At 43.5% G+C, this 71,159-nt stretch overlaps 2 protein-coding genes and 1 non-coding gene across 3 annotated transcripts; all 3 read right to left on the bottom strand.

The window, feature by feature from the left end:
- Positions 1–19,057: 19,057 nt before the first annotated feature.
- On the bottom strand, positions 19,058–29,272 carry Dppa2 (developmental pluripotency associated 2). The gene is made up of 7 exons (XM_070028872.1): positions 29,197–29,272; positions 26,892–27,033; positions 25,391–25,545; positions 25,250–25,303; positions 22,990–23,284; positions 20,214–20,409; positions 19,058–19,100 (listed from the first exon to the last, which is right to left on the bottom strand). Exons 1-7 carry the CDS (start codon positions 29,230–29,232, stop codon positions 19,058–19,060), a joined length of 921 nt encoding a protein of 306 aa, XP_069884973.1. The 5' UTR covers positions 29,233–29,272.
- A 6,925-nt stretch (positions 29,273–36,197) lies between these two features.
- Dppa4 (developmental pluripotency associated 4) lies at positions 36,198–51,988 on the bottom strand. The gene is made up of 7 exons (XM_070028870.1): positions 51,965–51,988; positions 48,795–48,876; positions 47,600–47,757; positions 47,471–47,521; positions 39,536–39,839; positions 37,113–37,311; positions 36,198–36,228 (listed from the first exon to the last, which is right to left on the bottom strand). Exons 1-7 carry the CDS (start codon positions 51,986–51,988, stop codon positions 36,198–36,200), a joined length of 849 nt encoding a protein of 282 aa, XP_069884971.1.
- A 4,282-nt stretch (positions 51,989–56,270) lies between these two features.
- On the bottom strand, positions 56,271–56,339 carry Trnaa-ugc (transfer RNA alanine (anticodon UGC)). Its single transcript has one exon. It is a non-coding gene; the product is annotated as a tRNA-Ala (tRNA).
- Between the last annotated feature and the right edge of the window lie 14,820 nt (positions 56,340–71,159).

Genomic DNA, 71,159 nt, shown 5'->3' with positions numbered 1-71,159 from the left:
CAGAAAATATGCAGAGTGTAAGATACAGAAAGTTATCACCCAATGCAAATGATGTTGATGAATACTTAGCATTGGGAAGTGTGGCTTAACTGACTAATGCAGACCCCAGGAAATGAGCCGTGTAAGAATATGGAATCCTGACTTCTTGGAGTCAACTTTTGCAGCCCCTGTGAAGGCTTTTCATTAGCATCTAAGCTGTTGCTTACCCTCCTTGTTTCATCATATACATTTCTTGTCACCTGCTAGATGCCACTCAGCTTGCCAATGTGCTGAAGACGCAAAGTGTTCCTTGTTCCTAGGGAACTTTGTAAAGCATGTTGTATAACCAGAGCACTGGAGAGGAAGCTCTGTAAGGATGAGCGCCAGCTTGTTGGCATCTTGACACGCCCGAGGGGTCACCGTGTGTTTACAAAATGATACTTAATCAGCAATCAATAAGGGATTAGACTTGAAAGCCTGTATTTTCTTCTCTCTCTTATATTTGGCAGGCAGATTTGGAGAGGAAGAAACACCGGCTCTCTTTTCCCTTCTTACCGTACAGGGAGGAAGAGGATGCTCTATGCATTGGCCATGATGGCAAAGGGAAGGTTGTTTGGTGACAGGGACAGGTATGACAGCCACTGTGGCCATTTGGAGCCAAGCAAGTCATAAAGCTCACCTCGTCGGGTGCGGATCCTTCCGGCCCACAAGACAGATGGATAGCTATTATGGCTCAGCAGTGATGGATAGGATTGGCTCGAAATAGCACAACACATTCAGCGCTTCGGAGACAACCAACATTTATCACTGGTGATGAATCCTTCTGTGAGTCCATTTCAAGGCTACCAGGGCTCTTTCCTTGCACTCTTTCTCCTTGGGTATCAGGCCCAGTACCTCCTCACTTGGGGGAATGTTTACTTTCTGGGGCCATGAATACAGCCACTGAGTATTTAATCATAGAACACAGGAGTAGATTATGGTCCCAGCAACTCAGCCCAGCCTGCCAGCCTCTTCCCAGCACGCAGCAGTACTTACAATTCCACCTTCTAGGGACACTGGCTTGAACTGTTAAGTGTTATTGGTGTCATTTAACAATTAACATCTATTAGACATTTATAGACAATACTCTTATAGCAGTAAATTAAAAGTCATATCCAAAGGGCAAACACCTCACTAAAAGTCTACTTCTAGAGTACAGGTTAAGTATTTGTGTGTGTGTGTGTGTGTGTGTGTGTGTGTGTGTGTGTGTGTGTGTGTGTGTGTGTGTGTGTGTGTGCCAATCTTGGGGCTCACACTCAAGGTCTGTATATTGTACTTTTTTTTGGGGGGGGGGGTCCGGTTGAACTCAGGGCCTGGGCACTGTCCCTCAGCTCTTCAGCTCAAGGCTAGCGCTCTACCACTTGAGCCACAGCGCCACTTCCGGCTTTTTATTCTTTGCTTATGTGGTGCTGAGGAATGGAACCCAGGGCCTCGAGCATGCAAGACAAGCGCTCTACCACTGAGCCACCTTCCCAGCCCTGTATATTGTACTTTTGTGTACAAGTAGCACTCTACTGATTGAACCACAACTCTACTTCCAGCCTTTTGGTGGTGAATTGGAGATAAGAGTCTCACAGGAGAATCACATAGATACAATAGCTATGTGCATTTGACCTTATAAAATAATATTTATCAAAAAGAACTCCAGGAAATGGAAACAAGAAGGTTTTTATTTTTCCCTTGTTTGTTACTGCTCTATTTTCATTTCCTTTTGTCTTTTTCGTTCATTTATCTGCCATTGGGAGAGCAAAGAAATGGTGGGACCAAGGGTGAACAAATATAGCAGTGATATTCACTAGATACAATGTTGAAAATGAATTATACTATACAACTTGTGGGTGGTGAGAGAAGGGAAAATTGGGCAAGTGTGAGGGAAGGGGTAACAATGTCAAAAATACATGTACTCTTTATATGACTTGTTTAATTATAACCCCTCCATACATCACCTTTACAATAACAGTAAAAAATATTTTTTTTTTCTGTCGGTTATAGGGCTTGAACTCTGGACCTGGGTACTGTCTCTGAGCTCTTCAACTCAAGGTGAGCACTCTACCACTTGAGCCACACTGTCACTTCTGGTTTTCTGTGGTTTATTGGAAGTAAGAGTCTCTCAGCCTTTCCTGCCTGGGCTGGCTTTGAACCATGATCCTTAGATCTCAGCCTCCTGAGTAGCTAGGATTACAGGCATGAGCCACTGGCGCTAGTTGTTTTTTTGTTTTGTTGTTGTTGTTGTTGATGATACAAAATTTCTACTAAATATATTTTCTTTTCTTTTTTTTTGCCAGTCCTGGTGCTTGAACTCGGGGCCTGGGCACTGTCCCTGAGCTTCTTTTGCTCAAGGCTAGCACTCTATCACTTGAGCGACAGCACCACTTCCAGCCTTTTGTTTATGTGGTACTGAGGAATGGAACCCAGGGCTTCATGCATGCTAGGCAAGTACTCTACCACTAAGTTCCCAGCCCCTACATGTATTTTCACAACATGAAGTTACAAGTGGACGTTGTGGTACATAGCGTAGAGTCCCCGAGCTTAGGAGGTGCATGCAAGAGGATGACTTATTCAAGGCCAATCCAGGCCAAATTGTCCCACACAAACAAACAAACAAACAAATAAATATGCAAAAAATTACAAGACAAATAAAAAACACTACTACTCACAATGAACTCATCCTAAGAATGCACACTCTAACTCTAATTTCAGTGATTATTATATTCTGAGACATCTCCCAGGAAAGATGGCTCAGATGTCAAGATCTAAGAATACACTTCACAGAAGAGCAAGGACAAGCAGTTGTATCCCTGTGACTAACCTGTAAACCTAGTAACTCAGGAGCTGGGTTCTATAGGACTGAAGTTCAAAACCAGTTCAAAGTAGCTCCAAAATAACCAGCAAAAAATACAGGCCGGAGGTATGGCTCAACTAGTAGTACCAGCCAATCTTGTGCCCTGAGTTCAAATCCTGGCAAGAGATGCCACAGTGCATAAAATGATTTACAATTTATGAGGGTGGGAGGGGAGGTAGTGATGACACTTATTTTTCCTCAATTAAATATGCATCCTCAAAAAACTTCATTATATCCTAAGGTGGTAGAGAAAAGAGAGAAAGAAAGGGACTGGGAAGGTGGCTCAGTGGTAGAGCGCTTGCTTTGCATGCCTGAAGCCCTGGGTTCGATTCCTCAGCACCACATAAGCAAAATGAAAAAGCCAGAAGTGGCGCTGTGGCTCAAGTGGTAGAGCTCTAGCCTTGAGCTAAAGAACTGAGGGACAGCGCCCAGACCCAGAGTTCTGGCCCCACGACTGGACCCTAAATTAATTAATTAATTAATTAGTTAAAACAAAATAAAAAGAACATTCTTAAAAAAAGAGAGAGAGAGGAAAAAAAGATATAGGTAAAAATTATGAATTAGAACTGGGCACCAGTAGCCCATGCCTGTAATCCTAGCTACTCATGAAGCTAAGATCTGAGGATCTCAGTTCATAGCCAGCCTGGAAAGGAAAATCTGTGAGACTCTTATCTCCAATTATGCACCAAAAATGCTGAAGTGGAGCTGTGGCTCAAGGCTAGCCTTGAACAAAAAAGCTCAGGGACAGTGCCCAGGCCCTGAAGTTAAGCCCTATGACTAACACACACACACACACACACACACACACACACACACACAAGTTAAGCCCTATGACTAACACACACACACACACACACACACACACACACACACACACACACACACACACACACACTGAGATCTGAGGATAGATATCCAAATCCAGCACAGGCAGACAAATCTGAGAGAGTTTTATCCTCAATTAACCAGAAGAAAGCCAAGACAGAGGTATGGGTCCAGGGGTAGAGCATCAGCCTGAATGAAAAAGCTAAGCGAGAGCTAAGCTCTAAATTCAAGAACCAGCAAGTCACCAAGAGCTAGAAGTGCCTAGTGCAATTAAAACAAGGAAGAAAATACTACTAATTTGCACTGGGATTGCACCATTGCTTTCAGCATTTGGTCTGCTTGTCCAATGAAACTTTGCCACAGAGAAACTACGCTCTCTCTAAATTTCAAGTAGCACAAATAACCTAAGAATATCTTGGCCGGCAGGGGGCACTCCTGAAATACAATTGTTTTCAGCAGATTAATCTCTTGGAAAATAGTTGAGGCAGAGACCACCGAGGGGACCACAGACTCATGTTGCTTTGGGGTAACAAAGCCCTAATTCCTTAGATGCATTATCAAAATTATCCATGAAGGGGTAATTAGATCCACAGTCTCCTTTCACAGAATGTTTCTAAGGAACATAAATTACAGATATTAGCATCTTGGTTGGAAACAAAAAATAAATAAAATGAAATAACCATACAATTACTGCCTTAAGGAAACACTCATTGAATAGATAACAATATTTCTAAAGCAAAGTTAAATTACAACAAAAGGGTTTGAAATTGTGCTTCAGTATCTGGGGCTGGGGATTGGTTTTAAGAAAACAGCCATGGCCGGGCGCTGGTGGCTCACGCCTGTAATCCTAGCTACTCAGGAGGCTGAGATCTGAGGATCGCGGTTCAAAGCCAGCCCGGGCAGGAGAGACCGTGAGACTCCTATCTCCAATAAACCACCAGAAAACCGGAAGTGGCGCTGTAGCTCAAGTGGTAGAGCGCTCGCCTTGAGCTGAAGAGCTGAGGGACAGCGCTCAGGCCCAGAGTTCAAGCCCCACGACCGACAAAAAAAAAAAAAAAAAAAAGAAAACAGCCATGCTGGGGCTGGGAAGGTGGCTCAGTGGTAGAGTGCTTGCCTTGCATGCATGAGGCCTTGGGTTTGATTCCTCATCATCACATAAACAGAAAAAGCTGGAAGTGGCATTGTGGCTCAAGTGGTAGAGTGCTAGCCTTGAGCTGAAATACTAAGGGACAGTGCCCAGGCCCAGAGTTCAAGCCCATGACCAACCAAAAAGAAAAAAGAAAGAAAGAGAGAGAGAAATGGAAAAAGAGAGAGAGAGAGAGAGAGAGAGAGAGAGAAAGAAAGAAAGAAAGAAAGAAAGAAAGAAAGAAAGAAAGAAAGAAAGAAAGAAAGAAAGAAAGAAAGAAAGAAAAAGAAAGAAAGAAAGAATGGAGAAAGAGAGAGAAAGGAGAAAACAACCATGCTGCTTACATCTGTAATCCTAGCTAATCAGAAGGCTGAGATCTGAGGATCAAAGTTCAAAGCCAGCCCATCCAGGAAAGTCTGTGAGACTCTTCTCTCCAATTAAGCACCAAAAAAGCCAGAATTGGATCTGTGGCTCAATTGGTAGAGCACTAGCCCTGAGCAAAAGAGCTCAAGGGCAGTGCCCAGGCCCTAAGTTCAAACCCTAGACTGGCAAAGAAAAAAAGTATTAGTTACCCAAATGGTTACATGCCCACGTATTCACTGATCCACACAATTGATAACAAATAGGAGGGTAGATATATTTTCCTTGAGTTATGAACCTCCTTTTCTGATTCCCAGCCCAGAATATGTTTACTCTTACAGAGAAACAATATCACAACTCTGATTTCACATTCATCTATGGGTCACTCTTTTTATAAATATATATATACTTTTTAATGACTTCTTAATTTATTTGTAAGAGTTTTCAGAAGGCAGACTACATGGTACTTTTCTATTTCTTCTTCCTTATCTCCTGAAAGTCTGCCTGGAAACTAGTCTAGAGAGGGCTCTAAATCAAGAATCACAAATAAATGTTTGCCCACATATGCATAAAACATGTCTAGAAAACCATTTAGGAAAGGCTATGCATTGATTCTTCCTTAGGAGGGGTCTATAGGGATGGAGGGTAAAAATAGGAGCTTTTCCCCTTAATTTATAACTTGAGCTTTTGCATTATGTGAATGACTTGTCCATTTAAAAGATAGGAAAATAAGGTCTGGGGATGTGGCTTAGCAGTAGAGTGCTTGCTTAGCATTCATGAAGCCCTGGGTTTGATTCCTCAGTTCCACATAAACAGAAAAAGCCAGAAGTGGTGCTGTGGCTCAAGTGGTAGAGTGCTAGCCTTGAGCAAAAGAAGCTCAGAGACTGCCCAGACCTGGCAAAAGAAAGAGAGAGAGAGAGAGAGAGAGAGAGAGAGAGAGAGAGAGAGAGAGAGAGAGAGAGAGAGAGAGAGAGAGAGAGAGAGAGAGAGAGAGGAAAATAAATAAGTGATATTTGGGCTGGGAAGGTGGCTCAGTAGTAGAGCGCTTGCCTTGCATGCTCGAGGCCCTGGGTTCGATTCCTCAGCACCACATAAGCAAAAAGAAAAAAGCCAGAAGTGGCACTGTGGCTCAAGTGGTAGAGCGCTAGCCTTGAGCTGAAGAGCTGAGGGACAGTGCCCAGGCCCAGAGTTCAGGCCCCACGACCGGACCCAAAAAATAAATAAATAAAAATAAATAAAAATAAGGGATATTTGTTGGGCCTCTTCCCACTTCCAAGTTGGTCTCCTGTTAACATGCTGTTAGCTTTGGGCAACAGGAAAACTAAACTGATTCAAAGGAGCATCATTTAAAAAAAGACAGGAGCAATAGTTCATAGGAATTCATTTTCTTAAGTTAGGAACCCATCACTCATGCCTGTATGCTTAGCTTTTTAGAAGGTTGAGATCAGAGGATCACAGTTCGAAACCAGCCCAGGCAGAAAAGTCCATGACACTCTCATCCAGCAGTTAATCACCAAGAAGGCAGAAGTGGAGCTGTGGCTCAAGTGGAGAGTGGTAGCTGTCAGCAGAACAGCTCTCAGGCCTTGAGCTCAAGCCCTAGTACTGGTATCAAAAATAAAATAAAACCCTTTTTAAATTAAATAAATAAATACAGACAAAGAAACAATGGAAGTTTAGCTAATTAGGAAAGAATTAGAGACTACCATTTTGAGTCTTTAACTCATATTTCCTTGGAGAATAGGAAATGTTCCACTCTGTTTTTTTCTATTTTAACCTGTTACACTAAAATTAATCCTTGCTAAAACTTAAAAAAGGGGGGTGTGTGGAATGGGGGGGAATGGAAATTCCAACATTGTAACAGCATTAGTATCTCAAAGAACACACACAAACACACACACACAGGCACACACGCACATATGTACACATGTACACAAAGAGTGGCTCTCATCCTTCCTGAAAGAAAAGTATATTCCAGAGTCAACTTTAAGAGCATGACATGGTAGTACATACTTCTAATCACAGGTCTGAAAAATACTGAAGCAGGAGGAGTTGAAAGGCTTTCTGGGCTATGTAGCAAGATCCTGTCTCCAAACAACAATCTGGGCCATTGAGCCTAATGGTAACTACAAAACATTAAAAAAAAAAAAAAAAGTCTTTCCAGTGACACACCCACACACATCACTGCCAGCAGTTATCCCCTTACCTATTGAACAAGGACAAGACTCACTGATTCATAGACATGCTATTCCTTCAGCTGAGCCCAAGCTGCTTTGTCAGCACTGAGACAGAATTTATAGGTCTATCACCTTTGTGGTTAAAGGGAAGAGAAATTTTCTATTTTAAATCTCAATCTTGTAACACGTTAAAAAAGATATATATCCCATTTACGTGTATAAAATTCAAACATTATGTTTTATGTCTTACATAAGACCCATCTAAATAACTGTGGCTGCCTGATTTAAAAGGGACACTTTCTTGGCCAGAGAAATATCTTAAATGTTGCTAATTCAGGTGAAGCCTGAAAATATTTTAAATATGAATTTTTTATTCTTATTTTATGTTCCTTCTGGTACTGGGCTTGAACTCATTTGGCTTTTTTGCTCAACATTGGCATTCAACCACATGAGTCACAGCTCTACTTCTGGCTTTTGCTATTGAGATAAGAGTCTCACTGAGGGGTGGGTGTTGGTGTGTCAGGTCTAATCCTAGCTACACAGGAGGCTGAGATTTGATCATGGTTCAAAGCTAGCCTGAGCAAGAAAGGTCATGAGACTTTTTTTTTTTTTGGGTCCGGTCGTGGGGCCTGAACTCTGGGCCTGGGCGCTGTCCCTCAGCTCTTTCAGCTCAAGGCTAGCGCTCTACCACTTGAGCAACAGCACCACTTCCGGCTTTTTTCTTTTTGCTTATGTGGTGCTGAGGAATCGAACCCAGGGCCTCATGCATGCAAGGCAAGTGCTCTCCCACTGAGCCACCTTCCCAGCCCAGTCATGAGACTCTTATCTCCAATTAACCACCAGAAAACCAGGAAGTAGAACTATTCCTCAATGTGGTAGAACACTACCCTTGAGTGAAAAAGCTCAGGAATAGTGCCCAGGGCCCTGAGTTCAAACCCCATGACCAAAAAAAAAAAAAAAAAAAGTCTCAGACTTTTCTGCCCAGGCTGTCTTTGAACCATGATCTTCAGAGCTCAGATGCCTGAGTAGGTAAGTAGGTAGGATTGCAGTTGTGAGCCACCAATGCCCAGCTTCTCATTCATCATTTTCAGTTTCCTTTGTTCATATTTTTGCTTAGGAAAAAGACTGCAGAACTAGTACTGTGGCTCAAATGATAGCGTGCTAGCCTTGAGTATAAGCAGCTCAAGGGTTGTGCTCAGGCGTTGAGTTTATGCCTCAGGATGGAGGAGTGGGGAGGAAAGAAAGAAAGACTGGATACTTTAACTTCATTTATTCCAAAGGTGTTAGCTACCTGAATTTGCTAGGTTCTCCCACAGAGTTTCTCTCTCTCTTACTTTATTTTTTTTGGGGGGAGGGGTAGTCATAGCAGCTTGCACTCTGGGCCTGGGTACTGTCCCTGAACTCTTCAGCTCAAGGCTACCACTTGAGCCACTTCAGGTTTTCTGGTGGTTTATTGGAGATAAGAGTCTCACAGACCTTCCTGCCCAAGATGGCTTTGAACTATGATCCTTGGATCTCAGCCTCCTGAGTAGCTAGGATTACAGGCATGAGCCACTGGTGCCTGACTTCTCTTCTGACTTCTTTTAGTTTATCTCTTATGCTTTATTAAAATGGTACTTATTATGCTATATATACATAATGACATCAAGGTTTTACAACAGAATATTGTAACTTCAATCTCAAGGCTGCTTGTAGTGACTTGAAATTTACGAGTAGAGTCCAGCTGGGTACTGGTGGCTCATGCCCACAAATCCTAACTACTTAGAATGCTGAGATCTAAGGACCCTGGTTCAAAGCCAGTCCAGGCAGGATAGTGCATGAGATGTTCATCTGCTATTAACCACTAGAAAACCAGAAGTGGAGCTGTGGCTCAAAGAGGTAAAGTACTAGCCTTGAGTGAAAGAGCTCACAGACAGTGCTTAGGCAGGAGGAGGAAGGGGAGGAGGGGAAAATAAGAAAAAGTGAAAAAGTCTAGTGGAACTTTTCTCAAATCCTCCCAAGTTTGTCACACTTAATCCCTTCTATTGCTGCCTTAGTTAAGGTTCTAAATCATTCCTCACTTGAATTCCTACAGTAACCTCATAGCTGACTTTTCTCTTATTCTAATATAAATTCTTCTATAAAATGCAAATTGAAGCAATTCACTCCTAACCTAGCACCAATAACTAAGTTAGGGACAAATAAATTCTTCAACATTCCATCAACATGTGAGATTTATATAAGATATATTAGCATTTTCCTAAAAGTTTATAAGATTATCAGAAGATATTTAAATCCCAGGAACAATTTTAAAAATTAGCCCCAGCCAGGCACTGGTAGCTCATACCTGTAATTCTAGCTACACAGGAGGCTGAGATCTGAGAATTGTGGTTCAAAGCCAGCCTGGGCAGGAAAGTTCTTGAGACCCCTATCTCCAGAAAACTGCAAGTGGAGCTGTGGCTCAAAGTGGTAGAGCAAAAGAATTTAAGGACAACACCCAGGCCCTGAGTTCAAGCCCCACAACTGACAAAAAAAAAAAAAAAATAGCCCCAAAGGGTCAGAATATAGTTTGGTAGTGTTGCTTTTGACTGGTGTGCTCAAGGTCCAGGGTTCAATTCTCAAAAGTAGAAAAGGAAAAAAAAAAAAGGGCAGCCTATGAAAGAAGAACTATGATTCTCAAAGCATCTACTACCATATTATACCAGGCTCTCTCATCTTATTGTAGCTGTTGCTAAATGAACTGAAATGAGCCACATTCTTCTCACTTTCATGCTTCTTGATTCAATGTCCCATGACTAAAACACCTTCAATTTTTCTTTCCAGCCTAAGCACTTCTGGGTTTCAGGACCTTTCCTTTGAGGAAATTAATTTCCTGACTCTTGTCAGTACCTTGAGTTCAGTTGAGTGCTTTCTCTGAATTCTTCTAGCAACTAGAATTGAGAGAGACACCTCCCCACCAAAATTGTCCTATGTTCTAATCACTGAACTTTGTGAAAATGTGACTACTACGGCAAAGATACTTTGAAGATGGGCTATGAGCCTCACCTCCAACCCATTGAACGTGGGCTAAAAACAGAATTTTATCAACTTTTCTAGTAGAAAAAGGGTCCTAGCTGGAGGAATGTAGGAAGTATCAGTCTTAAAGGGATTAGGTGGGGCATCAGTCTCCAGGTAGCTTGGGGGAAGCATCTCAATGGAATATTCTTGAGGTCATTCCAGTAGGGAGTAGAGGTAGGTGGGTCTTTTTCCAGTTCAAAGGTTCTGATTTGTCTGAGATCTGAATAAAAATGGCTTCCCTTGCTGAGAGTCGGTGGCTCACGCCTGTAATCCTAGCTACTCAGGAGATCTGTGGATTGTGGTTCAAAGCCAGCCCCGGCAGGAAAGTCCTTAAGACCCTTATCTCCAATAAACCAACAAAAAACTGGAAAGTGGTGCTGTGGCTCAAGTGCTAGGCTTGAGCTGAAGAGCGGAGGAGCAGTGCCCCGGCCTAGAGTTCAAGTCCCACGACTGACAAACCAACAACAGAACCAGGCTAGGGAAGCTCTTTCTTTTTCTTTTTTGGTCAGTTGTGGGGCTAGAACTCTGGGCCTGGGCACTATGGCTTCCACTCAAGGAGGGCACTGTATGACTTGAGCCACAGCACCACTTCTGGTTTTCTGGTGGTTGGCGATTAACCACCAGGAGAGTCTCACAGACTTTCCTGTCCATGCTGGCTTTGAACTGTGATCCTCAGATCTCAGCCTCCTGAGTAGCTAGGCATGAGCCACCAGCACCTGGCTGAAGTGGTAGAGTTTTGAGTGGAAAAAACTAAGTGAGAACAAGGGGCCGTGAGTTCAAATGCAGCCCTCTACCAAAAAAGAAAAAAGAAATCATTTCCTATTTAAATTTGAAGAAGCCATTTGGCTTTGTAACCCCACCCTAATTCCTATGGCCTTTTGGCCTAGCAAGATTTCTACCTCACCTTAATCTTACTTAATTTGGAGGACAAAATGGCTGTAGGCCAGGAGTTCCTCTTTAGAAGGACGGGTTCATTATAATCATATCTGCATACTAAATAACTCAACCCTTCACAGTGGACAATTTGCATGATCATGGCTAGGAGAAGCCACAAAGAAGGCAAAAAGATGGGGGGGGGCACCTGAATCCCTGGAAAATCTTATTTCTGAAAAATATATAATTACTTTCTCTCCTTATTAGCTTCACCAATGTTACACTTAGAATATTTTCACTCATCTCTCCCAACCCACCCCTTCTCTTACTCTTCTTTCTGCTTTTTGATTTTTCTTTGGTTGGTCTTGGGGCTTGAACTCTGGGCCTGGGCGCTGTCCCTCAGCTCTTCAGCTCAAGGCTAGTGCTCTACCACTTGAGCCACAGCGCCACGTCCGGCTTTTTTTCTTTTTGCTTATGTGGTACTGAGGAATCGAACCTAGGGCCTCATGCATGCAAGGCAAGCGCTTTACCAATGAGCCACCTTCCCAGCCCCTACTTCCAGCTTTAAAGCAGAAAATTATCTCTATGTAATGTCTGTGTCTCCATCTCCCATTCTTCGCTTCATCTTCCCAGTATGAATCGAATCTAGTGTCTGACCTGCTTGCCAATCACTCAACTAAGGAACTCTACTACTCTCAATGTGGTCTCAAAGGTGTGCTAAGGATCCTTCAGGGAACTGTGGCTGTGTCATGGAACAAAGTGATTGGATAGTGGGCATTGTTGCCAGACAAATGCAAGACGAGGAGAGGTGCTGTTCCTGAGCTTATGTGTTCAAAGCTAGTGCTCTACCATTTGAACCACAGCTCCATTTCTGGCTTGTTTTGATGCTTAATTGGATAAGAGGCTTACAAAATTTCCTGCCCCAGTTAGCTTTGAACCAAAAAATTTTCAGATCTCACAGTCTCCTAAATTGCTAGGGTTATAGGCATGAGCCACAGTTGCCAGGCAATACTATTTAAATAGTAATCCCAGCACTTGGGATTAAATAGTAATCCCAGCCAGTCTGGACTACTTAGCTACTTTGTCTCCAAAGAAACAAAACCCCAGTAGAAGTGGAGGATAAATTTGCAAATCAACATCACCTGCTGGGGTGGGGATTGAGAGGCGTTGGTAAAGAAATGAGGGGGAGAAGTAAACTAATGAGGAGAGAAAGTAATTATGTACTTTTCAGAAATAAGATTTTCCAGGGATTCAGGTGTCCCCCCTCCCCATCTTTTTGCCTTCTTTGTGGTTTCTCCTAGCCATGATCATGCAAATTGTCCACTGTGAAGGGTTGAGTTATTTAGTATGCAGATAGGATTATAATGAACCCGTCCTTCTAAAGAGGAACTCCTGGCCTACAGCCATTTTGTCCTCCAAATTAAGTAAGATTAAGGTGAGGTAGAAATCTTGCTAGGCCAAAAGGCCATAGGAATTAGGGTGGGGTTACAAAAAATCCATGAGACTCTTATCTCCAATTAACCACCAGAAAACTGGGAAGTGGTGCTGTGGCTCAAGTAATAGAGCACTAGCCTTGAGCTGAAGAGCTGAGAGACAGAGCCCAAGCCCAGAGTTCAGGCCCGATAACCAGACCCAAATAAATAAATAAATAAAGCTGGAAGTATAACTCATTGCTTGTCTAACATGAGTGAGCATCTAGGTTTTATCCCTAGCATCACAGAAATTAAACTACAGGGCTTATTGTGATGAGTTTAGATGTAGTGGTGAAAGTCTGTAATTCTATTTACTCTGCAGAGACAAGGGGATCTTCAGTTCCAAGCCAACCCAGGCAAAGCTAGTTTTCACCTGTCCCCAAAACAAAACACAAAAGAATCAGGGACATGGCTCAAGTGGTAGCATGTTTTCCTACCTGTATTTGGTAAACCCCAGTACCACACACACACACACACACACACACACACACACACACACGTCAGTCTCTGGATGGAGTCATTGTTCTTCACTCTGGAATCCTAAATTACTACAACTTTATTCACAGATCAAAGCCTTATTCAAATTACCTTCCTTTATTTTGGGTTACTTGGTCTGAAACTTCATCCCTCTGTGGTATCTAGAGGCAAATTTAAAATTGTAAATACAAATCAAGAAAAGCTTCTAGTGAGACATGAATGATAAAACCTTTGATGTACTTCAATAGGAGAAAAAATGGAATAAAACTTGGAATAAAGAATGTTAAGAATGGGTTTTCTTTGGCTTATTCAATTAGATTCCTTAGTTATTTCTTTTTTTGGGGGGGAGGGTCCAGTCGTGGGGCCTGAACTCTGGGCCTGGGCGCTGTCCCTCAGCTCTTCAGCTCAAGACTAGCACTCTACCACTTGAGCCACAGCACCACTTCCAGCTTTTTTCTTTTTGCTTACGTGGTGCTGAGGAATCGAACCTAGGGTCTCGTGCATGCAAGGCAAGCGCTCTACCACTGAGCCACCTTCCCAACCCTCCTTAGTTATTTGGAATACTGATGGTAATCTTGCATACATGAGGCCCTGGGTTCGATTCCTCAGCACCACATAAGCAGGGGAAAAGAAGACGGAAGTGGTACTATGGCTCAAGTGGTAGCAAGCTAGCCTTGAGCTGAAGAGCTGAGGGACAGCGCCCAGGCCCAGAGTTCAAGCCCCACGACCGGACCCCCCCCCAAAAAAAAAATTCATTAGTGACTCTTTTAGAAGATGGATGTCATCACATTTGGCCTTATCTCTATTTTTGCCCTAAGAGCCCACTAATGGATCTTCTGGGAAGGCTTCCAGGTGATATTTGATCTTTCTGTTCTATCTTCTGTCTCTAAAATGGATTGGCAACTAGACGACTGGGCCATTTGCCTTCCCCAGACTGAATTTAGGGCATCCTCATGTTAACTTCACAAAACATATTGCAAGTCACAAACATATTCTCAAGCTTGCAGAATTCTAAATACAGGCAGTAAAAGTGTGAGATGAAGTGCTTACCCTTCAACATTCATCTCTCACACACACAGGAAAATAGGAGAAACCACAGGAAACAGTCTTAATAGAAGCACTTAAGAGAATACGGAAACTCAGGACTCTGATTAGGCACTGTGGTTCATGCCTGTAATCCTCACTACTCAGGAGGCTGAGATCTGAGAACCGCCATTCAAAGCCAGCCCAGACAGCTCCAATAACTACTCAAAAAGCCAGAAGTGTTAGGGCTGTGGTAGAACACTGACCTTGAGCAGAAGCTGCTCAGAGAAAATGCCCTAGCCCAGAGTTAAAAAGAAAAAGAAAAAAGAAATAGAAAAGACAGATGGCTCTCAACTTGTAATCCTACCTATACAGGAGGCTGAGTTAAAATCCAGCTCAGGCATGGAATTAAGACTTTTGCCTTGGGCTGGGAAGGTGGCTCAGTGGTAGAGTGCTTGCCTTGCATGCCTGAGGCCCTGGGTTCTATTCCTCAGCACCACATAAGCAAAAAAACGCCAGAAGTGGCTCAAGTGGGAGAGTGCTAGCCTTGAGCTGAAGAGCTGAGGGACAGCACCCAGGCCCAGTGTTCAAGGCCCATGACTGGCCAAAAAAAAGACTTTTGCCTCCAATTAACCAAAAAATGGGAAGTGGAGATATGGCTCAAGCGGCCGGGCCCAATCTTTTTGTTTATTAATTTAATTTTATTTTATTTGTGAACATACTGTACAGAGGGATTACAAGTACATGGGCAGGATAATGTGTACATTTCTTACCAAGCATTGCACCCTCCTCCTTTGGTTTACCCTTCAAAAACCTAATGGAAGCTGGGCACCAGTAGCTCAGGCCTGTAATCCTAACTACACAAGAGGCTAAAATCGGAGGATAGTAATTCAAAGCCAGTCCAGGAAGAAAAGTCCCTAAGACTCTTATCTCCAATTATCCACCAGAAACCAGAAATAGTACTGTAGCTCAAAGTGGTAGAGCACTAGCCTTGTGCAGAAAAAGTTCAGGGACAGTGCCCTGGCCCAGAGTTCAATCCCCATGACTGACAAAAACAAAAACACAAAAGCTAAGTAAGGGACTGTTAAGTGCCCAGGCTCAGTGCTCAAGCCCAGTGTCCAAATACACAAAAACACACATCCTCCCGCCCCCACCCCTCTCTGCCACACACGCAATGGAAGATGGCTCAAGTGGTAAGGTACCTGCATAGTAAAGGAAGGCCTTGAGTTTAACAGATCTGGGAAGGGAGGGAGGGAAGGAGAAAGGAAGGCAGGAGGCAAGGCAAAGCAGTTTAGCTGAGACAAATGTCATCTTGGTATGTGCTGACTTTTCTCCACTTTTGAATCTTTGAGCTGGGATTTTGCTGACTTGAAGAGCAGAGCTACTGCCTTTCACAGCACCAGGAATTTAACCTGGAACTTCTATTAACCAGCAAAATGTTGAAGGAGGCATACTTCAATGTGTACAGCACCAGCTGTGAGCAAAAGAATGAGGCCCTGAATTTAAACCCCAATACTAGTGAGTGCACATGCACACACATGATCAGAGAAAACTGTTTTGTATAACTCATACACAAAAAAGAAAAATAATCAGGGCTGGGAAGGTGGCAGTGGTAGAGCACTTGCCTTTGCATGCATGAGGCCCTGGGTTCGATTCCTCAGCACCACACAAGCAGGAGAAAAAGCCAGAAGTGGTGCTGTGGCTCAAGTGGTAGAGCACTCATCTTGAGCTGAAGATCTGAGGGACAGTGCCCAGACCTAGAGTTCAAGACCCACGACTGAACCCCCCCCCCAAAAAAGCAGGCAATTGGGGCTGGGAAGGTTGCTCAGTGGTACAGTGCTTGCAAGGTTTGATTCCTCAGCACCACATATGCAGAAAAAGCTGGTAATGGTGCCGTGGCTCAAGTGGTAGAGCACTAGCTTTGAGCTGAAGATCTGAGGCCCAGAATTCAGGTCCCATGACTGACACATCCCTCCCCCCCAAAAAAGCAAGCAACATCTAAGGATCAAAATGAAAAGCTACAAAGAAAAACACCATGAACAATGCAAAGGAAAACAAAAGACCTTGAGCGTATCATATTCAAACATGAGGAAATCAAAGAGGAAAATCTTGACTATGGAAAAAAATTCTTGGGCTGGGAAGATGGCTCAGTGGTAGAGCGCTTGCCTTGCATGCCTGAGGCCCTGGGTTTGATTCCTCAGCACCACATAAGAAAAAAGAAAAAAGCCGGAAGTGGCGCTGTGGCTCAAGTGGTAGAGCTGTAGCCTTGAGCTGAAGAGCTGAGGGACAGTGCCCAGGCCCAGAGTTCAGGCCCCACAACCGGACCCCCCCCAAAAAAAAAAATTCTTAAGTAAAAAGCAGTAATTGTATATTGGCCTTTCCAGAGACCATGCAAGCCGAAGAAGCTGGTTTTAGTTTTAAGATGTTTGTGGTGTGTGTTTTAGACACCTGTAGCTCATGCCTGTAATCCAAGCTACTCAGGACGCTGAGATATGAGGATCTTTTAGCTAGCTAGGGTAGAAAAGTTCCATGAGATATCTTCATTTAAACAAAAGCTATTTGGCTCAAGTCGTAGAACTCTAGCTGTAAGCAAAAGAGCAGTAATAGGCTTGGAGCTTAAGACACACACACACACACACACAAGTACAGATGGCAAATAAGAAATGATGGTCAGCTTCTGATCAGAGGATTACAATTCAAAACAATGATGAAAAGGAAAATGCTGACAGAATGTGCAAGGAGCAAGAACACTCCATTTTTTTTTCCTTTCTAGGACTTGAACTCAGGGCCTGGACACTCTCCCTGAGCTTCTTTTGCTCAAAGCTAACACTCTACCGCTTGAGCCACGGTGCCACTTCCAGCTTTTTCTGTTTATGTGGTACTGAGGAACCAAACCCAAGGCCTTCATGCATGCTTGGCAGGCACTCTACCACTAAACCATACTCCCAGCCTCTCTCCTCCATTTCTTGAGGAAATGCAAAGTGCTACAACTTAACACATTTAGTACCTGATGTATGTAAACGTAACCCTGCTGTACATCATCTCTAAAATAATAAAGTACAATTTTTCAAAAAGCTAAACATACTTTTACAATGATATGTAGCAATACATATTCTGGTATTTATGAAAACTTGTAAGTGCCAAACAAAACAAAACTTTGCCCACAGATTTTTTTAGCAACTTTATTTTTGATTGCCAAAGTTTTGCCAGATATAGTACTTTATACCTGTAATCTCAGCACCAGAGATGGCTGAGGCAGGAAAATTACAAGTTGGAAAACAGCGTGTAGTTTTGTAAACCATAGTACTTGAATCTTAAACTGTGCACATCAGATAAGGTAATACTCAGAACCAAAAGAAATCCATGAAAACACATGGACATTAAGTACACATGGCTAAATAAACATACATGCTGTATGGTCCCAGAAGTTGGGACTAGAAAAGAGGTAACGGTAGAGAAGGTATACAGGGGATGAGATTGATGGGAATATATTGTAAACAGATGTAGAAATATAGCAATGAAATCCTCTTCTCTGCTGGGTGCCAGTGACTCATGCCTGTAATCCTAGCTTGTCTTATCAGGAGGCTGAGATCTGAAGATTACAGTTTAAAGCCAGCCTGGGCAAAAAAACACCCCAAGACTCTTATCTCCAATTAACCACTCAAAATCTAGAAGTAGAGCTGTGGCACAAGTGGTAAAGTACTAACATTGAGCACAAAAAGGCTCAGAGACAGCTCCCAGGAGCTGAATTTTAGCTCCACAACCAAAAAAGCAAAGCAAACCAAACCAAAACCTAAATCCTCCTCTCTCTATAATAATAATATAATAATAAAAAAAATACTTTTCCTTACCTCTAAAAAATACAAGCTTGAAAAAATCCAACAAAAATTAGACAATAAGCTATAAACTATAGACATATTTTTCTTTATTTCTGAGACAAGGTTCTTACTATGTAGGCCTTGGCAGCCTTGAACTCATGAAATCCTCCTGCTTCTCATCCTGAATGCAGGGCTTGTAGCTGAGCACCAAGCCCTCACTGATCTAAAAGCTTTAGATTCAAACATGTCTACGTTGACTCTTCAACTATACCGAACGTTCCGTTCCATCAGATTTTAAAAACAGGAGAATCTAGGAGTATATGGAAATCCTGTACTTGTACTTTTCTTGTAAACATGAAACTGCTAAAAAAAAAAATCTATTAATTAAGCAGGTGTGTGGCTCCTGGCTATAATACTAGTTACACAAAGCTGAGATCTTAGAAACCCAGTTCGGATCCAGCCTGAGCAGGAAAAGTCCCTGAGACTCTCATCTCCAATTAGCCACCCAAAAAAAGCCAGAAGTGAAGCTGTGGCTCTCAAGTGGTAGAAAATAGCCCTGAGCAAAAATGCCAAGCCAAGAGCCTGAGGCCCTGAATTCAAACTTTAGTTCTGGCAAAAAAAAGAAAAAGAGAGAAAGAAAACAAAAACAAAACAGCTGTTTCCTATAATAGCTAAAACTCACTATAGGAGTTAGGAGACACTGAGCTTAGCTAGGACCCAGAACAGGAGATTATCTGCAGACTCAAAGCCAGTTGTCCTGGTAGAGATGGAGGAGGAAATTCTGCAAACATATATCCTGTTTTGTGAAAAAGCAGAAAACCTTTGTTTCTTCTTATTTGCCTTCACACCAAAATAAATTAACATCTTGAAGGTAGTTAGTATATTTGAGATGGATGGTAAAAAAGCAGAAAGCCTTTGTTTCTTCTTATTTGCCTTCACACCAAAATAAATTAACATCTTGAAGGTAGTATATTTGAGATGGATGGTAGTCTCCCAAAGTATGCCTTTTTCTTTTATCTCCTATTGCAATTAATTGTTTTCAGCATCTTCTTATTCCTAAAAGACAAGTTAGAAGATAATCGTAACAAAAGAAAAAAGGCTAGAAAAAGATGAGATTCCACACTGAGCTCATGAAAATGAAGATATAACAAAGAATCTACTCCCTGGGGGTTGTGGCTTGTCTCAACTCCTAAGCTTGGTAGCCCATAGCCTGTCCACACTGAGGGCTCATACACACACTAAGTTTGGCTCTCACAACTTAAGACATTCGTCCTATAGTCTATCTAAAATCAAAAGTGTTATTTCAGGAGACATTTCCTGGCCATCATTCTGTTCTGAGAAAAGCCCCCAGAGCAACTGGAAAAAATTGAGGTCCTTCCTGGTCTACTCCAGACTCCATTGTTAATATAAGCATCAAACATTGACATACTTCCAGTTTCTAGGTATGTTGTTGACTCTAATTTTCAAATGTTCCTATTGGCTATTTCCACTTTTAAAAAAGTCCCAAGTTACTATTTTCTAACAGGTAAAAAGCCATGGGTCACATGGTCACTGGCTCACATCTATCTGTAATCCCTAACTCTTCGGGAGGCTGAGATCTGAGGATCTTGGTTTGAAACTAGACCAGAAAGACAAATCAGAGAGAGACACTTATCTCCAATTAACCAGCAAAAAGCTGAAAGTGGAGGTGTATCTCAAGAGGTCGTAGAATACCAGCCTTTAACAAAAATGCTCAGCAAGTACATGGCCCTGAATTCAAATGGGAAAAATTAAGTGACCTACCAAACTCCATCCCCAATAAACTAACTTCCTCTGAAGGCCCCCTCAATGATGCAGCCATTGCTATATCCTTCAATAGCCATTCCTTCGCAGTACTAAATATTTGGCAGGAATTTTTCCTCCCGTTGATCTTCGTATATAAGTGAGAATTTAACACATAAGCAGACCTCTCATTTCCCCCCCCCCCCTTTGGAACAGGTCTCTAAAACTGAGGGCAAGATTTATTTAAATCTGCTAACCACAAGACACATTTATCTGAGTTTGAGGTTCTTTCTTCTCCTATTTTGCCTGATCTATATACACCAAATTAAGCAAACAGCATGTTCACTCTCTGCCTAGTTAGAAACCCAGCTTTGGTCTTCCATGTTTATAAAGCTATTTAAGGGTTACCTTTTGACACATTCAGGACATAACATATTATCTTCTAGTCCTGGGGTCGGGAATAAACAGGCTGGTAACAGGAAGAGAGAAATCATTGTCTTGCGAGAGTTGGGGACCCAGGTCTGACCTGCACAAAACTGCAGGCGCACCCATCCCTTCCCATCTGCTGGGAGAAGTCTGCCATGGACTACGCACCACCTGACACCTGGGGAAGAAGAGCAGGATCAAGATTAACTCTCACCTAGCCATGCACTGTGAACAGATCATTTGAATAAGATGTGTGAAATTAACATGCCAAGTCACTTTAACTTCATATACAACATAATACACATTGATTAATAAGTTACCTCTGGGTTTTTGCTAGGTAATTTGCTTGTATCAAAATAAATATAAATAAATGTATTTTTTCATTGCCTATGTGCAGTTAGGGATTGAACCCAGAGCCTTCTACCACTAGGCTACCTCTCCAGCCTTAATGCATTGAGACACGGTCTTGTTATATAGCCCTGGCTGGTCTAAACTCCAGAACCTTGAGACTCTGCCTTCTGAACACTGGATTATTTACCATTTGCCAACCCAAACCAGCTTATCCTTTTTTTTTTTTTGGGTCCGGTCGTGGGGCCTGAACTCTGGGCCTGGGCACTGTCCCTCAGCTCTTCAGTTCAAGGCTAGCACTCAACCACTTGAGCCACAGCGCCACATCTGCCTTTTTTCTTTTTGCTTATGTGGTGCTGAGGAATCGAACCCAGGGCCTCATGCATGCAAGGCAAGCGCTCTACCACTGAGCCACCTTCCCAGCCTCCAGCTTATCCTTTTTTTTAGCATGTATGTTACATAGGGTGGGGGGGTGGGGACGGCAAGTCAGCCCAACATTTCCACATATGAATAACTTGGCAATGTATTCCAGTTAATCTCATCACCCTTCTTTCTTTTTAACACACCTCTCTTTTTGTGTACTGGTGCTTGAACTTGGGGCCTCATACTCACTTGGCTTTTTCACTCAAGATTGGCACATTACCATTTGAACCACAACTCTACTTCCAGCTTTTGGCTAGTTAATTGGAAATCAGTATCTCAGACTTTTTTCTGCCTGGACTGGCAATCTTAGGATCTGGCTACATTTTAAGGATCTCAACCTCCTAACAAACCTTCTTAAAACAATTTCAACAGCTTTTCTTTTTTCAACAGTTTTTTTTTTGTTGTTGTCAGTTGTGGGGCTTGAACTCTGGGTGCTGTCCCTCAGCTTTTCAGCTCAAGTCTAGCGCTCTACCACTTGAGCCACACACAGCACCACTTCCAGTTTTCTGGTAGTTTATTGGAGACAAGTCTCACAGACTTTCTTGCCTGGCCTGGCTTTTTTTTAGTTTTTAGTTGTTTTTTTTTTTATTGTGAAAATACTGTACAGAGGGATTACAATTACATGGGCAAGATAATGAGTACATTTCTTATCAAGCATTGTAGCCTCCTCCTTTGTTTCCCCTTCCCATTCCTTCCCATCCTCTCCCCCCCTGGCCTGGCTTTGAACTGTGATCCCCAGATCTCAGCCTCCTGGGTAGCTAGGATTACAGGCATGAGCCACCAGCTTTTGTTGTTCTATTATCATACATTGCAAACAAATAACTGGGGTACATTTCCCTCCATCTTTACTCTCTTCATTAGTAAGCCCCCATTGGTATGCATACCCCAACAAAGTGCATTAATTATTGTTTGCTTTCTAGAACCCACCCCAAAACCCCTGTGGAGACTGAACCCAGAGCTTTTGCATGCTAGAAGTGTTCAACCACTGAACAATACCAAATCCTCCTGCTCGTCTCACAAGTGAGGTAACAGGTTTGTGACCTTAAATATAACCTTATCCAGTATCAAGACATGGATACAGGTTTTCTGACCTGTAATCCTGTTGCCTATCTACTTACATCACTACATTATATTCAGTCAACTTCAGAAAACAGACTGAAATGTTTGTTTAAAACACAAAGTTGAGCTCACGACCCACTACCCACCAACAAATAAATAAAACCTTAAAGTTATACACACCTATAATCTTAGCAGTTGGGATTTCAAGTTCAAAACCAGCCTTGGGCTACATGTATCAAGAGGTTCTATGTGTGTGTGAGAGCATTCATGTGTACCAAGTTATGTGTCTAAGTCTCATAATCACTCTAGTAAATAGGTAGTTACAATATTTTTTATAGATGAAGGATTTCCCAGATGAATTCAGTACTAGGTTCCATCCCAGAACAACCAATAGAAAGGGAGGAAGATAAGGTAGGAAAGGTAGGTATGGTGGCTCATGCCTTGTAATCCTAGCTACTCAGGAAGCTGAGATCTGAGGATCACAGTTCAAAGTCAGCCTGGACAGAAAAGTTGATGTGAGGCTCTTATTTCCAATTAACTACTCAAAAAACAGAAGTGGGGCTGTGGTTTAAATGGGCAGAGCACTATCCTTGAGCAAGAGAACTAGACAGCACCAAAGCCCTAAGCTCAAGCCTCATTACAGACAAAAGAAGCCCATTCACCCATCATCATCCACTCCACTTATGTGAACACCTTAAGGAAAGAAAAGACTAACCAACCACATTATTAGTTTTTTTCCTGCCTCTGAAACCCATTTACCAACCAATCACCTAGTTTAGAGACCCATCCCACCAAAACTATTCAGGAAGAAGAGACAAATTCTATGTGAATCCAATGATTAATGACCAAATAGTGAAACATTTTGTTTGTTTTAACAACTGGTAAAAGTTTTTTTAGAAAAGCACTTCCATCTGGAAGTTGATCTTACCAGGGGCTGGCAGCAAAAATGTCTCTATGGTTGACTCAGTAGGACAAAACTTCACTGTCTTGGCTTCAAGAGTTTCTGCAGCAATTCGTGTCCAAGATGCCAACATAGATGCTTGGGCAGAAGTTACTACTTCCACTATATTACCTTTCAATTCTAGGCCAGACTCATTTCCAACAGTGTCCCTGCGTGTACTGGCCTTTTCACTTATACTACTTCTTTTCTGCCGACTTCTTTCCCTCTTATAGTTCTTGGAATATGGCATCATTCTGGCCTCCTTTGATGTTTTGGGAATATACTGAAAAAAAAAATTCACAATGAGTATTTGGTCAGAAGTGCTCTTGCCAAGGATAAATGGAATGTTCCCACTGCCATCATTCTTTATTCTGACCTGCATGTGTGTGTCAATGAGATAGTTTAAAAATATTAGTGCTTTCTCAACTGGGAGGAAGTTTTCAGTTGTTAAAACTGAGGAGGAGTAAGCTAAAACATGTTTTAGAGTCAAGGAGAGGAAACAGAGACAAATGGTAAGAGGAAGGGTGAGCAAATATATTCATTATGCTCGATGTACTTATATGAAAATGGAACTTTGGGGTTACGGATGTGTTTGGTGAAGACAGGGCAGGGATGACAGGGGTGTCACTGATCAAGATGAACATACTTGCTTTAAAAATGTTAGTCGGGGGGCTGGGTAGGTGGCTCAGTGATAGAGAGCTTGCCTTGCATGCCTGAGACCCTGGGTTCGATTCCTCAGCACCACATAAGCAAAAAGAAAAAAGCCAGAAGTGACGCTGTGGCTCAAGTGGTAGAGCGCTAGCCTTGAGCTGAAGAGCTGAGAGACAGTGCCCAAGCCCAGAGTTCAGGCCCCATGACCGGACCCCCACCAAAAAAAGTTAGCCGGGCGCTGGTAGCTCACACCTATAATCCCAGCTACTCAGGAGGCTGAGAACTAAAGATCATGGTTCAAAGCCAGCCTGGGTAGGAAAGTCTGTGAGACGCTTAGCTCTAAATCACTGAGAAAACCAGAAGTGGTGCTATGGTCAAGTGGTAGAATACTAGTTCAGCTGAAGAGCACAGGGACAGTACCCAGCCAGGCCCAGAGTTCAAGCCCCCACAACCGACCAAAAAAAAATTGTTATGAAGTTGTACACAGGAATTACAATCCTGTAAGTCAGGTTATGATTATAATGCTTCCTCCCTTTCTTTGTTCTCCTCCATTATTCCTCTCTTGTCCGTACCCTCAAGTTAGGTAGTTTATTTTTTATTACATAATATACATTGAATACAATGGCTACATTTAATCTGATTTGGACTAAAACTCCTTTCTACAACTAAATAAAAGAGTAAAAGCTGGGCACCAGTGGTTCATGCTTGTAATCCTAGCTACTCAGGAGGCTGAGATCTGAGGATCATGGTTCAAAGCCAGCCTGGGCAGGAAAGTCTGTGAGACTCTTATCTCAAATTAACCACCAGAAAACCAGAAATGGCACTGTGGCTCACATGGTAGAAAACTAGCTTTGAGCTGAAGAGGTCAGGGACAGTACCCAGGCCAGTTCAAGCCCCATGACAAACAAAAGTAATTTTCTTTTTAATGTGACTGGAGGAGGGCCAGGGGCTGGTGGTTCCCACTTATAATACAAGAGAGAAGTATGGTTCAAATAAGCCAGGCAGAAAAATGTCTAAGACTCTTACCTCCAATTAACCCGCAAGCAGCTAGAAGCAGTAAGAGTTAAGGGAAGGGGTGGCACTGTCCAAAAGTAATTCTCTTTACTCGATTTACCTAATTGTATCCACTGTGTATTTCACCTTTATAATAACAATTTTAAAACATTTTAAAGAACTGGAAACAATTAACATGTGGGTCCAGTGACAGAGGGTCAGCCTGAGTGAAGAAGCCAAAAGAGCCCTAGGGTTCAAGCAGCCCTATACAGCTCCCCCTCCACAAAAATACCTACATTGGGCAGGATCTTAATACTAGGAAGGCTGAAACAAGAGGACCTTGAGTTTGAGAAAGCAAAGCTAGCAAAGCCCTGGCTCAAAAACAGAAAATAACCAGAAAAACCTGGAGGTAGGGGTCAGGTGACTGTTTCTAAATACCCGCCATTACAACAAACCCATCTCAAAGAGCAAAACAATATTTGGCCCCTAAATGTCAATCATCTTACAGTTGAAAAACCCTGCTTTAGAGATCAAGAACACTATTAGCAAAGTAGGACCACCCACCAGGACCACACAGCTCCACACTGCCACCAGACTCACTCACATTTTGTTGTTCGGGATATCTATGCTTCAGGAGCCTCAAATACACTTCTATTTTCTAAGGAAATTAAAATGGAACACTGTAAGTAAAATGCAGACAAAGGTTCCCTTACACCCACGCTGAGATTCCCATCCACGCACTGACCTGGCCGTCTGTACTCAGGTTAAATTGTTGGCACCAGTTACGCAAGGCATCCCGAGACACCTCAGTAATAGGAGGCAAGACAGCAGGCAAAGGACCCACGGGCTTTTTCCAACGAGTTCTCGAGGAATTTTTCATGTCATTTGTTTGTGGAATATCTGAAAGAAAGAATGGAACTAAAAGAGTAAGGACTTAGCCTGTGTTATGATTCATTAAAGATTGCCTCACATTTTCATGAGCTAGATTGCATATGTGTGTGTATGTATACATATAATTTTTTTCTCATATTTAAAGTGAGATACTAAATTCAGGAATGAAAACATATACAAAAATACTGAAAACTGGTCTGGGAAGGTGGCTCAGTGGTAGAGTGCTTGCCTCGCATGCATGAGGCCCTGGGTTCTATTCCTCAGCACCACATAAGCAGAAAAATCGCATAAGTTGGCGCTGTGGCTCAAGTGGTAGAGTGCTAGCCTTGAGCTGAAGAGATGAGGGACAGCATCCAGACCCAGAGTTCAGGGCCCACAACCAACTAGGGAGGGGGGTGAACCTCAGAACTATTTAAAATAGCCGATCTGGGACTATAAAGTTAGCTTGGCTTTTTATAGTTTTGGACAACCATCTGGTTAGAATAATAGGCTGGAGTTTTGCTCCAAGATGGCAGCTTTTGAATAGCAAATATCATTTGCCCATACAGAAATCAAATTAAACCACTCCTATATTCTAACCCAGACCAGCCACATGAAACCCATTTTTATTAGCCTGACTTGCTGTCCTGACATCATTTCACTTCATTCTTACAAATACTTCTAGTTACTTGTAGTTACTTCTTGAAATGCATTGTGGGCCCAGAAATATCTGTGAAGCACTGAGAACAAATTCAGAGGGTCTTGATGTAAGAACTGCTAGATATTTACCATTGTAAGTAATTACTTCACCAAGGGAAATACTAGGTATTTACTATGATAATTATTGCCAAGAAGTAAGTACTGTATCTGTATGTTAACTTTGTTTTTTAAGTCAGAGGGAGAAAACCAGGTCCTTACATATGCTAAACAAGCCTTCCATGGAGGTATACCTTGGCTCTTTTTTGAATTTAAAATTGATGGTACTGGAGTTTGAACTCAAGGACACATCTCTCTGCCTTGGCTTTTTGGATCAATGCTAGTTAGTGTTCTACCACTTGAGTTATGCCATTTCCAGCCTTTCTGGTGGTTGCTTGGAGATATAAAGTCTCAGACTTTTCTGCAAAGGCTGGCTTTGACTGCATTCCCCAGATTTCAGCTTCCTGAATAGCTATGATTATAGGCATGTCACTAGTGTCCAGCTTTTTTTTTTGCTTGTTTGGTTGAACTGGGGTTTGAACTCAGGACTTTCCATCCACTTACTAAGCAGGCATTCTACCTACCATGTATGTAACCCATATCTCCAACCCCCTTCACCTAATTTTGATTGAACTTCATTCATGGTTTGGGAATGGAGCATTCTTTCCCTGCCCGCATACCTTTGTCATTCTTCGGTGTCTCTAGGTTGAGATTGTCTGCTGTTGGAACATTGGATTGTATAACTTCTTCAAAAGGCTCCTCTGTAACTGGGACAAGTGTTAAAACCACACTTTCTTCATCTAAGTCATCCGGAAACAAATTCTGGAAAAAAGAAGAGTCACTGACTTCCAATTGATGCGACTCGGCTAAGCTGGTTTGGTTTTTTTGTTTTGTTTTGTTTTTGTTTTTTCAATGCTGACACTGGGGCTTGAACTCAGAGCCTTATACATTTGGTTGGCTTTTTAACTCAAGATCAAGGTACCACCACTTGAGCCACAGCAGTTCTTAAAGTTTGCTGGCTGATGGGAGAAAAAAAGTCTCAGACTTTCAGCTGGGTGGCCGTGGCTAGTGCTTGTAATCCTAGTTACTCAGGAAGATCATGATTTAAAGCCAGTTCCAATTAGCCACCAGAACTGTGTGGCTCAAGTGACACAATTCTAGCCTTTAACAAAAAAGCTCAGAGACACAAGCCACAACCAGCACAAAAGCAAGAAGAAAGTCCTAGTGACAGCACCCAGGGCTGAGTTCAAACTCCAGGACTAGAGTCTATGTACACCCACACATGAAAAGAAAAACTAGGGCTGGGAAGGTGGCTCAGTGGTAGAGTGCTTGCCTTGGCATGCATGAGGCCCTGGGTTCGATTCCTCAGCACCACATAAGCAGAAAAAAGCCGGAAGTGGTGCTATGCCTTAAGTGGTAGAGCGTTAGCCTTGAGCTGAAGAGCTGAGGGACAGCGCCCAGGCCCAAAGTTCAGGCCCCACGACCGACAAAAAAAAAAAAAAAAAGAAAATTTTACTTATCAATCATCATTGGTCAGAAGAATCTGGATTCAAGCTCTTGTCAATTTCATGCATACAAACAACAATGCCAGTTACCTATGGGCCCATTCATGCTGCAGATTGTTTTGCTTATGAAAAAGTCATCAATGGCTTGTCATTGCTAAACACACAAAAATTATCCTGAAACTTGTGTGGCACATCCAAGGGAGGAGTTTTATCTCTTTTCCCATGTTCTAGCTGTGGTAGACACAGGACACTTAGCACCAAACAGAAAACCAGGTTATTATTTTTGCTCTGGTTTCAGTGAGCCAATGAAGGAAAGGTAATATGGAAAAACTGGCAGCAGCCGGGCGCTGGTGGCTCACGCCTGTAATCCTAATCTACTCAGGAGGCTGAGATCTGAGGATCCCGGTTCAAAGCCAGCCCGGGCAGGAAAGACCGTGAGACTCCTATCTCCAATAAACCACCAGAAAATCGGAAGTGGCGCTGTAGCTCAAGTGGTAGAGCGCTCGCCTTGCGCTGAAGAGCTGAGGGACAGCACCCAGGCCCAGAGTTCAAGCCCCACGACCAACAAAAGAAAAAAAAGAAAAACTGGCAGCAGGAAACAACTAATAGATAGGTGTTCTCTGAATCTCCCCTTCATAACCCTCAGGGTATAGTTCCAGTAATTCACCCTAGAAGTGACAAACCAAATCTCAGAAATTCAGTAAACAATGCCTTCGAGGAAGGCATCTTTGAGGGTTGGCCTGACCCTTGCTTTTCCTCTCAAACCCAAGGAGAACAAATTCCACTCCCGCCGACAGTGACACCCTCACGGGTCGTGTGCCCTGCCTGCTCCTCCCTTTCCTCCGTTTAGTCTCTCCAATGGCTGCCTGCAGCCCCAAGCTATCTGCATGCAATTAGTGACTTTTTTTTTTTTTTTTGCATTTGTATATCACTTTCTCAAAGTCTGGGCGACGTCAATTCCCCCTGGTTAGCTTAAAACAAACAAGCAAACAAGATGTTCTGGAGTTTCACTCCAGAAGTGGGGCTTAAAGCTTCTCGGAGCTGTATACCTGAACGCTGGGCAATTCAACTAGTCTCATTAAATGTCTGCTTCTGACCAGCGACACTGGGCTCTGCTTCTAACTACTGGAGGAACAAGAAAAAATCCAATTGATAACTTTATCGTCTCACTTATCCATTTCTACTTTTTTTTCTTGTTAAGTCTTAGTTCTCCATTTCTTCACCGTTCTTCTCTTTCCTATATGTAAATACTTTTCCGTGGGAGTAGGAATCCAAAACTTACTTCTTTTTCCAGTCACCCAAATATAGAATCGACCATGTGCAAGTTAACCATCCATTTGCGAAAGGAGACGTCCCAGAAACTACTTGTAAGGGAATGAAGTAAGACTTAGGATAAGGAAAGATCTTGAAAAGCAGTTTGATGGGGGGGGGGGGGGGGGAAGTAACTTGATTAGAAACAAACAACAAAAAAAACACCTACCTTGTCCTTGACGGTACAGTGATTTGAATTTGACATTTTCAGGGCAGACCAGCCAGACACTCACCGTACCTGCGCTTTACTTCCTTTAACCCGAGCCTTTCCTGGCTTCTCCTTTTATAGGCAAATGTCTCCTGCTTCCTGTTACCTAGAGGGGCTTCCCCTCCTCCGCGCCGCGCCCGCCCAATCTCGTCAGATCTGCAAGTCTATTGGGTGACCGGTCAATGATTAAGTAATTAGTATAAGTCCAGATCCCTTAAAAAAAAAAGATTAAAGACTTATCTTTCTCCCTTTTAAAGTGAAAGTTGGGAGCAAAGGACTAGAAACGAACGGTGGCTAACCAGTTCCAATTGGATAAATGGAATGTTCTGGAAAGACTCTTGGGAGAGCTTTTGGGGCTAGATGAGTGGGTTTACTCGGGCGCCTGTGGCTTAAATCTGTAAGCCTTTCAACTCAAGAGGCTGAGATCTGAGGGTTTGAAGTCTGCCAAGACAGGAAAGTCCTTGAGATTCGAACCCTCCCTGATAGGCATCAAAAAACTCAAGTGATGGAGAGAAAACTAAACCAAACTAAGAGATTGTACCCAAGCTCTGAGTTCCAGTCCCATCATAACTAAGTACTTAAGTAAGTAAATAAATAAATAAGGTTTACTTAGAAAATTTGTGTCGCTGATTTTAGGCCAGCATTTTAGGACGCTTTTGTACGTGTGGGTGTGGGACACGCTAGATTTAAATTGTGGGGTACTTAGGTCTTATCTGTCAGCTACTGTTCTCAACTCAAGAATTTAGCCTTTAGCAATATTGAGAGGAGGAGCAGGAGCAGAAAGAGGCTAAGTTTGAGCAAGCAGGTGATAGAATAATAGGGCAGAAGAGACAGCAGACACTGGGGGTTCCTGGAGCCCTATGCTGGAGGCCCCTTAACCCTGATAAAGAATTTTCCTAGGTCATCCAAAGAACCTGGAGCTAAGGGGAAAGGTCACTCACAAACCAAGTTACAACACACTGGCTACAGTGTGCTCACAGAGGACTTTCTCTCTCCCTGAGGAATTAACTTCCTCCAGTAGTTTTGTGCTCCAATGGACCTGAGGTCAATTTAACTTAAGAATACAAAATATAGCCGGGCGCTGGTGGCTCACGCCTGTAATCCTAGCTACTCAGGAGGCTGAGATCTGAGGATCGCAGTTCAAAGCCAGCCCGGGCAGGAGAGACTGTGAGACTCCTATCTCCAATAAACCACCAGAAAACCGGAAGTGGCGCTGTACCTCAAGTGGTAGAGCGCTCGCCTTGAGCTGAAGAGCTGAGGGACAGCGCCTAGGCTCAGAGTTCAAGCCCCACGACCGACAAAAAAAAAAAAAAAAAGAATACAAAATATATTCAAAAACATACAGACGGAAGGGGTGACATTGCTTAAGATGCATTATACTTATGACTAGATTAGTTGAATTGAAACTCCTAGCCACAGTACAAGTGCTTAAAGGATAGTAAATAAGCCAGGCGTCTGTAATCCTAGCTACACTGGAGGCTGAGATCCAAGAATTGATATTTGAAGCCAACCAGGGCAGAAAACACCCCCAAGAGACTCATCTCCAATTAGCCACTCAAAAACTGGACGTGGAAGTGTGACTTAAGTGGTATGGCTCTGGCCTTGAGTATAAAGAGGCTCAGGGACAGTGCCCAGGCCCCTGAGTTCAAGCCCTGCAACAGACAAAAAAAAAAAAAAAGGTAAAAATGATAATAAATAAATTAATGATGGTGATGGTGAAGTATTTTGCAAAGGCTCACCCAGTTTGGGGAGGAATTACTTGGAAACCTAAAGTAAGCAATCCCACCCTAGATCTCTTGGGTCCAAGGGTCAGTACTTCAACAAGCCCTCCCTCAAGGGCTAAATCTGAATTTGACCTCTTGGCTAAATTGATAGATAATGGTATTCACTGCAGGAATTCCTTTATGTTCTTTGCCTAGTAGGAAACTGAGTTTAGACTTGGGACTGTTAAAGAAAGTTTCTACCTTTCCTTGGGTGTGACCTCAAGTACTTAGTGTGGTTTAAAGAGAAATTCATCTGTTGCCCTGGGGTGGTGCTGGTCTGGGTTTGCTACAACATCTGGGAAACTGACTTCATTAACATGTTTTTGTTTTTTGTCAGTCTTGGGCCTTGAACTCTGCCTGGGCACTGTCCTTGAGCTCTTTAGCTCAAGAACACTCTACCACTTCTGCCACAGTGTCACTTCTGGTTTTCTGTTCTGTTGGGTTATTGGAGATGAGTCTCATGGACTTTCCTGTCCGAGCTGGCTTTGAACTGTGATCCTCAGATCTCAGCCTCCTGAGTAGCTAGGATTATAGGTGTGAGCCACTGGTGCCTGGCTACATGTTTTCTTTCTTTTGAGCCATGTATAACAAAATACCGCAGTTGTTTCCCAGCATTTTATTTTCCTGGCATTGTAAGAATGTTACCTTGTGCTAAAGCTCACCACTAGAAAGAGAAGTAAGCAACAATGTCATGATTTTCCACTTCTCAGTTTCAGCTCTTTATCCACTCTCAGCTGGTCTGATAACCTCTATCCATTCCTCCCCCTCTATATGCATTTGAAGAAAATAGATCTCATATTTCATTTATACATTGAATATGGTTTTTTCCTATTGTAATTATAGTATATTTTTCATCTAAAAATTAAAATCTGATATACTCAGATTATTCAAATACATTCAAATGTGGGGCTGGGAAGGTGGCTCAGTGGTAGACGCTTGCCTTGCATGCCTGAGGCCCTGGGTTCGATTCCTCAGCACCACATAAGCAAAAAGAAAAAAGCCGAAGTGGCGCTGTGGCTCAAGTGGTAGAGCACTAGCCTTGAGCTGAAGAGCTGAGGAACAGTGCCCAGGCCCAGAGTTCAGGCCCCACAACCGGACCCCCCCCAAAAAAAATCAAATACATTCAAATGTTTGACAGTATGCAAAATTCCACGTATGACTTTTTTTTGCATATTTATTATTTTGAGTCATTGCACAAATAGGTTACAGTTCCATAGATCGTATTAGAAGCACAATGCTTCTTGTTACCCCTTTTTTACATAATATAAATTGAATATGAAGAATGCATTTTCAAATATTCAGAAGTATTGAAAACTCCAATTGTCTCATACCTTTTTTCTTTTTTTTTAAATCTGCTGTTTCTGGGTCTTAAACTCAGGGTCTGAATGTTATCCTTGAGCTTTTTTCTTCAAGGCTTGTGTTCTACAACTTGAGCCACAGCTTCATTTTCAGGTTCTTTTTGGAGTTTCACACAGTCTTTCCTGCCCTAGTTGACTTCAGATGCCATACCTCAGATCTCAGCCTCTTAAATAGCTGAGGTTATAAGCACCATCCAACTGAAGCCCAGCTTAGAAATTTTCTTTATTAGATTCTTTAATGAATGATTGAATGACAGTACATCTTTTTTTAAATTTTATTTTGTAAGTGATAGGCCTTGTGCTTGATAAATGTGTACACTAACATCACCTTACTTCATCATAATTCACTCTAGTGTCAGTCCCTGTTCTAGACCCTGATATAAACTAGACATGGGGTTTAGTGGTACAATACTTAGTACACACAAGGCTTTGCATTTGAAATCCCCAACACCTGGAATTTGAGAAGAAAGATCTAAAGAGGAGATTGTGACACATATGCCTAATAACACACAGGATGTCTTCTTGCTATTATGGGACAGCAAACAGTAACTACCATGACGCTCATTATATTAGAAGACAGCAGCATATAGGCAAAATAGAAAGCAAAGGCAGAGCCAGCTCTAGGGCTTGAACTCTAGGCCTGAGTGCTGTTCCTGAATTCTTCAGCTCAAGGGAAGTGCTCTACTACTTGAGCCGTAACACTATTTCCAGTTTTCTGGTGGTTAATTGGAGTTTCATGGACTTTCCTTGCCAAGGTTGGCTTTGGACTGCAATCCTCAGATCTTAAGCCTCCTGAGTAGCTAAGATTACAGGTGTGAGCCACTGGCACCCAGCTTGTCTTTTAGCATTTTTTGGTCAAGGCAGCTGCTTTACTAGTTAAGTCACAGTTCTTCATCTGGCTTTTTGGTGGATTATTGGAGATAAGAGTCTCAAGGGCCGGGTGCTGGTGGCTCACGCCTATAACCCTAGCTACTCAGGAGGCCGAGATCTAAGAATCTTGGTTCAAAGTCTGTCGGGGCAGGAAAGTCCTTGAGACTCTTATCTCCAATAAACCACCAGAAAAGCAGAAGTGCCACTGTGGCTCAAGTGGTAGGGCAGCCTTAAGCTGAAGAACTAGGATAGCACCCAGGCCCAGAGTTCAAGCCTCATGACCAACAAAACAAAGTCTCTGACTTTGCTTCCTGGTCTGGCTTTGATCTCAGCCTCCTAAATAGTGTAGGATTATAATCATGAGCCACTGGCATGCTAAAAATGGATACATTTTAAATGTAGATTTGGATAGTAGGGGAAAAAACAAAGGAGGAGGTACCAATGCTTGTCAGGAAATGTACTCATTGCCTTATTCAAGTAACTGTAACCCCTCTGTACAGTACAATAAAAAAAATTTAAAGCCGGGCGCTGGTGGCTCACGCCTGTAATCCTAGCTACTCAGGAGGCTGAGATCTGAGGATCCCGGTTCAAAGCCAGCCCGGGCAGGAGAGACCGTGAGACTCCTATCTCCAATAAAACCACCAGAAAACCGGAAGTGGCGCTGTAGCTCAAGTGGTAGAGCGCTCGCCTTGAGCTGAAGAGCTGAGGGACAACGCCCAGGCCCAGAGTTCAAGCCCCACGACTGACAAAAAAAAAAAATTAAATGTAGAAATTTATGACATACTTAAGATTAAAGTATAATAGTTTATGTAATGACAATGGTTAATAGTGAAATAAAATCATTAGTTTGTTTTATATAGAGACTTAGGTTTTAAGAGGGCCAGAATCTGTAAACAGGGCCCCTAGGTTCATATGACTCACCTAATTATACAGAAAAAGCAAGTAGCTGGGTGCCAGTGGCTCACAAGTGTATTCCTGTTCGAAGCCAGCCCAGGCAGAAGAGTCCTCATGAGACTCTTATCTCCAATTAACCACTCAAAAACCAGATGTAGAGCTGTGGGGCTCAAGTGGTAGAGCATTAGCTGAGATAAAAGCTCAGTGACAGTACCCAGGAACTAACTTCAAGCTGCAGAGCTGGCGTGAGTACACATGTATGCACACACACACGCATGCGCAGCTTTTTTTGGTCAGAGCCTGCATGCTGTCCCTGAACCTTTTTTGCTAGGGGTCCACCACTTAAGCCATAGTGCCACTTCTGATGTTTGAGTGACTAATTGGAAAGAAGAGTCTCACTGGGACTTTTCTGCCCAGGCTGGCTTGTAACCACAATCCTCAGATCTCAACCTCAGTAGTTAGGATTACAGGCGAGAGCCACCAGTGCCCAGCTTATAACTTGCTCTCATTTCCCCTCCTTCTCTCTTCACCTTGACTAGGAATTGATGTTTTCCAGCATTTTTCAGCCTTGTCCAGGCTTCCACAAGCTTTGTTCACCTAGATCCAATTGCCTGTAGTAGTGGTGACTCGGTCAGCTGAGATTTCAGCCACAATCCTATGGAGCTGGGGCAAAGGGCAACGTCAACTGATTAATCACCTACGGCAATTCTTCTGCCCTCTCCACTGTCCAGATACCAACTGGTGGTATGGTTGCACGGACCTATATTCTAATATCCAGACTTCACTTCCTCTGAACAGCAAGACGAGCTAACCACACCATCCCTCTGCCATGAAGTTCATCTGAAGCAAGGATGAGTCTAGAGGTCCAAATGCCTTTGCCAAAGGAGGGAGACACAGTGGGAGGGAGACAGAACAAAGTACATCACCAGAACCAAACAGCAGGGTTTAACACTTGGATAAAAGTTCAATAATTTCCCTAAATATCTAATTGCCTAGTGTCAAGGAGACCTTTGGATCATTTACAAACCTATGGATTTTATATGCCTGGCACAGGGGCACAGCAACACATTGCCCAAGTTTATGCCCATCTTATCTTGCTCAGTAGGGACCTGGTGGGTAGAACTAGACTTGGATCCAGGTTCAGCCAGGATTCTCTTGGCTCTTCCCTTTGTTTTTTGTGGTGGACCTGACCCTTGAACTCAGAGCCTGGGCACTATCCATGAGCCTTTTTTGCCCAAGGTTAGGACTCTACCTCTTGAGTCACAACTCCATTTCTGTCTTTTTGTTGATTAATTGAAGATAAGGATCTCAGGGACTTTCTAGCCAGGGCTGGCCTTTAACTGACCCTCAGATCTGCATTATGCCATTTTTCCAAAGGGAATATTAATATCTATCACAAAGAGAACAGAAGGGGAGATGGGAAAAAATCCACTCCATTAAACAAAAAAGTATAAAACCTTAGAAACCAGATTTTGTATAATGCTTTATTTATTACAAAAAGAAAACAAGTGCCCAAACTCTACGCTAAAGAAAACACTATAATACAACTAAGTGTTGGAGGAGTCAGTGGGAGAGCATGGGAAGGACCCCAGACTTGGACAAAACGTTCCATTGGTATCTAAAAAAAAGTATTAATGATAAACAAAAACCTATCAATGGACTTCAGAATAGACTATCTGCTGTAATGGTCATAGAACAGCAGTAACAGACTAGAAGTTCCTGCAGGCCTGCCTGGAAAACACACACACACACACACACACACACACACGGAACACGTACACACACACACGTACACACACACACAAGCACACACACACACACACGGAAGTGCAGCTATCTCCATGACCTTGGAGATGAACTTGAAGGTCTGCCTGGACCCCGATGGCTTTTTGCTGAGCTGATGGTAATAGTACAAATACTGTTCAAGGTCCAGGTTCCTTGGTGAATGACATCTTCCAGGTCATCAGTCTTCCAGTGATGGCTCCACTCCAACAAGATCAGTAACTCCTCAAAAAGCAGCTGGCATCAAAAGGTGGCCAGGAATCCACAGATGTTCCCTTCATCCAGGTCTAACACCTCACTGGAGGCTCTTAGCTAACACCTTGTTCCTAAAACACATATGCAATGTCAATGTTTAGAAGAAGTAAACCAAGAATCAAATTTCATCTTTTTTTTGGTCGGTGATGGGGCCTGAACTCTGGGCCTGGGTGCTGTCCCTCAGCTCTTCAGCTCAAGGCTAGCACTCTACCACTTGAGCATCGCTCCACTTCTGGCTTTTTCTGTTTATGTGGTGCTGAGCAATCGAACCCAGAGTCCCATGCATGCAAAACAAGCACTGTACAACTGAGCCACCCCAAATTTCATCTTAATAGTTAAAGAGGAATGACACTGAACAAGATGCATTCTACTAAATAGCCAAGAAACCCCCACTTCTAAAATCCCATTAAAATTGTTCTAAGAAATTTGTATAATCAGCCAGGTGCCAGTGGCTCACGCCTGTAATCCTATCTAATCAGGAGGCTGAGTTCTGAGGGGCACGGTTCAAAGCCAACCCAGGCAGAAAAGTCCTCCCAATTATTGACTCAAAATCTAGAAGTGGTGCTGTGGTTAAAGTACTAGAGTGCTAGCCTGAAACACAAAGAGGCTCAGGGACAGTGCCCAGGCCCTGAGTTCAAGCCCCTTGGCTGACACCCTCTCCCTGACAAAAAATATAATCAGGTTCAAGCACTGGTGGCTCACACCTGTGATCCTGGCTACTCAGGAGGCTGAGATCTGAGGATTGTGGTTCAAAGCCAGCCAGGGCAGGAAAGTCTGAGACCCTTATCTCCAATTAACCACCAGAAAACTGGAAGTTTCACTTTGGGCCAAAGTGGTAGAGTGCTAGCTTTGAGCAAGAGGACAGGGATAGCACCTAGATCCTGAGTTCAAGCCTCATGACAGGAAAAAAATTAAACGCCTGCTTCTACTCTGCAGGTAAGCAGTAGGTACTCACTTGTAAACACATGTGGGGCACAGCAAATTGTCCTGCATGTGTCGGGGTGGGAAGATGCGGGCCGGAATCAGGAAGAGAGCACTGACTTTTCCTTTCTTCTTCTCAGGCACCCAGGGTTGTCCACCATGAAACTGCAGCTGAACCCAGCCATCCGTATTTCCAGGCAGACTTCGTCCATGGACCACACACCACTTGTCCCCTGGGGAAGAAAAGATTAAACATCAGCACACTCGATCTACAAGCTCAGGCAAGATGATTCTGGCCAGCCCCTTACTGCTTTTCTCTGCTGACAGCCCCAATACTGGACCCTGAAATCCCAAGGTCATTGTCACTTCATTCTGTTCTTTTCGAGAAGTGGCTTGTTCCAGATGAAACTTTAAAGCACTGAAGAAAAGGAAATAAGTACCTGACTTATATAACTGTAATCCCTTTGTACATCACCTTTATAATAATAATAGATGTGAAAAAAAATACTTTTAAGACAGCTAGGCTCTTTTGGCTCACTGTTGTAATCCTAGCTACTTAGGAGGCTGAGATCTTAGGATCGTAGTTCAAAGCCAGCCCTGGTGGTAAAGTCTGTGATTTTTTTTTTGGGGGGGTGGGGGTGGGGATGGTCGGTCGTGGGGCCACAGTACCACTTCCGGTTTTCTGATGGTTAATTGGAGATAAGAATCTCATAGACTTTCCTGCCCGGGCTGGCTTTGAACCATGATCCTCAAATCTCAGCCTCCTGAGTAGCTATGATTACAGCAGTGAGCCACAGGCACAGGCCTGTGTCTTGAGCAAAAACAGTTCAGGGACAACGCCTAGGCCCTGAGTACAAGCCCTACCACTGATAAAAAAAAAACATACATGTTTTAAGGCAAATTAGAGGTATGGCTCAAGTGGGGAAGTTGGAGAGCCTTAAGTGGAAAAAAGCTAAGTTCAACCTCAGTACCAAAACAAAAATTTAAAAAAAAAAGCAAATATTAAGGACTATGGCATTGTGGATGTACCTCAGTGGTAGAGCATTGTATTATATGTCAACCTATCATACACATACCATCAAAAACTCAGAACACCCAGCTAGGGACTGGTGGCTCACTCCTACAATCCTACTCAGGAGGGTTAAGATCCAAGGATGGGGCTGGGAATGTGGCTTAGTGGTAGAGTGCTTTTGTAGCATGCATGAAGCCCTGGGTTTGATTCCTCAGTACCACACAGAGGAAAAGCTGAAAGTGATGCTTGCAAGTGACAGAGTGCTAGCCTTGAGCAAAAGAAGTTCAGGGACAGTGCCCAAGCCCTGAATTCAAGGCCCAAAACTGGCCCAAAACAAACAAACAAAAAAAATATGACCTGAGGATAATGGTTGGAAGCCATTACGGGCATCAAAGTCCATTGAGGCTGGCACAGAGGAAAAAAATCAGAACACCCTAAAAGTTAAGGGGTCTCAACTCTAATAGCCACTGTATGATCTAAGATTATGGTCCTCTTGGATTGCATTTCCAATTATTTTTTTTGCCAGTCATGGGCCTGAACTCTGGGCCTGGGTGCTGTCTCTCAGCTCTTCAGCTAGCCCTCTACCACTTGAGCCACAGCACCACTTCCCGCTTTATGTGGTGCTGAGGAATCAAACCCAGGGCCTCATGTAAGACAAGCACTCTACCACTGAGCCACCTTCCCAGCCCTCCCATTATTCTTACAACATGTCTATTTACCTTAAGCCACACCTCCATATTTGGCTTTTTGATGGTTAATTGGAGATGAGTCTCAGACTTTCCTAAGCTGGCATTAAACCAGAATTCTCTCCTATCTCAGCCTCCTAGGTAGCTAGGATTATAGGTGTGAACCACGGGTACTTGCCTCTAGGGACGGTCTGAAAGAACTTGCTAGAGGGCTCACACCTCAATAGTTGATTTTAGACCCTGCCTTTACATTTCTTAAAGAAAGGAGAAGAGGGCTGGGAAGGTGGCTCAGTGGTAGAATGCTTGCCTTGCATGCATGAGGCCCTGGGTTTGATTCCTCAGCACCACATAAGAAAAAAGAAAAAAGCCGGAAGTGGCGCTCGCGTGGCTCAAAGTGGTAGAGTGCTAGCCTTGAGCTGAAGAGCTGAGGGACAGCGCCCAGGCCCAGAGTTCAGGCCCCACGACCAGACCCCCCCAAAAAAAAGAAGAATTAGAAGAAATTAATGTACTGCCTCTCAATGATACTAACAATTTAGGAAGATGGTTTTTAAGTGGGGTCTATAGCATTCTTACTATTGCCTGGGAAATGGTGAGAAACATAAAATCTCAGCTTCTGCCCCTCACTGGAATCAGAAAACACAGAATGGGATTTAGAAATAACTAGTAAGTGAGTTGATCCCTCCAATAGTTACTAGAAATCAGTGTTAACTGAACTTGTTTCCTTATTTAACTAGAACAACTTCTCCACTCAGGGCTTACCAGGGGCTGCTTTAGGTGCCTCTGTCTCCACCTCCTCTACGTGCCCGATGGCACTGGATGCGATCCTGGACCAGGAAGCCAATGTTGACTCTGGGGCAGATGAAGTTACTACAGTGGTACTAACTTCTTCATAGAAATCTGGGGGGTTCTGGATGATAGCCAACTGATCTTCAGGAATAGGAATTTCGCTGGACAAAGTCCCATCCAACTGTGACTTTTTCTGGAATATTTGCTCCTGATCCATGTTTTGTGTTCTCTGGCGAATACTCTTAATCCTGGCCTCCTTTGCGGTGCAAGGAATATTCTGCAAATTCTAAAATATCAGAGATAACGAGAAATTAAAATGTTATCAAATGTATGACCTCAGGGGCTGGGGAAAAGTGTGGTACAATCACCAAGACTATATTAAACAATATACTACATACTCTTGAAAATTGCTACTAGATTGTAACCACTGAGCAGGTTGTACATGCGCAGAATCTCATCTAATCAGGAGGTTGAGGAACAAAGGCTACATGAGTTCACTTCTGTCATTTTTGCTAAAAAACTGGAGGTAAGGGTGTCATGGACTTTCTCATCTGAGCTGGCTTCACGCCTCAATCTTCAGGCTCCTGAACTAGGATTGTATGTATAAGCCATCATTACCTAGTCTAAGCTTTTAAGTGTTTTCATAACAAAGTATGTAATATATGCTAACTTAATCTAGTCAGGTCACAATGTATTTTAAAATGTGGTGCCAGTTAAATATCTATCTATTAGTATACTATTTTTTGTTTGAATTGAGCTTAGCATCTTTAAGACTCAGGTTTCATTCCTCAGCACCTTGAGATACACACCACCACCACAACCAACAACAAACTTTATTTTTACCACTCTGTGTAGAGGTCAGCAAATGTAGTGAATTATTCTCTTAGACTCGAGGTGGAGAGAATAAAGTCCCTAAGACAATTCCTCTACTTATTTTCATGCTAAAGTTGGTATTTCGAGTAAGAATCAAACCTTCAACTAAGGTAGTTTTCCTTGAAATTAAGAAGTCACTCACATGGGGCATGCCTATAATCCTAGCTGCTCAGGAGGATGAGATCTGAGAATCTTGGTTGAAAATCAGCCCTGGCAGGAAAGTCTGTGAGACTCTTATTTCCAATTAAATCACATAAAAAGCTGGAAGTGGCCCTGTAGCCAAGGCCAAGAGTTCAAGCCTCAGGACCAGACCAAAAAAAGTTATTCCTGCAGAGTGGTGGTGTCTCACGCCTGTAATCCTAACTACTCAGGAGGCTGAGATCTGAGGATCACAGTTCAAGGCCAGCCCAGACAGTTATTTCCAATTAACCACCAGAAAACTAGAACTAGAGCTGTTATGACCTCAGGGTTGAGAAAAATCATAGAGGCACAGGCAAGGGTGACAAGGAGTTTTATTTGGCTGGCTGTGACTGCCTCATCCTAGGACTGAGAGCAGCCCCAACCTCCAAGTAGGACAGAGTTTATAAGTCAGAACCACAGGTGATAGTTTACGAAGCTCAAAAGATGATTGGTGCATGGATATTCTTCAACTGTGGTCAGGATCAGGCAGAAAGCATTCACGAGGTCAGAGATTCAGGATAGGAATTGGGGGTTATCAAGGAATGAAAAAACTGCGTTATTATATTCCCTACTGGTTTTTATGTCCATATCAAATCACCGATATGCAGAATCACCCTCAGATGACTACAAAGAATAGTTCTACATCAGTGTACCAATTCTAACCCTATTTATTCTTTGGCTGGTATAACCAGGTTATCTCAGAACTACCTCAAAATGATTAGCCGTGACTCTACTCAGCAGAGGTTACAGGAACAGAACAATCTGCTAGATTTTTTAAATTACAGTCAGATTCATATATACATATATATCTCCAGTTGCCTTACTTAGATGTCCAATGGGCATCTCAGATATTACAGGTACTAACAAAATTCTTGATTTTCACCAATGAAATGCACTTAACCTTTCCAGTCTCCTCATTTCAGCCCCACTATGTGCACACAGTTCCTCAGACCAAAAAACCTATAAGTGATTCTTTTTTTGTTTTTTAAATTCGGTCGTGGGGCTTGAACTCTGGGCTTGGGCGCTGTCCCTGCACTCTTCAGCTCAAGGCAAGCGCTCTACCACTTGAGCCACAACGCCACTTCCAGTTTTCAAGTGGTTTATTGGAGATAAGAGTCTCACGGACTTTCCTGCCCGGGATGGTTTTGAACCTGGATCCTCAGATCTCAGCCGCCTGAGCAGCTAGGATTACAGGTGTGAACCACTGCCCGGCTCTATAAGTTATTCTTAATTTTTCTTTTCATCCTTCCATCTGTAAGAAAAATCTACTGGTATTATTCCTCAAATCCAACTACTGGTCTTCATTATTACTTTAGCTCAAGCTACAACTGTCATCTCTTTCTAAATGTCTCTAAAAGTCTTCATTTTTTAGAGCAGCTAGAATGACCTACTCAAAGCCAAAATACCGAAGAATTTACAGCCATTATAGGAAACAGGATGATGTGGTCTCCTCCAGAGACTTCCTTGAACTTTCTCCAAACAGTGAAAGTGTCTTTCAGGTTGGAAGAGATAGGCTGGATCTGAACTGTGCTGCAGCAGTGTCTCCAGTAGCTTAGATGGACTGTCACACTTCCTTCTGTGTTACCAGCAAATTTCTACACAGGCTGGTTAAGGATACATTACATAGGCTTAGCAGGCTGAGGCCACTAAGTTTTTTTTGTTTTTTTTTTTTTTTTTTGAGGCCACTAAGTTTTAAGCAGTGGCCTCTGAGTAATTTAGCAGGTGACAACCAGATACTTTTCCACACTTGCATACCCATTACCACTGTTTTCCATGCCATTTTAATCCTATCCTGCCTCATTTAAAAAAAAAAAAAAAAAAAGACTGATCCCTTGATCTTAAAAGGGATTGATGGTTGGAGATCCATTTTCTGTAACTTTTTCAAGCTGACTCAGGGGCACTGACCCTAGCTAGCCAGGAACTTATGTTAGCCAGTTTTTACCAAGAGGTTGCCAGAATCAGGTATCTAAATTTCCTATGCAAGCCTTTAGAGAGATCTCAACAGAGGCATAACCTCAGATCCACAAACCTACTTTCTTGAATAAATTAATTTGACTGGCAAGTTCCTGCCCAATTACCAAGTAGATAGACATGGGCATTAGAAAGACACGCTTCCTATGACCTCCCTGCTCTGATTACTTTTTGAAGGGCCAAGAAAGTGACTCCAGAGTCTGACACCATCTCTGCCATCAGAGCAGTGGCTTTTAACTGCCTCTGGATGCTCCATCATTATCAAGGTCACAGGAGATAAAAAGCCCCTTTGGACCAGGTGCTGGTAGCTCATGCCTGTAATCGTACCTACTCACAAGGCTGAGATCTGAGGATCGTAGACCAAAGCCAGCCCAGGCAAAAAAGTCCCTTAAGACTCTTATCTCCAATTAACCACTCAGAAAACTAGAACTGGCGCTGTGGCTCAAGTAGTAGAGTGCTAGCCTTGAGCTGAAGAGCTTAGGGACAGCACTCAGGCCCAGAGTTCAAGCTCCAGTCAAACTCCAGAACTGACAAAAAAAAAAACGAATTCCACACATTCAGACTTGACAAACAAGGAATCTCAGAGCATCTTTTTGTTTTTTCTAAAATGTTTCTAGGGCTGGGAAGGTGGCTTAGTGGTAGAGTGTTTGCATTGCATGCATGAGGCTCTGGGTTCGATTCCTCAGCACCACATAAGCAGAAAAAGCCTGAAGTGGGGCTGAGGCTCAAGTGGTAGAGTGCTAGCCTTGAGTTGAAGAGCTGATGGACAGCACCCAAGCCCAGAGTTCAGGCCTCACGACCGGAAAAAAAAAAAATCCCTTCCTTCCCTTTTGGGGGCTGGGAAGGTAGCTCAGTGATAGAGCACTTGCCTTGCATGCTCGAGGCCCTGGTTTCAATTCCTCAGCACCACATAAAAAAAAGCCAGAAGTGGCGCTGTGGTTCAAGTGGTAGAGTGCTAGCCTTGGGCTGAAGAGCTGAGGGACAGCACCCAGGCTCAGAGTTCAGGCCCCATGACCGGACCCCCAAAAAATAAATAAAATGTTTCTAATTACAAAATGGCATTGAAACCAAATTCACACAGACATACTTTTTTTTTGGGGGGGGGGGGCGGGGAGGGTCCCGTGGTGGGGGCCTGAACTCTGGGCCTGGGCACTGTCCCTCAGCTCTTCAGCTTAAGGCTAGCGCTCTACCACTTGAGCCACAGCGCCACTTCCGGCTTTTTTCTTTTTCTTATGTGGTGCTGAGAAATCGAACCCAGGGCCTCATTCATGCAAGGCAAGCGCTCTACCACTGAGCCACCTTCCCAGCTTCCCAGACATACTTTTTTAAACCCTCCTTACACCTCAAGGGGCAGTTTTAGAAATACCAATCACAATACCCATTTCAGTGTCCTTGCACACGGAAAAGAGGACTACGATTGGCACCCAGCCCATCCTACAGAATGGGCCTATACTCATCCTTCTCCTTAGGGTTAGATGAATTGCCTTTGTGCCAGCTTACCCTCTTCCAGCTTGCATAGACTCTCCACTAGGGCCTGTCCTACCATGCATGGACTGGCTGAGAGGAACCTTTTCCAGTTCACCCCTTACCCAAAAAACACAGGCCCATAGGCCCATTTCCTGTCCTTTCTACTGCAGTTTTAGACAGAATGGACAAAGTCTTTGGCAGTAAGAAACAAACTTTTACATTTAAATTTCTAATACTTATCCCCTCCTTATTCCCCACTTAGCAGAAAGGAAACGAATCCCAAGTTCCCAATGCCTCTTTGCTAGGCCAGATAACTTGATTGAACAGTCTTATGCACCAAAACACCAGGTTTTTGGGGGCTGGGAAGGTGGCTTAGTGGTAGAGCGCTTGCCTTGCATGCATGAGGCCCTGGGTTCGATTCCTCACCACCACATAAGCCAGAAAAAAAAAAGCTGGAAGTGGCACTGTGGCTCAAATGGTAAGAGTGCTAGCCTTGAGCTGAGGAGCTGAGGGATAGTGCCCAGGCCCAGAGTTCAGGCCCCATGATCGGACCAAAAAAAACCAAACAGACAAACAAACAAAAAATACACCAGATTTTTTAAATTTGCAAATTAGAGAATCCTTAGAAGATCTTTTTAAATGCCCAAACCTGATGATCTTTTTGGAGCTTAAGTGCACCCGTTTACCAATTTTTTTACCTTTTTTTTACAGCATGCTGACAATTGTTATCTTGAACATGTTTACCTACATATACATACTCATACAAATGGTTGTTCACAAAAGATGTTAAAGAACACAAAAATAAGACAAACTTTTTTTTTGGATAACACCTATTACCTTTTCCCAAACTGTTTAAAACAGGTTGGGGGAAGGGTCAGTCGTGGGGCTTGAACTCTGGGCCTGGGTACTGTCCCTCAGATGCTCAGCTTAAGGCTAGCGCTCTTCCACTTGAGCCACAGCACTACTTCTGGTTTTCTGGCTGTTTTTTGAAGAGTCTCACGGACTTTCCTGCCCAGGCTGGCTTTCAACCATGATTCTCAGATCTTAGCCTCCTGAGTAGCTAGGATTATAAGCATGAGCACCAGCACCTGGCTTTTTAACATCTTTTTTAATTTTAAATTTTATTGTAAAGATGCTGTACAGAAGGTTAACAGTTACATGAGTAAGGTAATGAGTACATTTCTTGTCCAGCATTGTTATCCACTTATTTTTCTCTTACTATCCCTTCCCTCCTCCAGACAAAATTTTTGTTTTGTTTTGTTTTGGTCAGTCGTGGGGCTTGGGCCTGGGCACTGTCCCTCAGCTCAAAGCTAGAACTCTACCACTTGAGTGAGCCACAGTGCCACTTCTGGTTTTCTAGTCATTTTTTTTTTGGGGGGGGGGGTCCAGTGGTGGGGCCTGAACTCTGGGCCTGGGCGCTGTCCCTCAGCTCTTCAACTCAAGGCTAGCGCTCTACCACTTGAGCCACAGCACCACTTCCAGCTTTTTTTCTTTTTGCTCATGTGGTGCTAGGGAATCGAACCCAGTGCCTCATGCATGCGAGGCAAGCACTCTACCACTGAGCCACCTTCCCAACCCTCTAGTCATTTTTATTGGAGATAAGAGTCTCACAGACTTTCCTGCCTAGGCTGGCTTTGAACCATGATCCTCAGATCTCAGCCTCCTGAGTAGCTAGGATTACAGACATGAGCCACAGGTGGCGGGCCAGTTGGCTTTTTTAATACCTTCAGTTGGAGGAAGGCTGAGTAGTGGTCACCTAAAACTAATCCGGCCTGACTTTCTTTTATCCACTTTAAGACAAGAGCACTTTACAACTTTTTAACACTGCCAGGACCAGGCAAATGTCTGGACCAAGCTTACAACTGTTTCTTTAGCCAGACTGCTAGAGGACCAAACCAGGCCTGTAACCTCTGGCCTGCTACCACACAGGAACATAGCAGGCCTGTGACTGGGCCCAGTCATGTCCAAATAGACAACAACAACAACCAAAAAAAACAGAAAACAATAATCCACATTTAAGACTGATACCATTAAAAAACAAAACAAAACCTGGGGCTGGGAAGGTGGCTCAGTGGTAGAGCGCTTGCCTTGCATGCATGAGGCCCTGGGTTTGATTCCTCAGCACCACATAAACAGAAAAAGCCTGAAGTGGTGCTGTGGCTCAAGTGGTAGAGCGCTAGCCTTGCGCTGAAGAGCTGAGGGACAGCACCCAGGCCCAGAGTTCAGGCCCCACAACCGGACCCCCCCCCCCACCAAAAAAAAAGAATCATTTAAAATATATAGCACAAAATACTCCAAAACCATACAGTACAAAAGCATTGAGTCCTTTCAGAAATATTATTACCTGGCAGATGAGGAAAGTAGCTATGCTTCCCATTCCACAGTGAGGCAGTTTGCTTCCACTACTTTGCTAGAAAGCCTTCCATACTCACTGACTCTATAGTTATTGGGAAATAAATGAGTTTAGATCCCTAGAGCGCTAGTCTTGAGCTGAAGAGCTGAGGGACAGCGCCCAGGCCCAGAGTTCAGGCCCCACGACCGGACCCAAAAAAAAAAAAAAAAAACAGACAAGACCAAAAACAAAAGCTAAGTTGGGGCCTAGCGGGCCCCCAGTTCATCCCTATCAGGCAGTCTCTCACCTTGCCACAGCCTATCAATAATACCAAAAGACAGAAGACAGACAAGTAGCCACAAACAGCCCACACGACTTCCCAAGGAAGTCCCAGATGACTTTTCAAAGAAACCCTAGATGACTTCCCAAGGTAGTCCCAGATGGCTTCTTAAGGAAGCCCCAGGAGGTGCAGGTGACATCTCTTCCTGGCTCAGACTTGGGAAGTAATACTGCGTCCAGCCTTCCACTGAGTCCCCCCCAGATGCAGGCCTACCCAGACTCACCCCTGGGTCCACATTGGTCCTGGGGAGACAGACACTTGAGCCAGGCTCTCTCTCCCCTGAGGAGTGAGGCACTCACCTATGGGTTTCTCAGGGGCCAAGCTCCCATGCCATCCAAATGGATTTTCCCAGTCAGGGAACCAATGCAGTGACCTCAAGATGGAAAAAATCCAGAAGCACGAGCAAAGGTGAAAAGGTAACGCAGCCCCAACCTCCACTAGGGCCAAGCTTATATAGGTCAGAACCACACACACATGTGGCAGTTTACAGAAGCTCAAAGATGACTGGGGGTGGGGATATTCTCAGCTGTGGTCAGGTTCAGGCAGAGAATATTCTGGAGGCCAGAGATTCAAGATTGGAATTGGGGGTTATCAAGGAATGAGAAAAAGCTGGGACAGAGCAGTGACTCACTGTGGTAAAACGTTAGCCCTGAACAGAAAAGCTCAAGAAAAGTGCACAGGCCCTGAGTTAAATCCCCATTGACCACCACCACCACCACCAACAACAACAAAAGAAGTTACTCACATGTTGCTCTGGGTAAGCTTTCTGGCAAATTCGCTTATATGCCTCCAATTTCTAAGAAAAAAAGAAGAAACTGGTTAGTGGGAGGTCCTGCTCCTCCTCCAGGGAACACACCTGCCCTCTGGTGCTCACCGGCCCTTTGCTGCTGAGTTTCAACTTCTGGCACCAAGCTCGCAGAGTGTCCCTGTGGAGCAAGTTGACTGGAGGTAGTTCAGAGGGCAGGGGAGGAATTGGGATCTTCTTTTTAGGTGTTGGTGTCTTGTCTTCCTCTTTCTTGATGGAAGAGGAATCTGAAGAATGGGATAAAATGAGTAATTATTAACATTTTAGTGACCTGAGCTTTTTACAAGTTTAATCACGGATAAACTTTCATCATCAGATTTCTAGTGTTCAAGCGGATGTACAATAATTAATACCCAAAGACCACAGAACTTTCAAGGGACAGAAAACCTAAGGCTCAAAACTCCAAAATCTCAATTCTGCTTCTTAAAACTTCCAACAACTCAACAGGCATTTTACTCCTTTGTGAAACATTCTGTTGACAAAATCCAGGTTGGAGAATAGGGAACATCTGAAGTCCTGACAGTCATGTTAAGTGATATTAGGGTTCTACCTTAACTGCAGAGTGCTTGACTAACATGCAAACTCGGAGTTTCCTTCCCAGCCACTCCCCTGCCACACACACACAAACTTTTAAGTTGCACAGTGGCTTGTGGCTCAGACCTGTAATTCTGGCTGCTCAGAAGGCTGTAATCTCAGGATTATGGTTAGAAGCCAGCCCAGGCAGAAAAGTTCAATGAGATGCTTATTTCCAATTAACCCCCCAAAACCCAAAAGTGGAGCTGCTGTCCAAAGTGGTAAAGCACCAGCCTAAGGGACAGTGGCCCGGATCTGAGTTCAAGCCCCAGTATCAGCACGCACGCGTGCACGCGCGCAAACACACACACACACACACACACACACACACACAAACTGGGCCTAGTGGCATATAATTATCCTATGCAAATTGCCAACAGCTAATCTTCACAGCAGCCTTCATCCCCATCTCTTATCAAGGTTAGGCAATATCTGAGCTTACGTTCAGACCCAATTATGTTATGAGAGTTTAAGGATAGGAAGGGATCCATTTTTTTCTGAGTCAACCACAATAAAAAGCAGCTTGGAATTAAGTTGTGCTTCAAAGGAAGTTCAGGATACGAGAATGCAGAATGGAGATTTCTCTGCCTTCAGAAAAATTCCTGTTTTTCTTTTCTTTTTTTTCAGATGTGAGTCTGTGGGATCTGAGGATTTGTAAACATCTTGGCCTTGTCATTGTCAAACGATTTACCTCGTTTTCTTCCTTTCGATGATGTTGCTCCCAACGATGTACTTGGTTCCTCTTCTTGCTTCAACTTCTTTGTCAAGTTTGACTAGAGACAGAGGAACAGGTTAGTCTTACTACTCTAGTTTCTGATCTTCAGACCCTTCCCCTTCGGCTTCAAGCTAACACATTAAATACCCAAGTAGTCAGTGCAAATGGCTATACAGTGTGCAGTTTCCTCTAAGTAACATTTTTTTTTTCTTTTTTGCCAGTCCTGGGGCCTGAACTCAGGGCCTGGATACTTCTGTCCCAGAGCGTCTTTTGCTTAAGGCTAGCATTCTACCACATGAGCCACAGCACCACTTCTGGCTTTTTCTGTATATGTGATGCTAAGGAATCAAACCCAGGGCGTCATGCACGCTAGGCAAGCACGCTACCACTGAGCTACCTTCCCAACCCTCTCAGTAACATTTTTTGCTTGTTGGTCCTGGGGGGTTAAACTCAGGGCCTGGTTGCTTTTCCTAAGCATTGTTGCTCAATGCTGGTGCTCTAGCACTTGAGCAACAGTTCCATTTCTAGATTGTTGCTGTTTGATTGGAGATTAATCTCCAATTAAACTTGGACAGGAAACTTGGACAGGCTGGGCTGAGTCAAACCATGATCCTCAGATCTGAGCCTCCTGAGCAGCTAAAATTAATAGGTCTGAGCCACTAGTATCAGACCCATTTCTTCATTCTTGATCTCTTACAGAGAAATAATTTTCTCACACATTGATTGTTCTTAGTAGGAAGATTACCACCCATCTTACTTCGTCACTTGTCTCTCTCTCCCTTATCAAACTCACAAAATTCTCTCCTTTCCAAAATCATAACATACAGCTAGTTGGACTTTCTGAGTCCCAGGATACTTTTACTTACACTCTTAAACCTTCCTTAGTCCACCATCACAGTCTTGAGTCAAGTGTTTTGCCAAGCAGCCTTTCTAACCCTTCAAGATAAGTGAAATCTACCTGATTCCCAACCCTTGTCAACTGTAATTTTATATTCGTATTTATAATCTGATTAAAGCCTGGGAATCCATTGATCAGATAATCCCGACCCTAAAAGGTTGGATTTTCCCTCTGGTGCTGTTAGCTGTTCACTCCATTAGTTTATTGTATTAAAAGGAACAAAACGGGTACTGGGAATAAGTTGTTCGTTTTTTTTTTTTCTCTCCTCCCCAGTAAATTGTTGCTTACAGAGAAATAAATATGAATTAGGCCTCTCTTTACTTTTAGAAGTAGACCTACCTGGCTCATACCTGTATCTCTTGCTTACTTAGGAAGCTGAGATTTGAGGACCACGGTTCAAAGCCAGCACCCCAGCAGAACAATTCATGGTAATTTTGGGGGGGGATGCGGGTTGGTCATGGGGCTTGAACTCAGGGCCTGGACACTATCCCTGAGCTTTTTCACAAGGTTAGCCCTCTACCACTGTGATCCACAGTTCCACTTCCAGTTTTCTGGTGGTTAACTGGAGATAATCTCCTTTCTTGCCTGGGCAGCTTTGAATGGTGATCCTCTGATCTCAGCCTTCTGAGCAGCTAGTGTTACAAACATAAGCCACCAGCACCTGGCTCATGGGCCTCCAGAGCAGCAGCAGGACAGAAGTGTAGCTATGGCTGCAACAGGAGAGCATCAACTTTGAGCAAAAAAGCTAAGGGACAACAGAATTCATCAGACCCTGAGTTCCAGCCTAGTACATTAACAAAATAAACCAATGTAAGAAACTAGTAACAATGAGATGTAGAAGCTGAGGTTTCCACATCACACCCTAATGCGTAGGACAAACAAGCTAGGAGGAAGTTAAACACAAACTAAATCTCAGGTCCAAGAATTCCAAACCTCAGCTCTTCCAAGCATCACTCCACAGGGGCTGGGATGGAGTCAGATTAACATATGTGTGGCACTTTTACATTCTAACCCAGTTTCATTTATATTTAAACTTTACATTTACATAATCCTTTCACTAAGCCTTCACGTTGGTGCCCACTCCAGCCTTAATTTCTTTGTCCGTGTGTGCCAATCCTGGGATTTGCAATCAGGGCCTAAGCACTGTCCCTGAGCTTCATTTGCTCAACTCTAACACTTTACCACTTGAGCCACAGTGCCACTTCTAGCTTTCTTTGTTTATGTTGTACTGAGAAATCAAATCTTGGGCTTCATGCATGCTAGGCAAGCACTCTACCACTAAGCCACATTCCCAGCCCCAGCCTTAAAATTGAAAAAGATAAAAATGGCTAGTTTTAAGGAAAGAGGCTAAGAGCACTCTAGTTTCTCAGCCTGTGTAGTTGGGAATCTGCTTTGGTTTTCACTTAGGCCTGGTTCCTTAGGTATAAGAACCCTGGTTTAGGGTTTGTATTCTTAGCATGGAAAAGGGCATGGCGGGTAGGGTAGTTTTGGTATCTAGTCTCAGCTACCATCTCTTCCAAAATGATCACCCCAGTGAGTCAGTGACTCATGCCTGTAAATCCTAGCTACTCGGGAAACTGAGATCTGAGAGTTGAGATTTGATGTAAGACTTGGTAGGAAGAAAAGACCTTGAGACGCTTTTTCTCCAATTAACCACCAAGAATTTTGGAAATGGATTGTGGTTCAAGTGGTAGGGCACCAACCTCCTCGAGTTAAAAGGCTTAAGGACAGAACCAAGCGCTGAGTTCAAGCCCTAGTAGTGGCAAAAAAAAAACCCTCCAAAAGCCCAGTAAACACAAATAAATAATAATAATGATAATAATAATAATAATAATAATTAGAAGTGAAGCTCTAACCTTATGGGAAAAAAACGATTAGTTAGAGCGCAGGCCCTGAGATCGAGTCCCAAGACCCACACAAAAATCCAAACAAAAAGCAACAAAAACCCCACAAGGCATTCCTTCAAAATCACAGCAGAGATCCTCGCTTTCGTGTCTTCAGAGGTAGCTTGAGAGTGTTTTTTCTTTTTTGAGGGGTTGTGCTGGGATTGGAAACCAGGGCCTAGAGCAGGCCAGGCAGGAGCTCTACCCATGCGACCTTCCCAGCCTCTCTTTGCATTGGAAAACGTATCCCCTCTCCCCCCCCCCCCCCCCCCCGCCCCATCCCAACCCCAAAGAAAGATCTAGTGTGCTCAAGAGCAGAGACCCCAGACCCACGACAGAGAACAACCCACCAACACCGTTCTTACCTCCTTGCTTCTGCTGTTCTCCATGCTCAGGCTAAGAAGTTGGAAGTGTTTGAAAAGGTCTCCCGGCTCCTAAAGGGCTCCTGGCCTCAGAGCGTCCTTAGAGAAATCTCCTCCCACTTCCTGTGGCCACTGGGCCTCTCTCTCCCCTCCCCCCCATCCCGCCCCCTCCCCCGCCCCCACAGTTCGTGCAGGTTAAAATTCTGTGCTGCCTTCCTCGGGAAGCTGCTGATCTAGGGTTGAATTATTACAACCATTCTGGGCCCTTTTCTGTGACCTTCTTAAGGTTTTATCCAAGGTATGGTTCAACAGGATGGTAGGAGGTTGGAAACCTTCAGAATGTGACAAAAGGGAAAAGCAGAAGTCGATCCAGAACAGGACATGGGAGAGGATTTAATGGTGGAACTGACAGAAACCATAAAAATCAAGTCTTGGGGCAAGGAAAGAGGCTCAGTGGTAGAGTGCTTGCCTTGCATGCATGAGGCCCTGGGTTCGATTCCTCAGCAGTACATAAGCAGAAAAAGGTGGAAGTGGTGCTGTGATTCAAATGGTAGAGAGCTAGCCTTGAGCTGAAGAGCTGAGGGACAGTGCCCAGAGTTCAGACCCCACGACTGACCCCCCCCCAAAAAAATCAACTTCTTTTATACTTGGATCATTCCATTTATGATGTGAATTTCAGATTCAAGCATTTCCTTATCTATCTATCTAGGCTGGTGCTCTACCACTTGAGCCACATATCTACATCCATCTTTTTTCCTGCACAATTGGAGAGAAGAGTCTCAGGGACTTTCCTGACTGGGCTGGCTTTGAATGTCAAAGTTCAGATCTCAGCCTCCTTAAGTAAATAGTTTATTGTGGAGGTGTGGAACCAGGGGACCACTGCAGAATCTACCTCCAGCCCAAGAAACTCTATTTTAACTTTTGCACTGATAACAATTCTTTTTTATTTTTTATTTTTTATTTTTTGGTCATGGGGCTTGAACTCTGGGCCTGGATGCTGTCCCTCAGCTCTTCAGCTCAAGCAAGCCCTCTACAACTTGAGCCACAGCACCACTTCCGGCTTTTTCTGCATATGTGGTGCTAAGGAATTGAACCCCAGGGCCTCATGCATGCAAGGCAAGCACTCTACCACTGAGCCACCTTCCAGCCCCCGAAATTCTATTTTTAAAACTCAGTTATCAGTTGTCATTATTACCAATTTTTCAGATAACTACAGTGTATATAAATTTTTATCGGTTACTTGCTTGAATGCACCAGTAGGATCAAATCTACTGATTCTAAACAATAATTTGCAAAATCCAACTAGAGAAGTTGGCAAGGATCCTGAAATGGAAGGGATTTCCTATGCTTAGAAGCAGTGGTTTGGGGATTAAAACCTGATTTTGTTACCTCATAAGGGCATAGTCCTTTATGCCTGTGATCTTTTCACCTGGCAGGCACAGACAGGATTAAGAGTTGAGGAAGGCTGAGAATGTGGCTTAGTGGTAGAATGCTTGCTTAGCATGCATGAAGCCCTGGTTTTGATTCCTAAGTACCACATGTGGTAGAGTGCTAGCCTTGAGCAAAGAAACGCAGGGACAGTGCCCAGGCCTTGAGTTCAAGCCCCAGGACCGGCAAAAAAAAAAAAAAAAAGGTTCAAGGAATCTAGGCACTGGTGGCTCAAACCTGTAATCCTTGCTATGCAGGATTGAGGTTTGAAACCAGCCTGAGTTGGAAAATCCATGAGTTAACCACCCCAAAACTAGAAGCCCTGGCTAGGTCCTGAGTTCAAGCCCAGAAACTGAAAAGAAAGAAAAAGAAAGGGCGCTGGGAAGGTGGCTCAGTGGTAAAGTGCTTGCCTTGTATACATGAGGTCCTGGGTTCGATTCCTCAGCACACATAAGCAGAAAAAGCCAGAAGTGGGGCTTAGGCTCAAGTGGTAGAGCGCTGGTCTACAGCTGAAGAACTGGAGGACAGCACCCAGGCCCAGATTTTGGGCCCACAACCAAAAAAAAAAGAAAGAAAAGAAAAAGAAACAGGGCTGGGAAGGTGGCTTAGTGGTAGAGTGCTTGCCTTGCATGCCTGAGGCCCTGGTTCGATTCCTTAGCACCACATAAAAAAAAAGAAAAAAGCCAGAAGTGGCGCTGTGGCTCAAGTGGTAGAGCACTAGCCTTGAGCTGAAGAGCTGAGGGACAGTGCCCAGGCCCAGAGTTCAGGCCCCATGACTGGACCCAAAAAAAAAAAAAAAGAAAGAAAGTTCATTCAAGAGGAGTCTGGGCTGAAAACTAAGACCTTTTCTTCAAAAGTATCAAGGAAGCCAGTTATTGCTGAAAATTGAATTCTAAGTATTCTGAGGTATGAAGGTCAAGGTTGGCAGCCAGTTTTACTAGACACAGATGGGATCACTATTGACAATTAACCACCAAAAAGTTGAAACAATGCAGTTTACAAATGCAGCAATGGTACCCAGTAGACATATTGAAAATAAACCACACAATTTATGGGTGAGGATGGGAGGAAAAACCTGGGAGAGAACAAGGGAAGGGATGACATTGTCCAAAAAGAAACATACTTCTCACCTGACTTATATAACTAACTCCTCTGTACATCACCTTTATAATAACTTAAAAAAAATTGAAGCTGGAACTAGAGGTATTGCTTAAGTTGTGAAGCTCATCCTTGAGCAAAGTAACTGGTGGAGAAAGATGGATTCCAAGCCCCAGTTGTGGCACAAAGGAAGGAAGGGAGGGAGAGAGGGAGGGAGGGAGGAAGGGAAAGAAGGATGGAGGAAGGACTGAAGATGGTGCTAGAATGCTTTCCTGGCACTAGAGGCTAAGAAAATATTGTACCAACCATTAAAAAAATGAATTAGCAGGGCTGGGAAGGTGGCTCGGTGGTAGAGCGCTTGCTTTGCATGCATGAGGCCCCGGGTTCGATTCCTCAGCACCACATAAGCAAAAAGAAAAAAGCCAGAAGTGGCGCTGTGGCTCAAGTGGTAGAGCACTAGCCTTGAGCAGAAGAGCTGAGGGACAGCGCCCAGGCCCAGAGTTCAGGCCCCATGACCGGATCCCCCTCCCCCCCCAAAAAATGAATTAGCATCCAGAAGGATTGAGGGGAAGGTACAGAATTCAAAGGACAAAGGGTGAAAGACTGCAGCAGTAGAGCTCACTGGACTCTGATGAAAATGAACTATACTACTCATGGGTTGAGAGGGGGACAGTGGACGGGACAGACTGGGACCGGGAGAGAGTGAGGGAACAGAAGACACTGTACAAAGGAAATGTAGTCATCTGACTCATATAATTATAATCCCTCTGTATATTACCTCTATAATAACAATAAAGTAAATTTTAAAAAAGAATTAGATGCCATTCTAAATACAAAATCAATTAGTAAAATTTAATTTAAAACGTTTATTCAAATATTTGGGCAGTGGTAGCTCCTATCTATAATCTTAGCTAATGTTGAGACTGAGCTTTGAGGATAAACAGTTCAAAGCCAGCCTAGGTAATTCAGTACAGGAGATTTAATTCCAAATAACCACCAAAAAGCCCAAAGTGATGGTGTGACTCAATAGGTGGAGAGCCAGCCTTGAGAGAAAAAGCCAAGCCACAGTTTAAGACCCCCAGTTTAAGCCCCAGTACTTGCAATCGTGTGTGTGTATGTGTGTGTGCGCTTGCATGTACATGTGCACACACAATTAAAATAATATTTGAGCATAACCGGAAATAATATTACTGAGGTCTTGAACCAAACAAAAAGCTGGTATCTTTCTATTGAGCTTGCTGGAGTTGTGAAAATTTATATACAATCTTGAGTAAAGCACAATCAATTAGGGTTTTACATTCTCAAAAGCAGAGAATTAAGTAAATAGGAGTAATTAAGGTGGGTTTTCCCCCCTTTGGAGCAGGAGAATTTGCTTACTCAAGGCTAGGGCTCTACCACTGGTGCCTCATCACCAGCCCATTATTACAGCTTTTTTTTTGCAAGTTTTGGGGCTTAAGCCAGGGCCTAGGCACTGTCCCTGAGCTTTCTTTGCTCAAGGCTAGCATTCTACCATTCTACCACTTGAGCCACAGTGTCACTTCTGGTTTTTTTTTTGTTGTTCATGAGGAATTGAACCCAGGGCTTCATGCATGCTAGGCAAGCACTCTACCACTAGGCCACATTCCCAGCCCTATTATTACAGTTTTTTTGTTTTTTTTTGGGGGGTCCGGTTGTGGGGCCTGAACTCTGGGCCTGGGTGCTGTCCCTCAGCTCTTCAGCTCAAGGCTAGCACTCTACCACTTGAGCCACAGCACCACTTCCGGCTTTTTTCTTTTTGCTTATGTGGTGCTGGGAAATCGAACCCAGGGCCTCATGCATGCAAGGCAAGCGCTCTACCACTGAGCCACCTCCCCAGCCCTTATTACAGTTTTGTATGGAAGATTTCTTACAAAAATATTTAATAGTTAAAAAAAAAAAAAGCCAGCTGCCAGTGGCTCATGTCTATAATCCTACCTATTCAGGAAGGTAAGATATGAGAATTGTGGTTCGAAGCCAGCCCAGGCAGGAAAGTCTTTGAGAGTCTTATCTCCAATTAATCATGGAAAAAACCAGAAGTGGTGCTGTAGTTCAAGTGGTGGATTGCTAGACTTTAGCAAAAGGAGCTTAGGGACAGCACCCAGGCTCAGAGTTCAAAGCCCAGTACTGGCAAAAAAAAAAAAGAAAAAGAAAAAAAAATTCCTGCTTACTATTCTGTGATATTATTCCAGTGCCTAAAGTTTTATCTACCTCAAATTTAAGGACTATGTATAATTGAATCTCTTATTCTATTATTGAATACAATGTATAGAGGGCTATTAGACGCTTAGCACAGGACAAAAGCAGACAAGGACATTGCCCTCATGGGTTTCCCTCTGGTAGGGAGGATGCATGACAAAGGGCATCATTGGCTAATGATATAAGCAAATGTTCTCTTGTGAGGCTTTAAAATATATTTATTAGAAGAGAGGAAGTTAAGAGAGTGTAATGGGGTGAATACGATCAAAATACATTAAGTGAATTTATGCAAATATCACAGTGAAACCCATTATCTTGCACAATGAATGCATGCTAGTAATAAAAACAATTTAATAAAAGGCAAAACATGCTGATTTACATGTATAGAATCCAAACTATTGTGATACTTGAAAAATAGGAAATCTTCCTATGTATGATGTCTTCAGTAAGTTCTTTTTTTGTGTTTTTGTTTTGTTTTTCCTCATCTCAGCATGAGGCTTGAATTCAGTTCCTGGGCTTTGTCCCTGAGCTTTTGTGCTCAAGGCTTAGTGTTGTACCAGTTGAGCCATAGCTCCACTTCCAGCTTTTTGGTAGTTAATGGAAATAAGAGTCTCACAGACTTTCCAGCCCAGGCTGGCTTTGAACTTCTTTCTTCAGAGCTCAGCTTCCTGAGTAGCTAGGATTACAGGTATGCGCCAACTAGCTGGGCTTGTGTGTTTTCCATGGGACTTTATTTTTATTTTTGAACTAAAAAGTGGCCAGGTGCTGGTTCACACCTATAATCCTAGCTACTTAAGAACCTGAGATCTGAGGATTTCTGTTAGAACCAGCCTCAGCAGTTATATCCCAGAGACTCTTATTTGTAATTAACCAGCAAAAAGTTGGAGATGGAGGTATGGTTAAAGTGGTAGAATGCCAGCCTTGAGTAGAAAAAGCTAAACTAGGGCTGGGAATGTGGCTTAGTGGTAGAGTGCCTGTCTAGCATGTGTGAAGCCCTAGGTTTGATTCTGTAGTACCACATAACCAGAAAAAGCTGGAAATGGTGGTGTGGCTCAAGTGGTAGAGTGCTAGCCTTGAGCAAAAATAGAAGCTCAGGGAGAGTGCCCAGGCCCTGGAGTTCAAACCCCAGGACTGGCAAAAAAAGAAATATAAAGAAAAAAGAGAGAGAGAAAAAGTTAAGCTAGAGTGTGAGGCCCTAATTTCAAACCCCAGTACAAGCACACAGACACACAGACACACACACAGACACACACACAGACACACACACACACACACACACACAGCTAGAATAATAACTTAGTATCTTGAAAAGCTCAAGCTTCTCTTTTTTTGTGGTGCTAGGGGATCAGCCTTCAAGCCTGGAGCATTTAGGACAAACTTTCCACCCCTCTGCCAAAACCCTTTAAGCCTCACCCCCCATTAGCTTCACCTAGCCTCCCTGTTAATTGTGCTCTGGGGAACCATTCTTTGCTTATCAGGTTTCGCAAGCTGGCCTACGGTCCTGCTAAATGCCAAAGTAATTGTGTGTCCTGGGGCCATCGTTAGCACATGTAAAGGTGGGTCTACCTTCTAAAGGCTGAAAAATCTTAGAAAAGACAAGTGAACAATTAGAAAAAAAAGTGGCCTTTTCTCCTTACACGGGCTCTAAGTGAGGCCACAGTGCTGACCAGAAAGCTACATTTCAGCCCCCTCACATGTTTGTGCTGATATTAGGGCCCAAACTCTGCCTCACAACTCCCACTTAGCTTTTCTGCTCTGAAGTGGCGCTCTACCACTTGGGCTGCAATTCCACTCCCCACTTTTTGTTGTTGTTGTTGTTGCTGTTAATTGAAGATAAACCTCTTAGACTTTCCTGCATGGGCTGGCTGTGAACTGCAACCTCAGATCTCAGGCCTCATGAGTATGCTGGATTAAAGTCATGAACCATTGGCTCTTGGCTTCTTGTTCCTTTCTCTGACACTCTTATAGTGACCGCAGCCTGCACAAATCTCTATGCAGGCTGTACTCCTGGCTTATTTATTTTTTGTCACTCCTGGGGCTTAACTGGAGGTCCGGGTACTGTCCCTGAGCTCTTGTTGCTCAAGGCTAGCTCTCTACCACGTTGAGCCACAAAGCCACTTCCTGTTTTCTGGTGGCTAATTAGAAATGAGAATCTTACATGCTTTCCTTGGAGGGTGGCTTTCTTTTTATTTTTGTAATATTAAATTATTTTTATTGTAAAAGTGATGTACAGAGGGATTACAATTACATGAGTCAGTAATGAGTACATTTCCTTTTGGACAGTGTCTTCTATTCCCTCACCAGGCTGGCTTTGAACTGCTCTCCTTAGATCTTTTTTCTTTTTTTGGTCATGGGGCTTGAACTCTGGGCCTGGGCGCTATCCCTCAGCTCTTCAGTTCAAGGCAAGCGTTCTACCACTTGAGCCACAGAGCCACTTCCAGTTTTCTGGTGGTTGATTGGCAATGAGTCTCATGAATGTTCCTGCCTGCGCTGGCTTTGGACCTTGGTCTTCAGATTTCAGCCTCCTGAGTGGCTAGGATTACAGATGTGAGCCAAGGGTGCCTGGCTCATGCTTAGATCTTGTGTGAGCCACTACTACCACCTGGCCCCTAGTTAAACATGTTACTTGGGATAGAATCAAATGCTTTTTCTTTGGTTTCAGGTTTTTAAATTTTGTTTTGTTTTGATTTTTAGACAAGGTCTTCCTAGGTACCCTCTGCTAGCCTCAAACTCACCATCCTCTTACCTCAACTTTTTTGCTGTTGTTGTTGTTGGAGGAGGGGAGCTTGAACTCTGGGTCTGAGAGCTATCCCTGTGCTCTCCAGATCAAGGTGAGTGCTCTACCACTGAGCTGTAGTGCCACTTCCGGTTGTCTGGTAGAGTACTGGAGATAAGAATCTCACAGACTTTCCTGCCTGGGCTGGCTTTGAACCTTGATTCTCAGATTTCAGCCTCCTGAGTAGCTAGGATCACAGGCCTGAGCCACCGGTGCCCAGTTTACCTCAACTTTCTTAGTGCTGAGATTACAGATCTGCATCACCGTTCGGGGCACATCATGAGAATTACTTTTTCCCAGCCAGGCTCCTCATCAAGCATGTTGGGCAAGGCTGAGTCCTCTGTTTCTCGGAGACTCACTTCAGATGTGAGTGGTGCTCCTGGGAGTCCTTTCAACTTTAACATGCCAGTGATTTGGGGGATAAAGAACACGATGAGATGAAGGCTTTTTATGTCCATAAGTATTGCTAAGATTTTAGGAGTGAGAATTTATAAAAAGCAGCCTAATTCAATTCTGCAGCTTGTTTGCATTTTTTTCTCAAAGCCTTTAACTCTTGTTAAATATAATTTCACTTTCTTCTGGCTGAAAATTTTAACCGACTCTGAAATAAGGTGGCTTTTATGATATGAATTGCTCTCCTCCTGAGCTAGAAGCATAACCATGCATAGAACAGTAAGACAAACTTAAATAAGAGTGATTACTAAATAACTGTGGCTTCAAAGAGAAGATGGGCAATAACATTTTGCATTCATACCAGCTTGCCTTTCATCTCAGCATCTCAAAGCAAACCAAAATGGAACTGATGCTGTGTTATGGTTGAAAATTACAACTGTGCAATTTCCTTATTCCTAAGGGGTTCCCTCTCAAAAATGATGCTGAGTTAAAGCATCTCTCGAATTCAATGCAGACTGATTTTTAACACAGCCTTTTTTCCTCCCCCATTTTCTACCCCTGTGATATTAACTTCGAGTTGCAATGGCATGATGGACCATGTTTTATAGTTTGAATGTGTTTGCTATCAGTGGAGAAACACAGCATGACAGGGAATGGAAGGACATCTTCTCAGTTGCTCTAAGGTTATGGTGGAAACATGGAGAGAAAGATGGGCGGAGTATTCTCCATAGTCTCATAATCAATTTAACCACAAGGTAAAAACAAACAAATAACAATAACAACAACAACAAGGACACTCTAAAACTGAGTGCCCTTGGTTCACGCCTATAATCCTAGCTACTCAGGAGACTGAGATTTGAGAATCACTGAAGCCAGCCCTGCCAGGAACGGCCTGGAGACTCCAGTTAACCTACACCAAAGCTGGAAGTGAGCAGGGGGCTGGTGATTCTTATCTCCGGACTTTTATCTCAAGTTAACTACAAGAAAACTGGAAGCAGTGTTGTGGCTCAAGTAGTTGAGCTCTAGCCTTGAGCTGAAGAGCTCAGGGACAGCACCCAGGCCCAGAGTTCAAGCCCCACAACCAAAAAAGAGAGAGAGAGAGAGAGAGAGAGAGAGAGAGAGAGAGAGAGAAAGAAAGAAAGAAAGAGAGAGAGAGAGAGAGAGAGAAGGAGAAATGAAAGAATCTGGGTACTCAGTGGCTCGTGCCTATAGGCTGAGATCTGAGGATTGTGGTGGGAAGCCAGCTCTGTGAGATTCAAATCTCCAATTAACTACCAAAACAACAACAGCAACAAAAAAAGCCACAAGTAGAGTTGTGGCTCAAGTGGTAGAGCACCAACTTTGAATACAATAGCTCAGGGACAGTGCCCAGGCCCCAGTTCAAGCCCCAGGACTAGCATAAAAGGGAGAGGGGCAGGGGAGGAAGTTAGGCTCCAGGAATGCATCACAGAAATGGTTTGTGCATTCTATTGAAGCACAAGATTTCCAGAATGTTCTTGGTATAAATGTGAATTACTTCCATTAAATTCCTGAATCACAACACTGTGTTTATATAGATATTAGGTCTGGAAATCCAATAGTACATCAATATTGACCTTCTTTACATGTTTCCTCTTGTGAGGTTGTGACCTTTAGTTTTTGGTGACTTTAAAATAGTGATATAAACTGGGTACTGGTGTCTCACACCTATAATCCTAGCTACTCTAGAGGCTGAGATCTGAGGATCACAATTCAAAGCCAGCCAGGGCAGAAAGTCTGTGAGACTCTTATCTCCAATAAACTACTCAGAAAAACCAGGAAGTAGTGCTGTGACTCAAGTGGCAGAGTGCTAGCTTTGAACAAAAGAAGCTCAGGGACAGTGCCCAGGCCCTGAATTCAAAGTCCAGGACTGGCAAAAAGAAGAAGGAGGAGGAGGAGGAGAAGGAGGAGAAGGAGAAGGGGGAGGAGGAGGAGGAGGAGAAGAAGGAGGAGGAGGAGGAGGAGGAGGAGGAGGAGGAGGAGGAGGAGGAGGAGGAGGAGGAGGAGGAGGAGAAGAAGAAGAAGAAGAAGAAGAAGAAGAAGAAGAAGAAGAAGAAGAAGAAGAAGAAGAAGAAAAGAAGAAGAAGAAGAAGAAGAGGAGGAAGAGGAGGAAGAGGAAGAAGAGGAAGAGGAAGAAGAACAAGAAGAAGAAGAAAAACAAAAAGCAAGCCTCCAGAGGATTACTGAAATGTATTTTCACCTGACTTATGTAACTGTAACCCCTTTGCTCATTACCTTTATAAGAAAAAAAATTTTTTTTTTTTGGCAGTTGTGGGTCTTGAACTCTGGGCCTGGCGCTGTCCCTCAGCTCTGTCAGCTCAAGGCTATCTCTCTACCACTTGAGCCACAGTGCCACTTCCTGTTTTCTGGTATCTCTCTACCACTTGAGCCACAGCACTACTTCCTGTTTTCTGGTGTTTAATTAGAGATAAGAGTCTCACAGGCTTTCCTGCCCAGGGTGGCTTCAGTGATCCTCAGATCTCAGCCTCCTGAGTAGCTAGGATTACAGGCCTGAGCCACCAGTACCCGGCTACAATAAAATTTAAAGAAAATATTGGCCTGTATCGGGGATTAATTCATTTTTACACCTGTTTACATTATATTCCAATCAATATTTCCCCTCCATCACACTCCCTGCACCTTTCCCTCTAAGAAATAGCATCCCCGGTAGGTACTTTTGGTCCTTTTTCATAGCTGGGACCAGTCTATTTCAACAGTATTCAGTCTGGTTTATCTTCCCACAAGCATAACCCACTGCCCCTAATCCCACTCACCCAGATTCCATTTCTCTTCCTTCCCCCACCCCACTGATCACCAGTTTTTATTGGGGTTCTCCATGCTGCCCTCCTATATACCTGTGATGTGTTACAGTTACTTATCCTCTTTCCATTCTCCTGTCTCCTTCTGAGCTTGCTTCATGTTCTGTGTTTAACCTTCTAAGTAATTAGGCATATGGATATTTACACTTATGTACATGACCATGAGTATGAATGTCCTTTAGGTCTAGCTAGGAAAATAACTTCAGAACAAAAGTGGTCTCATCATTACTAGTAGAGCATGTCTTGCTCTTCACTGGCATTAATCATGTATAGGGATTCTCCGGGAACGGTAAACATCTCTGCCAAAAGCTCTTCCTGGCGCCTAGCTGAATTTAGAAATCAGGTATAATCCCAGTTGATTTAATCAGCTTTCAGAGCTGTCAGATCCTTACAGAAGGGATGTCAGTGTGGCAACACAGGAAAGGCATAAGGAGGTCCTGGGAGCCAGTGCCCCAGACTCCTGAGTACCTTGTAGACAAGGAAATAGAAATGGAGAAGTGGCAGATTTCTTGGGAAATTTCAATATTATTATTTATACAGGGAGGCCCAGAGCAACACAGCTGGAGAAGTCAATGAAGAGCTCAGCACACAGATGGGTAAGAAAACACTGCTGTGCTGAGTGGCTGGCATCTGGCTCATTCAGGTCAACTTAAATACCTAACCAGTTAAGAAAAAGTTCAAGGAACAGATGATCTCTTATTTCCCTGCAAGGAGTGGGGGTGTCATAGCACAAAATGAGCCGTATTCCATGTGAAAATGAGAGATCTAGTTTAGAAAATAAAATTCCTTTCTAAACAGATGTGGGATATGCAGCTGGAATTGAAGTCCCTGTGAATACATGATGGCAGTTTAGAGAAAATCTAAATGATGTCTTGTCTTCATTGGAGTATAGCAGAAAATACAGAAAACTTGTTTTTCTCTAAAAATTGCTTTAGGATATTAGCTTATTAGTGGTGCTAGCATTTTACCATTTGAGCCACAGTGCCACTTCTGGCTTTTTCTGTTTATGTGGTACTGAGGAATCAAACCCAGGGCTTCATGCAAGCTAGGCTAGCACTCTACCACTATCACATTCCTAGTCTCCAGGTTCTCTTTTGATGCTGGTTGTAGGGCTTGAGCTGTCCTAAGACTCTGTCATAGAGGTTTTGCTCAACACTAGTGCTCTGCTACTTGAGCCACATCCCTACTTTCAGCCTTTTGGTAGTTAATTGGGAGCAAGAGTCTCACAGACTTCCCTGCTTAGGCTAGCTTTGAACTATGGTTCTCAGATCTCAGCCTCCTGACTAGCTAGGATTACAGGCATGAGCCACTTGTGTCGGGCTGGCTTTTGATTTTTATTCTGTTTTTTATTGATGTTATTATTATTCTCCCTTTGAGAAGGGGTCTTGCTGGCCCCTTTCCCAGCAATAAATCTTTCTTTCTTCTCTGTACCTGGATGTCTGGCAAAGTCTAATATACTCTAACATTCTGACATCCTGAATCACATAGAAATTTCCTATGCCATTTCCATTGCAGTGACAAAAATTTAAGTGGTATCAAACATACAGTCTATGATTTGATAATTTTTTACTTTTGAGGAAAATAAATCCTCATGTTTACAATCCAACCTCCATATTTGATGTTTCATTATTGAGAAACTGGCAATTCTGATGTCTTTTTGGAAAGCCATAACACACTAACAACTTGTACTCACTAGACACTGTTGAAAATAAACTATACAACTTGTGTGTGAGGATACGAGAGAAAAACTGAGAGAGAGTGAAGTATGGGGTGACATTGTCCAAAAATAAATGTACTCTTTTCCTGACTTACATAACTATAACCCCCTCTGCACATCACCTTTATACTAACAATTAAAAAATTAAAAAATGTTGTATTTGATATATTAACTGTAAAGACTCCTGTATTATTTCAACTACTCAAATGACATCAAGTGGTAAAAGTAACGTTTGTCTGAAAATTATTGTATTCATTGAGCTTGATGTCAGATACAATTTTAGACGAGGGACTTGCAGACAAGCTCCTCAAACTCAGGAAGCTTCATGTTAGTGGAAAGGGAGACAAAGAAGTAAACCAAATCATCCTAGACAGGGTCAGGGCTGACAAAAATAACATGAACTAGTCTGCTAGAGAGTCTGAGAGGCTGATTAGACTGGGTAGTTAGAAGGCTTTCCAAGGAGAAAACCTATAAAGGGAGAGCTAAACAGCAAGGAGCCAATTACACTAAGAACAGAGGCAAGAACATTCTCAACTAAGGGCAAAGCTACCACTCAAGCCCAATGGCAGGAATACACTTGATTAGGAACAAAGCATGGTGAATATAATGCCTGTAAAATGAAGTTATGGATTGCCCTAAATATGCTTGAGATGACAGCAGTAAACTAATAATGAGATAAGCTAAGAATCCTTAGGATAGGAGCAAACATCACACTATCTAAGAATCCTGTTCGTGATGGCATTGGGACCACCAAAAAACCACCTGTACAAAGGTGCACACATGATAGAATAAGTAAGTTTCATTCCTGAGTTACTTATAATTACTCTTGGGCCAGACTCAGTCTTTTTTTTATTTTGGTGGTTGCAGGGCTTGAGCTCTGTCAGCTCAAGGCTAATACTCTATTGCTTGAGCCATATCTCCACTTCTGGTTTTCTGGTTGTCAATTAGAGATAAGAATCTCATGGACTTTCCTGCCCAAGCTGGCTTTAACTGTGATCCTCAGATCTCAGCCTTCTTAGTAGCTAAAATTATAGACATGAGCCACCAGAGCCTGGCTTGAGTATTTTTTTTAATTTAATTTAATTTTATTTGTGAACATACTGTACAGAGGAGTTACAATTTTTTTTTTTTTTTTTTTGGGTCCGGTAATGGGGCCTGAACTCTGGGCCTGGGCGCTGTCCCTCAGTTCTTCAGCTCAAGGCAAGCGCTGTACCACTTGAGCCACAGCGCCACTTCCGGCTTTTTTTTCTTTTTGCTTATGTGGTGCTGAGGAATTGAACCCAGGGCCTCATGCATGCAAGGCAAGCGCTCTACCACTGAGCCACCTTCCCAGCCCAGGAGTTACAATTTTATGGGCAGGATAATGCTTACATTTCTTACCAAGCATTGTAGCCTCCTCCTTTGTTTACCCTTCACATCCCTTCCCAGCCTCCCCCCTCCCTTGAGTATGTTTTTTTTTTTTTTTAAATTAAAAATAATTGTGAGTGGATGGGAAGTTGGGTCAGTGGTAGAGTGCTTGGCTTGCATGCATGAGGCCCTTGGTTCAATTATGTACCACATAAGGAGAAAAAAGCCAGAAGTGGTACTGTGGCTCAAGTGGTAGGGCACTAGCCTTGAGCTGAAGAGCTGAGGGACAGCGCCCAGGCCCAGAGTTCAGCCACCACTACTGCCAAAATTTAAAACAAAATAAATAAATAAAAATAATTGTGAGCGGGCTGGGAAGGTGGCTCAGTGGTAGAGCGCTAGCCTTGCATGCTTGAGGCCCTGGGTTCGATTCCTCAGCACCACATAAGCAAAAAAGAAAAAAGCTGGAAGTGGCGCTGTGACTCAAGTGGTAGAGCGCTAGCCTTGAGCTGAAGAGCTGAGGGACAGCGCCCAGGCCCAGAGTTCAGGCCCCACGACCGGACCAAAAAAAAAAAAAAATAATAATCATAATTGTGAGCAACTGGTGCCCGGCATGTTTTTTTTTTTTTCTTTGCTACATGATAGTGTTCTACCACCTGAGCCATAACTCCATGTCTGGCTTTTTGTTGTTGTTGTTGGTTAGTTGGAGATAAGAGTATTAAATTTGTCTGCATGATCTGGCTTTGAATGGAGAGTTTCAGATCTCAGACTCCTAAGTAGTTAGGATTACAGGCCACCCATGATATTAGCCACTTGCGCTTGGTTTGAAACACTCGTTTTAGTGAGTACTGATATACTTTAGAAAAAAAAGTACTGATTTACTTTAGGAAAAGATTTAAAATAAAACCTTTTAGTATCCATAGAAGAGGCTGAACAGTGGCATAACAATTTGGGGGTATTTCCTTTTACCCTTGCACTGTTTCATCTCAGTATCAGGAATCCGATAGGGAAAGAAATGGTATTCAATACACACTATATAAAAATGAACTAGGTGAGCTGGGAAGGTGGCTCAGTGGTAGAGTGCTTGCCTTGCATGCCTGAGGCCCTGGGTTCAATTCCTCAGCACCACATAAACAGAAAAAGCTGGAAGTGGCTCTGTGGCTCAAGTGGTAGAACACTGACCTTGAGCTGAAGAGCTGAGGGACAGTGCCCAGCCAGAGTTCAGGCCCCACAACTGCCCCCCCACCCCCAAAAAAGAACTATGCAACTTATGGGCAGAGACAGGAGGACGAAAGTGAAGGAAAGGATACCATTATCCAAGAATTATACTGATTACTGTTAGGTTTTTATTTATTTTTATTTTTTATTTTATTTTATTTTTTGTCGGTCATGGGGCCTGAACTCTGGGCCTGGGCACTGTCCCTCAGCTCTTCAGCTCAAGGTGAGCACTCTACCACTTGAGCCACAGCACTACTTCTGGTTTTTCTGCTTATGTGGTGCTGAGATATCGAACCCAGGGCCTCATGCATGCAAGGCAAGCACTCTACCACTGAGCCACCTTCCCAGCCCATACTGTTAGGTTTTTTAAAAAACAGGTAATGGAGTAAGAACCACACCAAGCACTGGTTTTCAGGTAAGGGGTACGTTTACTCATCGTTCCTCTGGCACCAGGCCATGTTAGCACTCCACGCGGCTGGGAAAGGCCTAGGAAAGGGCATCTGGCCCTGGGTTAGGCCATATCTAGGGTAGGGGCGGGGAAAGATGTGACCACGTCGAATCCGGATATAACCTCAGCGGATGCAGATGTGACCTCTTCCAGGTGTTCTAGTTGCCTGGGTAATGCAGGTGCTGGGCGGAGACTTTGCTGCGAGGAGGGTGGAGTCTGCTTGCCTTCCAAGAGCAGACCTTACAATTACCTGACTCACAGAATTGTAACTGCTACCTTATGCCCACCTTTGGTCCTCAGCTCCACCCATACCTGAGTTCCTCCCTGCCCTGGAGTTCCTGTCTTACAGCTGGCCCCTTCCTCCTTTTCCTGAGCACCCATCTACCTCACTTCCTGTTCCCAGACCCTCCTGCTACCTGGATGGGGACGGGTGCCTTGTGCTCCCTTTTCGGGGAAATATGGCTCCTCTCATAAACCTTGTAATAATCTTTCGTGTGTGCCTGCCTGCCTCGGGGTGGTCCTATGTGAAGGATTCCTTTCTGTAACCCTCTGTATAACACCTTAATAACAACAATACAATTCTACAAAAGAAATCATGTGATAAAAGGGATTTTTTTTTTTCCAGTCCTGGGGCTTGAACTCTGGGCCTAGGGCTTTGTCCTTAAGGCTATCCGTGCTTAAGGCTAGCACTCTACCACTTAAGCCACAGCACCACCTTCTGGCTTTTTCTGTTATGTGGTACTGAGGAATAGAATCTAGGGCTTCATGCATGCTAGGCAAGCCCTCTACCACTAAGCCACACTCATAGCCCAATAAAGGTCAATCTCATAAGTGACTTGGAGGACAGAAACTGCTTGGGGCTTCCTTCTCCTAGGTGGGACTCAGATACCAGGTCCACAAAGATGCAAACTAACTGCCAAGTGAAACTACTTTTCTACCTCAGTTAAGCTTGAAGAATAAGCCTTTCCAGAATTTCAGACAATTTCTCTCTCTCTCTCTCCCTCCCTCTTTCTCTCTCTCTCTCTTTCTATCTCTGTGTGTCTGTCTGTCTCTCTTTTTCTTTCTTAGCTAGCATTCTATCATTTGAGCTATAGTACCACTTCCATCTTTTTCTGCTTATGTGGTACTGAGGAATCGAACTCAGGGCTTCATGCTAGCACTCTACCATTAAGCCACTTTCCCAGCCCTGAGACTCTTTGTTCTAGTTACCTTGCAAAAAAGCAGGAAATGAAGATATGGCTTACATAGTATAGTGCCAGCCTTGAGTGGATAAAGCTGGGGGACCATGCCCAGGCTCTGAGTTAAAGCTCTAGTACTGGCGTGCACAAAGGCACAAAACAACCAAAAAAAAAAAAAAAGGATGCCATTGAGACACTTGTTTTTGTAGCTTGTTGTTTTACTTGACAGCCATTTTCCAACTACAGAGAGCCTTTAACTCAACATTAAAAGCCAGTGTGTTTGTCTCCGGGGCTGAGTAGTCTGCCTTTCTCAGAAGGTCAGTCCTGAAAATCCCTAGGGAGAGAAGCACTTTTGTTACTCTGTGACCCAAAAAGAAAAAAAAAAAATGGAGAAGTAGGGGGAATAAAGACAAATAGAGCCCTAGGAATCAGGTAAGCTGGAATCCAGCAGCTGATTGCATCCTGCTGTGGCTTTAGCCCTTATTCAACCTTCAGAAGGGAAATGGCTTCCAAAATTCCTGATGACCAAGTTGTACCATAAGCCTATTATGCCAACTTTGTCTGGAATTGACCCAGGCAACAGGTTTTACTTTTAGTGGTGGATATTTTTTAACTGGTTCCCAGAATACAGCCAGTCACACCTCCCTGCTTTAGGCTAGCCTTCTCCAACTTGAGACACTAAAGAATGAGTTGGGGGGGTGGGCGGGGACGACTTATTAAGATGCACATTACTCTTATTTTGCTTGCAATCAAACTCAGAGACTTGGACAAGCCAGGCAAGTGCTTTACCACTGAACTAGCTGCACTGAGACCCTTAGATGTGTCTTCTGGTCCAGTAGGGCCCAAAATCTGGAATTCCAGACTAGATTCCAGGAATTCTCTGTGCTCCAGGGAAAGGTCCTTGGATGTGTTAGGTTTTTAAAAAGAGGTAGTTGAGTAAGAACCGCACCAGCACGCACGTGGTATTCAGATAAGGGGTAGGTTTATTCAGTAGACCTGCTTGGACCAGGCAAGGGTGGCACTCCACGTGGCTGGGAAAGGCCTGGGAATGAGAGAGAGCTGGGAAGAGAGGAAAGAGAGAGAAAAGAGCAGAGAGAGGGGTAAGAACAGTAGCACTCACGTGGTATTCAGGTAAGGGGTAGACCTGCTGGGACCAGGCAAGGGTGGCACTCCACGTGGCTGGGAAAGAGAGAGAGCAAGAGAGCAAGAAAAGAGCAGCAAGAGCTAGAAACGAACAGAGAGAGAAAAAAGGGGGGAGTCTGGGCCTGGGCTAGCCCTTATGTAGGGTATGGGTGGGGAAAGGTGTGGCCACATCAAATTCAGATGTGACCTCTTCCAGGTGTCCCAGTTGCCTAGGTAACGCAGGTACTGGGTGGAGACTTTGCTGCGCGGAGGGTGGAGTCTGCTGGCCATCCAGGAGCGGACCTTACAGGATGGATATCAGTTCTGGGCTCCAGATGCCTACGAGATGGTTTCTGTTTCTGGCCTGTGCAGTCAGTCCTCAAGAGCTCAGCCCCTTACTGCTTAAAAATACAAATTCTGAAAACTCCTATTAAACCTGAGAGTAAACCTAAAATGCATTACAGATGTTTTAATACTCTTCTACCCTCTCTCAGCTGTCTGCCAGCTCATCTTGCTTCAGGGCACAGGCTCCACCCCAGATTCAATGTGCTTTTCTAGCCTTCAAGGCCTCCTTCTTGGATACTTTCTCCTCCTTGGCTGCAGGCTGGTTACTCAGCTCTGGGCTCTCTTCTCCAGTTACCTCCTTAGCATCTCCCTGACTACTATTATGAGATATGATCATTCTCTTTGCTGCCCCACAGTCCTTTCACATATTGGAATGTTATCTGCCTGTTTGTTATTATTATTATTATTTTGTCATGGGGCTTGAACTCTAGGCCTAGGTGCTGGCCCTGAGCTCTTCAGCTCAAAGCCAATTCTCTACCACTTGAGCCACAGGGGATACTTCTGGTTTTCTGGTGTTAATTGGAGATAAGAGTCTCATGGACTTTCCTGCCTGGGCTGGCTTTGAGCAGTGTTCCTCACATCTCAGCCACCTAAGTAGCTCTGATTAAAGGCATGAGCCACACCAGCGCCCAGCCTGCCTGCTGATTTTATGGTCCTTTCCACAAGAATATTGGTTTCCCTTCCTCAGAATCTACCTCTTAGAAAACAGGTAGCTGGGTGCCTGTGGCTCACATCTGTAATCCTAGCAACTCAGGAAGCTGAGATCTGACCATCTGACCATCACTGCTTAAAACCAGTCCAGGCAGAAAGGTCCTCAAGAGACTCTTATTTCCAATTAACCACTCAAAAACTGGAAGTGGTGCTGTGGCTCAACTGGTAGAGCGCTAGCCTTGAGCACAGAGTCTCAGGGACAGCGCCCAGAATCTGAGTTCAAGCCCCACAAGCCATAACAACAAAAAAATAGCTGGTATATAGCGATATAGAAGAAAAAAAGAAATAGAACATTAACACAAGCATGGCAACTGTCACCAGAATTCACCAGAGAACCTGTATACACAAGTCAGAATGCACAGCAAGAAT

Source organism: Dipodomys merriami, unplaced genomic scaffold, assembly GCF_024711535.1.
Source record: "Dipodomys merriami isolate MVZ:Mamm:240054 unplaced genomic scaffold, mDipMer1.0.p SCAF_2, whole genome shotgun sequence".
NCBI lineage: Eukaryota > Metazoa > Chordata > Mammalia > Rodentia > Heteromyidae > Dipodomys > Dipodomys merriami.
This window is presented reverse-complemented; position numbering and strand designations above follow the sequence as displayed.

What these genes read in the sequence shown, in the direction of transcription:
- Dppa2 (XM_070028872.1), bottom strand. Translation starts at nt 29,232, where the DNA reads ATGTCAAATTCAAATCACTGTACCGTCAAGGACAAG. An exon ending in GACACCGAAGAATGACAAAG is followed by an intron (nt 25,546 to 26,891) that starts GTATGCGGGCAG and finishes TCTTTCTTTCAG; the next exon opens with ATATTCCACAAACAAATGAC. An exon ending in GATATCCCGAACAACAAAAT is followed by an intron (nt 23,285 to 25,249) that starts GTGAGTGAGTCT and finishes TTTTTTTTTCAG; the next exon opens with TATATTCCCAAAACATCAAA.
- Dppa4 (XM_070028870.1), bottom strand. Translation starts at nt 51,988, where the DNA reads ATGGAGAACAGCAGAAGCAAGGAG. An exon ending in AGAACAGCAGAAGCAAGGAG is followed by an intron (nt 48,877 to 51,964) that starts GTAAGAACGGTG and finishes CTCTGTCTCTAG; the next exon opens with TCAAACTTGACAAAGAAGTT. An exon ending in AAGCTTACCCAGAGCAACAT is followed by an intron (nt 39,840 to 47,470) that starts GTGAGTAACTTC and finishes TAGAATTTGCAG; the next exon opens with AATATTCCTTGCACCGCAAA.